At 39.0% G+C, this 72,089-nt stretch overlaps 1 protein-coding gene across 3 annotated transcripts; it reads left to right on the top strand.

Annotated features, from left to right (window-relative positions):
• Positions 1 to 20,207: 20,207 nt before the first annotated feature.
• LOC149247116 (protein SEMI-ROLLED LEAF 2-like) lies at positions 20,208 to 70,437 on the top strand. Of its 3 annotated transcripts, none has more exons than XM_089455826.1 (4): positions 20,208 to 20,580; positions 20,969 to 21,104; positions 70,044 to 70,116; positions 70,310 to 70,437. In XM_089455826.1, the coding sequence occupies exons 2-4, from the start codon at positions 20,970 to 20,972 to the stop codon at positions 70,429 to 70,431; spliced, it is 330 nt and encodes a 109-aa protein (XP_089311952.1). In that variant the 5' UTR covers positions 20,208 to 20,580; position 20,969; the 3' UTR covers positions 70,432 to 70,437. The 3 variants fall into 3 exon arrangements, with proteins under 3 accessions (XP_089311952.1, XP_089311953.1, XP_089311954.1); XM_089455827.1 differs by lacking the exon at positions 20,208 to 20,580 and adding an exon at positions 20,607 to 20,765; XM_089455828.1 differs by lacking the exon at positions 20,208 to 20,580 and adding an exon at positions 20,616 to 20,864.
• Positions 70,438 to 72,089: the final 1,652 nt, after the last annotated feature.

The following is a 72,089-nucleotide window of genomic DNA, read 5'->3' as shown; positions in this document are numbered from 1 at the left end:
AAGGTGGGAAAGCTAATGAGAAGAGAATTCCATTAGTAAGCTGGGACACAATCTCCTTGCCCAGAATGGAAGGGGGACTGCAATTCAAGAATATCAACAAGCAAAATATTGCTTTGGGCGCAAAGCTGTTATGGAGGATAATTGCTCCAAATCCGGGTTGGGCTCAGCTTGTGTTATGGAAAAAGTACTTCCGTGGGCAGAGAGCCCGCTGCCTTGACAATCCTATCACCACCCCTGGAACTATGATTCATAAGCTGTGTGACAGAGCCTCTGCCTTAATCAAACAGCACATGCACTGGATCCCTGGAAATGGGAAGCGTATTAACATCTGGGAGGACCGCATTATGGGCAGCGACCCCATCGTTGATGATCGTTCTCTGATCCTGTTAAAAGATTGGATGGATAGAGCTGGCGTCAAAACGTTGTGGGACTTATCTCAATGGGAAAACAACAACTGGCAGAGCTGGGGAAATCTTGAGGTGCCATCGCATCTGTCCAAAGAATACTCCAACCTCCTCACCCACTTAAAAGGAAAAGCTCCATTAAACATCAGCAAAGCAGATGCACGGGGATGGGGATCGATCCCGGGTAAGTACACAGTCTCGCAGGGCTACAAACAGCTCACTCAACATCCGAACGTGCCGCCTGATCCGAGGCCTTGGCAGGGGATCTGGTCCCATTCAACGATCCCCAAGATAGATATCTTTTGCTGGCTTCTTTGCCATCACAGGATATTGACTGAAGACAGACTTCGCAAAAGAGGCGTTAACGGTCCCTCACGCTGCTCGCTGTGCGAAGACCATGAAGAAACAACCGCTCATTTGATGCTCTCCTGCAAATTCGCAGCTGCTCTTTGGAAGGAGGCGTTAAGTCCCCTGAACTCTGACTTCACTACTCCTAATCATTGCTCAGACCTGTTTGCAAATTGGATGCGCATGTATCCTGGTGGCACTCAGAACCTTCATATCAAAACCGCCTGGCTCGCCCTTCCTAAAATTACCTGCTGGCACATTTGGTTGGAACGAAACCAAAGGATTTTTAATGATAAAAAGAGCGATCCTAAAATAATCTGGATTAAAATCAAAAGTCACCTGAAGGACTGTGTGGGAGATCAGTTAGACAGGGAAGATCTTAGCGATCAAGACGCAGCTTGGGGAGATTCTCTGGGCCTCCAGTTCGTTGACAAAGTCAGGCTTCCTCCTCCCCTAAAGCATTGGCAAATCCGTCTCAAGACTGAAGAACTCGTTGAGCTATGCAAAAAGAAGGCAAGAAAAACTCTCTTCTTTGACGGTGCCGCAAAGGGCAATCCCGGCAGTTCTGGAGCAGGTGGTGTCATTAAAAATGCAGATGGCAGAATCGAATCTAGATATGCTTGGGGAGTGGGCTTCAACTCCAGCATTCAAGCTGAAGCCTTGGCTCTCCTCCAGGGACTCAAGATGCTCATCTCTCTGGGCATCAAAGATGCAATTATTTTTGGGGACTCCCAATCCATAATTAAGGCCATGGCGGATAAATCCTCTCCCTCAGATTTAAGATTATCAAGACTCCTGAGCAGAATTAGAGTCCTGACAAACACTTTCCAGAATCTGGAGTTCCTTCATGTTAAGAGAGAAAACAATAAAGAAGCCGATGCTGAAGCCAACAAAGCGGTGCTTCTCCCCCGTGGAGCGCTCCTAAGAGATGGAGACGAAGGTTGGGACCCCATCCCTTAAATAGCCTGTTTAAAATGTTTTACTGCCTTTTAATGAAGCAGTTTGTTTGTACCAGCAATTTAGGAAAGATAAATAAAGTTACAAGAACTACAACTAGTAAAATCACAGGCTCAACGGAGGGGAAGTCAATTGGATCCTGATAGAAGAGAAATTTGATCTCTGTGCACCTCTTTGTAATCTGAATTATGGCTTTCCAACCAAGAATTAATACATCAACCTACTTGTTTCTGTCAAAAAAAAGAAGATAAACATGACTATAGTCCTAAGGGCCAACTAGAGAAGCAATAACTTAGTTGAAATTGCAAGGAACTAGGGCATCAGAATGGAAAGGAAGTTTCTAGTTTGATAAATTGTTCGTCAACCTTACATGATGGAGCAATTGGAGAGATAGGTGGAGAACCCATCTCCAACCTGGCTACATGGCCTTCCACGCTAAGCATGAGGTCTCTAAGATCATCTAACATGTGTAAAAAATTGACCTGGGACTTTCTCCTATCCACCGAAATTTTTAGAAGCAACAACTTTACATACTAATATAAATCAACAATATGTAGATAATGATTTTCACGACCTCCTCAATTACCTATACTAGGAACCTAAGGTGTAATAGTAGCCATGACATCTAAATCAAGAGTGAATAGTCATTCATGACAGATTTCTTCCTCCAGTAGACGAATTTCCTCTTGTATATCTAGGGGCATGCTGGCATGGAAGCTATGAGCTAAAGATTCTACTTGAAGGCACGCCTTGGAACCCCCTAGAGTACCACAACTGTGATAGACACGCTAACAACGAGCACTTTGTCGCGTCATGGATGCAAGAGGCAACAAGATGTCGCATGGACCAGGAATGAGATGAGAGGGGAGTTGCATGAGGCGATCATGAAAGAGAAATGCCATAAGAAATTGTTAATAGGGATGCACCAACATTGAACTAAGGACCATACCCTCTCCCTATGAAAAATCCCATAGAGTAGGGGGAAACTCAATGATAAGGATGAAAGACAACCCACCCAAGAAACTAGTGGAGAGTCTAAGCACATGGTGGGTGAAGACAAGAGCAAAAGGAAGTGACAAATGAGAATACAAAGGTCAACCCACCATCCAGTGACAAAGAACATGTTGGAGAGTTGACAGATGTTGCAGACGAATATACCATAAGTTTGCCAAGGGGTGTTCACCTCCTTCCTTAGGCGGTAAGGCCATTTAAATGTGTATTGAGTGAATGAAATTCGTAGGGAATGGCGTCGGGAGGGCACATTAAGCCCCATCCCCATTTAAGTCACCACACGACACCCCAACCAACTAATAATTATTCTTAATATTAGTTGACAATTAAATTATTATAAATTTTACCACTTTCGTCTCATTATGGGATGACCAAGTGGCTAGCACCATGGGATGTTATCCCCTCCACCTGGTTTCAATCCCCATTGGAGGACATCTTTGGCCCATTATGATAAGGCTCAAGGAGTAGGCTCCCCCACCTTTGTGGAGTCTTAGCTCTTACTAAGTCATAAATTCTTGGTAAATCTGGCTTACGAGTTGTTGGACATATTGTTGGTGTTATAGTGGCAGTTGCTAGGTTTGATTTTGGGTCTCGCCCAAATTATTCCATCAAGTTACCGATTCGCCATGGTTATAAAATAATAATAATAAATTTTACCACTTCAAAAAAATCTAAATTTAATAATTTTAATTTTTTTAAATCAATTAAAATTTATAATTAAAAAATAAATAAAACATATAAAAATTTAGTTATAATATTACATCAAATTCATATATATATTTATATATATATATATATAGAGAGAGAGAGAGAGAGAGAGAGAGATTTCGTGGTTTATGGACACTAGTTGGTCGTTACATCCACGAGAAAATCTAGGTAGATCAACCCGAAGGGATATACCCGTCGGTCAAACAAGCAATGCCTAACCCCAGGGGCGTCAAGGAGACTTGACCCCGTGACCTCCCTATTGGCGAGGTACTTAACAACAAGAACTCAACCAACTAATCTAACCCTTGGAGCTTAAACGTTGCTTATAAAAGTAATAATTAATAATAATAATAAAAATTATTATAAAATATCAAAAAAAATTCTAAAATTTTTCGTGAGATATAAAGGATACATGTGGTTCAAGAGAAAAAAATGTGAAGAATTTAGCATTTATTATATATGTATAAGAGAGATAAGTATTCTTCTTAACATTGGGAAAACCTATAATAACTCAGTTGTTAAACCAACAATGAGGACAACCATTTATGACTGCTATTCACGGATGTAGGTTGACTCATCACCATTATTCAAGGAAAACCACACCACTTGGAATAATCCATTGGTGTTCTGTAAGGGGACAGACTTTCACTCCTATCATATGCCTCTAGGTCTTTGGCCATTAACTTATTTCCTTACATCCAAAGAAAGTCTAGGGCCATTAACTTGTTTTCTTACATCCAAAAAAAACAACCCTTTAACGAAACAAAAACAAAATAAGTATAAGAAAAATTAATATTATGCTAGATAAAAATAAAATAAAATAATAATAAATAGTATAAAAAAATTAATATTTTTATATAAATAAGAGTAATGAGTTTAAATGTATTAGCGTGTACAATGTACAATATTTTTAAAATATTGTAATATTGAGAAAAAGGATGATGACCTAGAATTCACCATTTACAATAGTATTAAATTTAAAGATTTTATATTCAAATAAGTATTCTAGATGTGCAAGGTTCAAATAGACTTCAATGCCATGATCGTTGTTTTGTAATAGGACCTTCTCATATTTTTTCCATTCGCTGCAACATAATATGAAACATACTTTCTCCCTATATTGTAATTAATTTTTTAACTCTAAAGAGTTATCGGTGGCGATTGAAAGGTTTTAGTTATTTAATTCTACCGAAGTCTTGCATTTGGTATTTAATGCTCCACTATCCTCTATTTAATCCTCAAGCGAACTTCGTTGTCTATCTTGCATTAAGACCTTAATTTTTTTAACCAATTAACATAAATGAAAACTATATTATTTAGTATTATTTACTCCACTATCGATCTTGCAATAAGAAGTTAGATTTTTTTACCAATTTATATAAAATAAAAAATATATATTATTTATTATTATTTAATTAAAAAAATATAAAGTATTGAATAAGATTTTAGATAATATATAATTTTTTGAAAATTACAAAAAAAAATTAATATATGGTTAACGACAAACTTGTTATTGTAATTGAGGTTTTTTGACAAGGAATAATCTTCCTAGCTTGTGAGACAAAGGACTTTTCCATACATTTGATTTCTTATTTTATGAAGGTGTACATACTCTACTTCATGAATTATGGATAAGACAATCATTTCTTGTCATGTACTAGGTTATGGTTAAAAACGACTTAGTCAACTTGAATGTAAGTTCAATAACTTCTGGGGGAATACATCTTATTTATGTAATCCCATAACCCCTCATGGGAGGATACCCTACTTGACTCAAACCCCATTTGGCAATCCTCTTTTTCTCATTCAACTCCACCTCTCTATATAAGTGTTTGAAGCCTTATGGTATAATTTCTCTTGTCGTTAGCATATTTATTCTATCATGTGCATTTGTGTATCTCATGTGTAGCACACTCATGCTTGGTCATCTTGATTTAGCGCACTTCTAAAGCCCAATTGCACTTCTTTAGTGTGGTTTTTTTCTCTTTTTATTGATGGGGCCTTTTAGTTCTATTCAATCTTGTCTTTCTAATTGTGATATCAATCCCATTTAGTTTAGAAACTAAAGTTCTATAGATTTCAATATTGTAATAATCCTATTAACACTCAAAACCATCTAATTCCAAGATAAACTAGAGAAAGTACATTGTAACCTCATACAGGCTCTACACTTTGTGCTAGTGGATGCTAACCACATGTAGGAATCATTCGTATGTGATGAGACAATCCAACTTTGCCTGCACCACTGGTAAACCAAGCTACAAATGAAATCTCGGACTTGAAATATGCTTGAATTTAAGTCTAAAAAAGTAAGCAATATGCATATTTTCATTTCCATATATAAAAGCACCTATATTCTGTGCAAATATGTTCTTAAAATCCCATATGTACAAAAAAACCCAACCCAATATGTTATGTGATGAAATCCAATAACAAATCTTTTTCAATATGTTTATGACCTTAGTGCCTTCTGTGGGTTATTAAGTTGAATATAGAAAAAATAGGACTTAGTGGGATGATTCTTTAGATCACTCAATCATAAAATGAAAGTAAAAGCAATAAAACATGGCTATGAAATGAGATTAAGCGGCCCAAACAAACCTTTATTCCAAAGCCGAAAGTACAAAGTTTGGAAATATTGAAACTGAAAAGCATTCAAAGTGATGACAAATTGCTTGCACCTTCTCTCACCAAGTCCAAGGATGGAATCAAATGAACATGGACTAATAAGTATTGCACAAGAAGAGAATTCTGAATAATTTGACATTTACTTATTTGTAAACTAAAGTTTGATATTATGTTTAGTAATACTTCATCTTTTGTAATATTTTAGTTGAGATTATGTTTATAATTATAAATTTGAATAATCCAAAATCAATTGTTGATTTAACTACTTGTAAAAAATTTAAACACATAACTTGTGTTTTGGGGTTTTTTTTTTATTATTATTGTAGATTTGAAAAGAAGATAAACTTTACTCTTTGCTTTTGAATTATTGTTGATTTCTATCCATTTAGTGAAAGGGTTTGGAAATAATGGAAGTAATGATGTATTGAAAAGGTTTTATGATTGCTGGAGGTAATGTTGGACATCTTTCATCTGCATATTAGATGGATAGCCTAATCCCTTTTTTGTAAAACATCTTCATCTCACTCAAATGGTTTTAAACTCAACTATTTTCAAAGAAAGAGGAACCACTAAGTCCATATCCACATCGTAATTTTCAAAGTGAGGAATAGGCACCTTAGTTAGTGTTGTAGGTGTTAATTGCTTAATATGGTCAATTGATGCTAAGGCTTTGAAGGTTCTTTTTTCTTTTGTCATCATTTGGATTCATTATTTTTAACTATTTATCCCAAAGGAATCAAGTGATTAAACAAAAGTCCTTTAGATGGTATGTTTCTTTGCAAATCCTACATCAAAATATTGTGTTCTCGTAATCAAAGCCTTGGGACCATTGATAGTCTCCAAATTTTATCATAATGTGATTAGGCATGTTTTTGTTTATGTCAACCTTTATAGGATACTCTAGTAAATGTGATGATTCCTTTGTCAACATGGCTAGAGTCTATTTTGAAAAGTGCGTTAAGAGTACTTTTTATTTATGCTTTAATTTCAATTTTCCATAAGCAGATGAGGAGGTTGGGCAATTTCACCCATGTTTTTGTTGTGAGAGACAATTTAAACTCCAAAAGTCATGGTATGAGGAAAACCCCAATGTTCCCTAGAGTCATGGTCTTATTTCTTGGATTAGTGCATTTGGTTGAACTATTACAAATGACAACAGAGAAAAAGTTTATTGTTAATGATTCATACAATTAAATAGTAAGTTATTTGAAAAGATATACAATAGTTGTCGATAGTCTATTAAATTTGCAAATTACAACATGGTCTAAATAGCTCTTAAACATGTCATTATTCACCAATGACTTCAACTTAAAGTCTTAAAGAACTTCTATAAGAACCTTTATGCTCTCCACAACAAAAGCTCTTGATTAAGGAGTACAAGGATATGAAAGGGGCGATGACTAATTTGTGTTGTTTCTTTGAATGAAAAAGGGACCAAGGAAGAGGTTGTACATCACATGAAACTAATTCATAAATACATAACAATGGGAACATGGTGGGGTCCTTTTGAATAAGTAGTTAATTAATGTGCACCTATCTTTTAGTAGATAATAAAAGAGGGTTAACCTTTGTTTAATGACTAAAGCCCCCAACTTATCTTGTATTTTAAATGTAACAATATTGACGAAAATTGAGCTCTTTACCTCAATAACGATGGTGATATTATAGATGATTTTTACAAAGCTTTGTACACCTTTTCTTTGATTGAAATAAAGTTATTTGTTCACATGTCATTAAGTATCATCGATCTAGTGCTTGAAAGCATTTTGTTAAATAATTGGCTAACATCCTCCACTCTTTCTTATTCTGTTAGAATTTGTTGTTGCATTGGTTTCTTCATTGCAATTTGCAATTATGGTCAAAATATAATAGTTTATGAGATCCAAGAGCCTTGCTTGAGCCTCATAACATATGTCAATGACTAATCTAAGATGAATGTTCAAGCAATATGCAATATCAACTAGGAGACGTCATTGGTACTAATGAACTTATGTATCATTGCAAAATTGGTGGCTCCTTAGCTAGAATTTGAAAAAAGGCACAAATGTATAGCAACTAATACACTTTTTCTTTAATAAGTTATAGGCATCATAATGTCCTTTGGCCTCAACCTTGCATGTCAATGTTTAACACGACCATTCCCTCCTCCATTGATTCCTGTTGTAAATAATAAACTCTTTCATCCCTTATAACTACCATTTTGAGCAACCCTTTTGTTTTGTGTTTCCCTTTCCTTGTGGTTTCCCTCTCCTTGACTATAATTCACCTATTTAAACCTTTGCAAACATGTTCATCATGTTGTTCAATATAATAAAGGGAAATTATTTAAAAAAAATCATAATTGAAAATACTATATTAAGAAGTTAGCACCTTAAAACATAACATTGCATCAAAGGTACAAAGAGTCTAGTATGTAGGCTATCAACTTCTAGTTGTTCAAAAAGCCTAATGTCATAACATTTTCTTAACAACAAAATTACTATACTATACGTCTTAGTAGTATAGACTTGCCAATAAAGTTCTAATGTCAAGCAAAATTTGACTTACATGCATATCTGATTTTGTCTACTATGGTGTTCTTCCTCCTAGAAGCCCACAGGCTCCATAACTGGAGCAATTACATTCAAATCAAGAACATAAAAACATAGGTAATAACCAAATTAACTATAAGGAGAGAGGGATGGTTACCCTAAGGAGAATCTTGTTACAATTCTTCAATTTATCTTCTGAGGCCACCTATCTCATCTTCAACCTATTGGGTCTATATTTGTTGTTCAATGAGGATATCCACAGTAGAAGTCATTCTAGACATTGATTGATTGAATTGTAGCTACAATATTAACATGGTCTCGTGAAGGTGTTTAGTCTCTTATTCTAAAAGATAAAAGATTGCTATTTCTGTTCATTCTTTCTCTAATAGCCTGCCACCTTGACCTCCAAACATGTATACTCCCTTGAAGTTCCTTCACAGTCCAAGTAAGCTTAGCCCAAAATCCACGTCAAGAGGATTTGAAATTCACCAAATGTGTGTAACAACCCCGGGTTAAGTTTCCATGTAAATAAAAAAAGGCCAAGGTCATGGGACATGTATTCCAAGATGAATGGTGGGGAAAACATCACATTGGGGGTCACTTTCGATCTGTTTATGGCTAAGGAAATTGGCAAAGGTATTGGAGAAGGAAAAGAGGCAATAATTGGAATTTAATTATGAAAAGAAGAGAAAAGAAAGTTGAAGAGACATAGATTTGCATGCTAAGGAAATTAGAGGGAAAATGAAGGAAAATGAAGAAAAAGGAGACATCAATGATAAAAAGGCACCTAAGAATCAATTGACAACTTTTTCCAATCTTTGGAGCAGGTGTAGCAAAGGAAAGAGAACAAGCACTTGGAAAAACAAGAAAAGGAAAGTAAAGGAAGGAAAAGGAAAAGCAAAGGAAAACCAAGGAGAAGGTTGAATCAACAACTTCAACAGGAAGATTGTGTAGGTAACAGGTTGCATATGTGATTTCCTTGTTGAGGTGTGAATGCAGAGTACATGAATGTGTTTATTTGGTTCATTCGTTGTCATCGGCATGGGTTTTGTTGGGTTTGACAGGGGTTTCAACCTTGCCTTGCCATTTCCTGGATAGCCATGGTGTGATGGGGTTTATTCTTGGTTGAGCTTTAGATTGCCGAAAGGTTTTGGAACCGGGTGAGGTGGTCTCAGGAAAATTCCCAAGGGTTGGGGGTGGAAATGGTTTTCTCCAGGAACCCCTCGATAGGTGGGTGGAGATGGTTTTCTCCAGGAAGCCCTCGATACGTGGGTGGAAATAGGAAAATTCCTCAAGGTATGGTGAAGAAATTATGAGGCATCCAAGCTTGTTTTGGTTTTGTGATCTCTTGATCAGTTTTGGCGAGATCACTGTAGTTTGAGGGTAGAGGTGGTTTGACCTCTGGATTCCCTTGGTTGATTATGTTTTGGTTTATCCCATGAGATCCCACATTCATTCTTGGAATATGGCATGGGGGTGATTGGTTGAAAGAAAGATTTGGCTTAGCTCAATCTATGGTAGAGTGGTATGTGGAAGTCATTGACTTGGTTGCCTTTTGCATATGTTAATGAGAGTTATTTTCCTATTGTGATTCATGAGCACTTGTACTTTTATTATGATGATTTGATGGTTGTTCTGTCATGGTTAATATTATTGTTATATGTTGGTTATAAGTATGGCTTATGATGTGCTCTGGCTATGGCTCTTGTTATGCTTTGATAAGTTAATGAATGGTTGATGAATGTGTTATCTCAATTTTGCTTCATAGTTTTAAGTTCAACATTGTAATTTTTTACTATTCGAAATTTTTTGGGGTGCTGACACTTCGATTGTCAACGCCAATTTGGAAATGTTGAATAAAAGTGCCGACAGATGGACTATTAGTGCCAATTTTTAATTTGTTGAATAAAAGCGTTGACAACTGGATTATCAATGCCAACTGTAAAATTCATTTTTTATGTCAAAATTAGAGCGTTGACAGATCACACACCAGTAGAGGACAAAGTATCAAGATAAGTGAGCATTGACAATTAATTTTTCAGTGTAGGATCAAAAAATTTGAAACGGTGGCACTGACAAATCAAATGTCGGCAAAAAACTTTTTTTACTATCTTTTTTTCGGTAAAAGGTAGTAACTTTGGGCATGGTTTCCAATCAAATGGAAACGAATTTTGAAAACCAAGTGATGTTTTTGTTGGGAACATGCCCATTAACAAAAACCTCTCTCAGTTTTTACATAGGTGTCACGGTTTGAGAGATTAAAATGGATATTTGAGGACTATTTTTTAAGAATTAGGTAAAATTATTTTTTTCTATTTTTAGAAAAACAACTAATCAACTTTTAGTTGGAGAGCCACCTCATCAAATTCGACTTGTGGATCCTCAACTTCAGCCGTGTATCCAACAACAACATGAGCTTCAAATACAAAATATTTGTATTTTGGTTTTATGATTTTTCAATGTAATATATGTAGTTTTAATTAGAGATATACTTGTCTATTTTTTAATCTTGTAATTAATTTTTTTGTTGAAAACTTGGTTATGGTTCTGTAATATTCTATAAAGCCGATAATGACAAGTGACCAAGGGTTGGAATATTTTGAAAGAAAACCTTCTTGTGTACTATGCATGTGTGTGATAAACTATTATACAATAGTTTATGTGAGCAGTTTGCAGAAATTCATGTGTTTACGACTCCCTGTCTGTTTTCTAAGTTTTATATGTTCTTCAATATTTGAATACTAGGTTGTTGAGTTGGAATTCATACCTGTGTGCTCCAAATTCATTTATTCAAGTATTTATTACTTGTTTTTCACCTAAAGATTACACTAGTTACTTTTTGCTATTCTCTAATTTCCAAACTTGTCAAAGGAGTTGTTACTATCTTGCTTTTGCTGATATTTTCTCATTGAACCTGTGGTTTATATAAAACTGATTGGGTTAGACTCCATGCCCAATGGTGAAATTTCCTACAGTCCAACCAACCTTAGTTTTTCTCAATTAATCTGGCCATAAAGCATATTACAGACCTTCTACCACTGTGACCTTGGGTAGTTGAGTTTAAGGAGAGATCCCTCTCCAGATTGAAGTGCCATCTTTTATTCAAAAGTGGTTATAGGTTACCTTAGATTTTTCCCTCTACATTCGAGACTTTTTCTAAGTGATAACAAAATGCATGGGCTAGCAATTATTATTGCAGCTACTTGAGAGGGCATTAGACCTTCTCGGTGGTTTCCATATGAAGTTCAAAGATTTAAGATCAGATATGCATTCCTGACAAGTAGCTTCTATGTTTGTTATATGTTTGACATAATTTCCGTCATGACTGGGCATGGTTAGCCCAAGTTCTTGTTCAAGTTTTGAATGATTAGCATTATTAACATCTTATTTATGACTCTAAAAAGTTATAGGCAGTCATAGGTAGTGGTCTGAAGATCAACTTAAAAAGTGGCTCAAATTTTGGAACCGCAAGCAGAAAATTGGAGCTGTTGGGCCATAACCACATGGAGGCAAGCCTGTGAGTGCAGTTATAGCTTCATAACCACATGGAAGCATTGTCAAGGGTACAATTATATGTCTAGGTCACTGAAACAAGGCTCTAGCTCAGGGATTGACCACCTAGGGTGTTTTTTCAGCTCCTGGGTGATCTGTAGTCACTATAGGATGTCAGTTGTGGTAAGTTTGTAGGACCCACTTCCTTAACTGGAACTGGGAGGTCGAGTCATGTCGTAATGGCACTTCGTTTCACATTTACCTAGAGGGGTTGTAAAAACAGGCAAATGTGGGTTGGTGTTGTTACAAATTGGTATCAGAGCTTCCAGGTTCAAACACTTGGACTGGATGGGCTAAATGTATATGGTTATGCATGCATAGTAGGTTAGACATGCATCATGGTGGTCATTCTGTAGTTTGTGTCATCATGATGTTGTTAGTATGTTATGATACTAATATGTTGGCTAAGATGGAACAAGAGATGCATATTATCAAATTGAGGTTGCAGCACTGGACCTCGAGGTAAAAAAGACAAATTATCATATACGTTTGTATGTTTGGCATGCAGGTATATTGGTTAATGGTTTTTATATGCCTTATGGTAATATGCATGTTTGTCATTCAATTGTTGTTGTGAATACATGCATGATAGATGTTAGTGAATCAATGCGGCCATATGCACGTGCATCGATTAGTCATGCATGGTAGTTAACTTGTTTTTATATGCATTCAATCATACACATGATGATTATGGTCATTGCAATTGAGATCTTGATGTTACATATCATGCTAATCTGGATTGGGTTGTGCATATGGTTATGGTTATGCTATTCAAGTATGAGTCGATATACTTGTGATATTATGTAGTACTAATTTGACTTTACTTGTGCAGATGTGATAGCCTCCCTTGAGATACATTGAGGTATGAGTGTGATTATGTTGTCTATTTGGTTTATATAACATGGTATATTGTAGGAGATAAAAGCCCAGTGATGAAGAGTAGAGCAGTGGACTACGATTCACATGACTCCCTTTATAGGACTAATGTGAAATCTACAAAATAGAAAATTGGCACGATTATGTGATTATGGTAGGGATGTTAGTCTTGGTAGAGGTTGATTTCAAATTAATAGGCACGATGTCTTGATCTTTGGAACATGTGACCAACATGTGTGAATAATCGTAGGGCAACATGCTTGGTATTAATGTGACAAGGTAACAATTGATTTGTTTATATAACTAACAACTAGATGATGTGACAACACATAATATGACTCAATTGCAGCAAGGAAAAAGGTAAACAAAAGGAATTGGGTGAGAATTTCTTTGGATGTGTTTTAAAACCACAATTCCAAAAAAATGAGTGTCTTTCATGAATACATGAAGTCTTCTTTACCTTGATTTTCTCTGACATTATGTGGATATGTGTTATATTCATGACATACATTTGACAAGTATAACAATTGGTTTTTAGTTTTGGCTAGATTCGTCAAGGAATGCAGTCCCTTGAGAGATGATATATATATATGTGTGTGTGTGTGTGTGTGTGTTTAGTTACAATATGATGTAGGGAATTACATGGCAAAGAGACTGCCATGAAATCTTGAAGAAGGCTCGCGTTGAGCTTTCCCTTGGAAGCATTGGGAACCCATGGGTTTGAGTCATGGTTTCTGTTGCTAGTTTTGTGCTTTCAGTCTTTTATGATTTGTTTGCACTTGATTTGCAGTTTTGATTGCATCTGCTGGATGGCCATGCCACTTTTTTTGGGGTGTCGTATTGTTATTGGTTTTTCATGGTTTTCTTATTGTTTGTTTCTTGTTCTTTCCTTTTATGGTTTGAGGGTCTTGGGAATTGGTTGTGAAAAGAAGAAAGTTAATGGAGCTCAAGGGTAGCTGAATGAAACCTAACACGTAATGTAAGACCCAGAGGTAGCCTAGTGCATGAATAAGGGAAATTGAAGGCAAGAATATGAAAACTAGTTGGATTGGTTGGGCCCATTGGGGTAAATGGATGGTGGTAGGACAATCATGAGAAATGTAACAAGAAAGGTAAAGTGAATGGGCTTGAGGTAACAAATGCCTTAGTTAATTTGGGAATTGTTGTTCTCGATGTTGTGAATGTGATGCACAGATAAAGGGAGTTCTCTTAACCTTGATCTTATGAATGCTGGTAATTGTGTTGTGATTATGAATATGCTAATGATTATATATGTATATGTGAGTGTGCCATTGTCTGACAGGGCTGTCAGGGGTCATGATTGTTTTATGATAATTTTTATATGTATATATGTATGCTTGAATTCCATTGTCTTATAGGGTCGTTAGGTATCATTCTTGTGGAGGAATGATTGCTTATGTAGGTGAATGCCATGAAGAGGTTCTTGGTATCAAGTGGGCAAAGTAGCCCTTAAAGGTTTATAAGGTTAGTATCATGTTGATATGATTTTGATATTATGTCTATGTTTATGCTATGGTAGGTAATGCTAAAGGATACATCAAAGGAGGGAAAGTAGTGTGATTTGCGACATGATGGGACAAGCATGGATAAGACACTAGCGACAAGAATGCCTTGTAGAGACAGTGCAGTCTCTGGATGTGCAGTACTATTATTGTGTTATGTACATGTGGTAATGTGTCATGTATATTGTCCAACTGTTGTATTGTGACTTGTGTATTTGTTGTGTTGTACACTAGATGTAGGTGTATGTGTGGTGTTGTACATTGGGTGTAGGTGTATGTGCTGTGTTGTACACTGCGTGTAGGTGTGTGTGTTGTGTTGTACATCAGGTGTAGTTGTATGTGTTATGTTATACATTGGGTGTAGGTGTATGTGTTGTGTTGTACATTGTGTATGTGTATATGTTGTACAATGTAATGGGATAGGCAAGTATGAGACTGTCTGGGCCCTTGTTGTTGATATTGAGGGTTGAGGTGGTTTAGTCTCTGGATGCCCTTGTTGTTGATATTGAGGGTTTACGTGATTTAGTCTCTTTATGCCCTTGTTGCTAATATTGAGGGTTAAGGCAGTTTAGTCTCTAGATGCCCATGTTGTTGATATTGAGGGTTGAGGCGGTTTAGTTTATGGATTCCCTTGTTGCTGATATTGAGGGTAGAGGAAGTTTAGTCTCTAGATCCCCTTGTTGTTGATATTGATGGAGGAGGCATATTAGTCTCTAGATTCCCTTGTTGCTTTGAAGAGAAGGCACTGGGTTCTTGCCGGGTTTGGAAACCGATCGAGTGTGTGTACGAGATTGAAGAGAAGAGAAGGCACTGGGTGCTTGTCGGGTTTGGAAACCGATTTAGTGTGTGTACGAGATTAAAGAGAAGAGAAGGCACTAGGTGCTTTCTAGGTTTGGTAACCAATTCAGTGTGTGTATGGAAAGGACAAAGAACAAAGGCAAAAGTAATGAATTATTCAAAAGATAAGTATCAATATTTTATTTCAACTTTTAATTATGCATGTGATCTATGATTTTGATTTATGTTGGTCGCATGTGATTTGTGATTATGATTTGTGATGGTTGCATTTTGAGCTAACCGGATGTGATATGCTTATACATGATGATTTGTTCAAAGAGCTAGTTTAGCTTGTTGTGAGAGGAAGTAAACATAATTGCAAGTATACCTTGTTGACGGGCCACCAATGAGGTATGATTCAAATTAATTTCAATTCCATTTTAGTCTAATGGAAATTATGTGTTTGGTATAGGAAAGTAGGGACATGCCTGGTTTGGGTGGTTGAAACTAACTGTAAGAATTAGCAGCAACAACAAAAGGAATTAGAACAAGCAATAGTATGTTGGTAAAGCACTTCAGGAGAAAGGCCATTGTGGGACACTGGTACCCAATAGTGTCCATTGATTTCCATGAGCATGCTATGACCAGTATGATGGTTTTGAGGTAGGGATATGCCTTAGTTTTTGCACCCTTCGATGTGAGGAAATCTTGTCAAGGGATGGATCGCCCGAGGGACTGTGTAGCAGAGAAGGGGATGCCGAGGAACTTGGAAGGTGAGTGACTGCATGGAAGGGGGTGACCAGATTGCATGAGGGCTTGTGTAACATAGAAGGGAAGGTCGGGGAATGAATTTGTTTTGGTCATTAGCATTGTCAGATGGAATCAAAAGCACATTGGGAGTGTGCCCCGGAACAATGGGCTGGTAACTGTTCATTGAGGGAACATGTAGCACAAGGATCGTAGTGCTGGACATTGAATGCAGGTTTGACTTTGATAGTGGATTATGGACTTCCTGGGAAGGAGGTGAATCTTGGTAGTACTTTGAGGCTGGAGGTGTGAGCCTCTGGATTCCCTTGTTGCTGGTGCAGGCATCGTACCCTTTTATTTACTTGTTAAAGCAAATGTGCATATGTATATATGTGTATTTTATTGTGAATATTGTATCGAGTTGGATTTATAAAGCTCCATAGGCAATATGGTTATTTGTTGGTTGAAGCAAATGTTCATAAGTATATGTAATTGTTATTATAAATAGCATAATGAGTTGTGTTATAAAGCTCTAGTAAACGATATGTTTTTAATGTTTTCAGTAGTGGTCATTGTAAATACTGCAACGAGCTATGTTATAAAGCTCCATGGGAAGTATGTTTTGTTCTCAACAAGTTGTTGGTCATAGGTGTCATAAAACACCGAGGATGGTGTTCCCCCAAGGGGAAGGGGTTTGTAACCGCCCCGAGTTAAGTTTCCATGTCAATAAAAATAAGACCAAGGTCATGGGACATTTATGGCGAACAAAATTGGCAAAGGCAAAGAGGCAATAATTGACATTTAATTATGAAAATAAGGAAATTAGGAGAAAATGAAGGTGAAGAGACACATATTTGCATGCTAAGGAAATTAAAGGAAAAATGAAGGAAAATGAAGAAAACAGAGACATTGATGATAAAAAGGAACCCAAGAATCAGTTGACAAAATTTGCCCATATTTGGAGTAGGTGTAATAAAGGAAAGAGAACAAGCACTTGGACACGCAAACAAAGTAAAGGAAGTAAATTGACAAGCAAAGGAAAGCAAACAAAAACCAAGGAGAAGGTTGGATCAACAACTTCAGAAGGAAGATTTTACAGGTAACAGGTTGCGTTTGATTTCCTCGTTGAGGTGTGAATGCATGGTACGTTCATTTGTTTATTTGATTCATTTCTTGTCATTAGCATAGGTTTTGTTGGGTTTGATAATGGTTTCAGTCTTGCCTTGCAATTTCCTGGATAACCATGGTGTGATGGGGTTCATTCTTGGTTGAGCTTTGTGTTGTTGGAAGGTTTTGAAACCAGGTGAGGTGGTCTTAGGAGAATTCCCAAGGGTTGGGGGTGGAGATGGTTTTCTTTGGGAAGCCGTTGATAAGTGGGTGGAGATAGACAAATTTTTCAAGGTATGGTGAAGAAATTCCAAGGCATCTAAGCTTGTTTTGGTTTTGTGATCCCTTGACTGGTTTTGGTGAGATCACGGTATTTTGAGGGTGGGGGTGGTTTAACCTCTCTATTCCCTTGGTTGATTATGTCTTGGTTTATCCTATGAGATCCCACATTCATGCATGGCATATGGCACAAGGGTGATTGACTGAAAGGAATATTTGGTTCAGCTTAATCTATGGTCGGGTGGTACGTGGAAGTCCATGACTTGGTTGGCTTTTGCATATGTTAATGAGAGCTATTTTTCTATTGTGATTCATGAGCACTTGTACTTGTTATTATGATGATTTGATGGTTGTTTCGTAATGGTTAATATTCTGGTTATATGTTTGTTATAAGCATAGTTTATGATGTGCTCCAGCTATGACTCTTGTTATGCTTTGATAAGTTAATGAATGGCTGACGAATGATTGGGCTAACAAGTGTTATTGCAACTACTTGAGAGGGAATTAGACCTTTTTAGTGATTTCCAGATGAAGTTTAAATATTTAAGTTAAAATATGCTTTCATGACCTGTAACTTCTATGTTTGTCATATGTTTAATGGAATGTCTGTCATGGCTAGGCATGGTTAGGTCAAGTTATTGTTCAAGCCTTGAATGATTAGCATTGCTAACATCTTATTTTTTCTTATGGAAAGTTATAGGCAGTTCTAGGGAATGGTCTGGAGACTAGCTTAAAAAGATCTCGGAACCGCAGACACAAAACTAGAGTTGTTGGGCCATCATCGCATGGAGGCAAGCCTATGGGTGCGGTTATAGCTTCATAACCACATGGAAGCAGTGTCAAGGGTGTGATTATAGGTCTAGGTCACTGAAATAAGATTCCAACTTAGGGATTGACCACCTAGGGTGTTTCTTCAACTCTTGGGTGATTTGTAGCCCCTGTAGGATGTCAGTTGTGGTTAGTTTGTAGGCCCCACTTCCTTAACTAGAACTAGGAGGTCGGTCATGTCATAGTGACACTCTGCTTCACATTTACCCAGAGAGCTTGTAAAAGTAGGTAAATGTGGGGTGGCATTGTTACAATGTGCACAATAACTATGTTTGTAGATTAAGAACTTTGAAAGAGCACCAACAAGCCACCACTACATAAGAAATTCATATGGGACTATAGAAGGTGATTCACAAGGAAGCAATGCACCACAACAATCCTAGGATTTATCCACATTACGACACCCTAATGCAATCTTGTCCCATAGATCAAAACTCTTAAATAAGAATGAAAATTTGCATTCCTTTCCCATCTCTCAAGACAATTATGGGTTTTTCATCCTTGTTCCAACCTTTAATGCATAATCCCATGGGGGCCAAACTCATTCTGATTAGTGGGGCACTGCTCCACTATGTTGTTTCCATCTTATCCCTCCATAATGACCTTCACATAGGAGCGCATTGAATCGGAGTTGCCATGGTGGAGTGACAAACATCCCTTGCAAGTTCCATAATTAGACTTGCATGGACAATTGACATAATAAATACTTTAACAAAAATCATGATTTGTATTTAGTCAAGGATCCCTATATGTGTTAGAGGTGATTAATATGTAATGATATTTTTTTTCTTTTAAAAGAAACATGTTAGAAGAAAATAATCATCAATACAAAATCTCAAAGTAGTAATATGTTATTATAATAAAATACTTTGAAACATCATATAGATAACAATCACAACATAAAGACTACTCACTAGGCATAACATCAAAATTGTCAATATTTTGAATATAAAAGTGAAAAAATATACTCTCATATCAATATAGAAACTTTTACCTTAATACAAAAATCCATATTAATAAAGTTTTTGTGCAAACTATTTGAAAATATGTAATTAATCTCACTTTTCAACATGAAGTAAGAAAACACTCTTTATGGTAACAAATTTAACTTGAATCCAACATAAATTTCACACATAATTAAATTTTCACCCTAATTTAAAATTTATTTGAATCCAACATAAATTTCAATTTTAAACCTAATTAAATTTTCACCGTAATCTAAATTTTTTATGGTGGTAGAATGATACTCTTAGAAATTTTGCTCTATTTTAAATTAATATAAACCATAAACCATTAAAAATAGGTCAAAATTTTCAGCTAAATAAACTTTAACATTTTATATTATTAATTACTAAATTTTGTGAAGATACAAATTATTTTTAATTTAATTGAAAAGCTACCCTTATGATCGCTTAAATTATAAATTTTCGTATCAGGATTGATCTACAATTCTTTCTTTATTTGAAAAAGACATATTCTTTCTTGAGTTTTTTTTATTAGGTATAACTATCTTTTTTTGCAAATCAATGTGTCATGATCTCATAGTTCCAAAAAAAGATAAAAGGAAGATAATTTATAAACTATTCCTTTAAATTAATATGATTAGGTGAAAATGTGTTAAGTCTTGGAATTTATTCATTTAAATTTAATGATTAGTTGGAAATGAACTTAAAATGTTTACCAATAGCCCTGCTCACCTGACTCACGATGATTAGGTTGAAAAAATGATCGAAGATTTCACTGACACCTGACTCATGATGCTTAGGTTGAAAAAATGATCGAAGATTTCACTAACTGTCATGTCTATCGGAGGATTATAGTTTTGTCCGTATTTATACATTTGAACAGTTTTCAAAATTAAACCTTGTTGCAGATTAGCTTGCGGTAGACAAGAGACCCATTTGATCAATTAGAAAAAACGAGAATCACCCAAATGTGCTTTAAAAAATTAAAGCGAAGTTGTGGTGTACCCCCAGAGTGCCACCTGACTACCGCTGGTTCAGCGCAAACACCAGAGGGTTATTTGATTATAATAAATCATGAAACCCAAAACTAGGATCAAGTTTAACATAACTCCACCACGTGCCCGTCACCATCACACTGCAACACTGCTCAGTTTTGCCTGCCAGATTGGCAAATCTGCTATCATTCATTCCACACATGAGCAATATGGTCTGTTTTCAACCAAGGCCGTATATACAAGAGTATTTCCCATTGTTGTCTTCATTTTATTACCCGTGTCTCATCTGAAGACAGACCCACACAAGGGGCCATTCTCTTCTGACATTCCGCTGGACAATACAGGTAAAACGAATGCTTATTCCTGCTTTTCACTTGTTTCAAATCTAGTTGAAGACCTTCACAATGGGATCTCACACACAATGTTAATTTTCTTCATTTGGGGTAGCACAATAGGAAGGCATGGCTGTTTGCTACTGATAAACTCTCGCACAGAGTGAAAACAGTGAACAGTTTGTGTCTGGAGGAAGGTCTGAGCTTTGCCTCTTTTCATGTTGGGGGTATTTGCACACAGTGATAACAGTGTGAAACTTTAGTCCAGAGGAAGGCCTGAGCTTTTTCTTTTTCAAGTTGGTTATTTGCAGTTTTGAGTAGGCATTACAATTAGGTTGTATTAAGCTAAAATGGGTTTTGAGCATACACATGATTTCTCTCTCTTTCTATCTTTTCTCAGGATGGGTTTTATGTCAAGGAAAGTTCTGCCCGCATGTGGGAGCATGTGTGTATGCTGCCCGGGGCTGAGATCACGGTCTCGCCAGCCTGTGAAGCGGTATAAGAAGCTGTTAGCTGACATTTTCCCCAAGAACCAGGTCAGCATTTAATCCTTTCTTCGTAATAGTATTGCTATCTTTATTTTGGATCCCGTGCTGCTGATAATCACATGCAAACGGCAATTGTCCAGTGAGATATTGCAATGAGTAAAAGTTTCACCCTTCGGCTAAGCTGCTCTCAGTGGGTTACCTGTTTTGCTGAAGTTGTATAGGACTTGGACATGGACCCAACCGCAATCACAATTACTGGCACAAAACACCAGCATGAACGCAGGTGGTAGACATCTCAATGGAGAGACTTGAACCCCGGTGGGGCAATAACATCACCCCGCTTTCTATGGAGAGAGTAGCTATTGATATAAGCTGCATATAGTTTTGGGATGTGTGGTTAGAACTTTTCCTGTCTGCTATATCATTTTACTCACATCAAAGGAGATGACCATGCCTCTAAGACTTCAAAACTTTTCATTGTCTGATTTATCAATTTACTCAACTCCATGTAGATTCTTATGCCTCTTAAGGATTATTTGCTAACTGGAGTCGATATGGAGCTGTCTAAGTTCAGGGCTCTCACAAAATTCCGTGCTTATTGGGCATTTGCATTCTTACCATGTCTGGGGGCATCGTTACCCTGAAACCTTTCTAACTGGCGTCCAGACCGAACATCTGAACCTTTCCTAATGTGCAAGGAAAAAACTTAAATAAACTACGAAGAATTAAAACTTAAAAGTCCTGTTGCCTTTTTGTTACATTCCGTCGCCTTTCTGTAATGTTATATGTTTCATATTTCCCAAACTTTTTGAATTGTTTTTAAATTCCCAGAATTTTCTGGACCTGTATCATCTCGAACCTACTGCACATTTCAAAGGTGGTAACTATCTTGGAACTTGAAAGGTTGGTTGCACACCCATTACAGAGATGGTCATTTTGGAAACATTTAGTCAGGATTAAGTTCAAAATAGCCCGATGTTGAAAGCCATTTTTAGAAGACTTTCTTCTTTCGTCGGTCCCTTCTAGGCGCTATACTTTTTGCTTATCTTGTGAATGCATTGGGAATGAGACTCACAGTATTAAACATGATTGTGATAATAGTAAACTTTGGACTGGAAGAAAGATTTTGGATAAGCACAGTCCAGTTTATCATCCCTGAAGAGAGCTTTGAACAACAAAGGGAGTCGTGAGTCTATAGATACATTTTCAGATTGTTCCCATATCAGTCCTATTGCAAAGGAAATCCGTGCATGTGGATTCCAAATTTACAAGATTTCGGCAGGCCATTCTCTATAGATGTTACTCACGTTGACGATAACGTTGACACCAACTGTTGGCATGATATCCACTGCGCAGTAGAGAAACACGAGTTTTCTTCATAAGAGGCGTAAGCAGAAGATGTTTTAGGGATATTCTCATTTGAGTGAGATTTCCTATTAGATAAGAGGTAGAATAGTGCACTATATATCTTTTCATTTGGGACTTCTTTATGCAAATTAAGGAATGAATATCTGTTTATTGCATTGAGAAGTTATTTTAAAAAAAAAAGATTTTGAGTGCATTACTGCAATTTAAGTTAGTGGCAATCGATTTTCCTAGTACACTAACACGAATCACTGATTTATCAATCATTTTAAAATGCTTTTTTTATCACAAAACATGGAAAAGGAATGTACAATTGCCTAGCCAACATGCGAGGATGCTTTACGTCGTTGTTGTTTGAGGTACAAGCTATTGGGTGGGGACAACCATGAACCCTTGAAGAGCTTCACGTGACCCTTGATGAAATGGCCAATGATAAATGCCAAGAGTTTGATGATTTCCTTGTTATTGTCACATGGGGTTTTGTGGGGCCTAGACTAGATCATTGGGGAGCCTTACCAATCAAAGAAATATAAAATTTATTAGCAAGGTTGATGATATTGATCTTAATGTCAAACACCACTTCTTGAAGAAGTTTATTCAACCAAACCAAAATGATTTTATATAAGGCCGAAATATTTTGGGTTACATTGTGGTTATTTTGGAAGACATGGAGTAAGATCAATTGATTGATCAACTGCAATATTTTATTTATGAAAATTGACTTTGAGATGTCTTATAATAGGGTGGAATGGTCTTTGATCTTGGCCATGCTTAAAGCTTTGAGATTTTGCCCCTTCCTACAAGCGGTTGAAGCTCATTTTGCCAATGACTTGGTGTGCCTTGCAATTAATAGAGCTATATTTTAGGATATTGGTTTTCATATAGTGGTTTGCCAAGGTTTCCCTTTGGAATTTATGCTACATGTGATTGCAACTTAAGTATTAGGCTATTTATTGCAACAAAATGCAAGCTATGGCAAAATTGGAGGTATCTCTTTGCTCAGGAATTACTGATTTGCAATTTATAAATGTCCGCTTTGCCATTGATTCCTTTCTTATTGTTTGAGAAAACAAAGCCTCTTATGAAGCCATGGTTGAGTGCCTTGACACCTTTTATTTGGTATTTGACTCCATTATTTGATAAAAGAATGATTTGTGTTATTTCCAAAGCATGGAGCCCCTTTTTGATTGACTTGCTAGCACTAGGTGGGCTTAGAATCAATTGGGGTAGATTTTAAAATTCATTTGGCTCTTCAAAGGATTCTTAGCAATTGAGGGTTGACATGATTGAAAAGAAGGTAGTGAAAGTGGCTTACCAAGTGCAAGGAATAGACTTGAGGTGCTATTAGCAATGGTGTGATGTACGACGTGCTGGGCAAACATGACTAAGGGTTCAGGACGAGTCCATACAATTTGGTAACCTTGGTGATTGTTTCATGGTGATTTGTGAGACGATTAGGACGTTGTACTAGTGTGTAGGCTAGGAGGAGCAAAGGTGTCTTTGCCAAGAAGGGGTGGAAAATTAACAATGTGTTGCATAGCAGGCTTCCATGGAGGACAACATGTCTTCGTAATGTGGTAGATTGTGTGTATTATTCGTGGCAAGGCAACAATGTTGATAATTGCATTGAAGATATGTCACTTCTTAATGAAGGAGGGATACAATCTTCATGGACTCTCATGTGTTCGCCTAGATGGATGAAAACATGGTCTCACATTGGGCAATTGCTAACTTGAGTATGCTTGGCTTAGGGGATACAATAGTAGGTTGCCTATGGTTGGGTGGTGATGATCCATCATTGTCGACAATGAAACGAGTACTCTAACATTCCACACGGTTGAAGGTACCTAACTTTGTTTTGGTTAGGATATGTCATTTAGGCATCTTTTGGGTGATACAAGTCGTTGATGGTCATGCCCAACTAGCAAGGTCACATTGGTGCCACACAATGACTAGGTTTCTTGAGTGGTATGGGATGATCAAATGGAATGAAAATTCTATCCTTGTGACACTAGGTCTCTTCCTTTTGCTGCATGTTAAGAAATCTTTGCTAAGGTCTTTGTAGTCATGCATGTTCATTACTAATGGTGTTGGGCCCTTTTAGCAATAACGTATGTGAGGATTGAAAAGCTTCTCTAGGTATTTCTCTCGGCCAATTGAGAAGGGAAATGAGGCTTTTATAAAAATGGCTTTACCAAGGGGTTTAGGTGCTATTATCTCTTGTAACTATTTCGGGAACACCTATGAAATTAGCCCAAGGTCACTGCTAATTACTCCTTCATTGAATTAGCGTTCTTTTAGTCACAAGAGGGTGTCCCTAACAATCATGCATTGTGAACACTTAATGAAAATAAATTTGAGTGATCAACACACGAAGTAATGGTCCTTGATATGTGTGCAAGCCACTGAGGACACAAGAAGTTTGAATTAAATAATATGAGATAGATTCCACTTCACAAAACAACTAGAATATGAAAGATGAAAGAAGAGATGGACATGCACCTTAAGTGAATGATATCAAAATAAAGACACTTTAGGCCACCCACATCATTGTATTTAAAGCAAAATTGTTCAACTAATAGATATAAAGGGCTGTAACCTTGGCATAACCAGACCCTATTTTGTATTGACAAAAAGATGTTTGCATGATGATGGAAAGTGCAAAATTAGCTATATAACAAGCATCACACAGAGGAAATCGTTGTGATAAATTTCCTTCAACAATCTTGTCTCCAAACACTGCTGATCTCGATCTATTGATGCCCTTGCACTGCCTCTGTGCCCTTGCTATCATTGCAAATCTGTGTCTCGATGTGTTCTCCAAATGCTCATCGGTTTCCTCTTATAATTTCTTGTTAACGAATCCATGATGTAATCTCAATCGATGGCTAAGATCATCTTGACCCCTTCTCATGACTTTTCTAGAAATCAGTAGAGGAAAATCGATTTACCTCAATTACTTCTAATTAATTAATCCATTTCCCTAAGATAGACTTAGGAAAATTAATAAACTGGCTAATTAATTCTAATCATGTCATTTTCCTTAGAAACTTTTTTTGGTATTGGAGAAAATGTGTTCCTTAGCCTCATAGACATAATTTGAGACTAGAACACCTGTCCGAGCTACATAAGCTGACAATAGAGTGGTTAATTGCACAAGCACTCTTTAATTTCTTGGCAAGATAAGCATGAACAACATGAGAAAATTCAAGTTTATATGAGAAACAATAATCTGTGCTGAAGTTGCCCATTAGGGTTAGCTCGGGTGGTTGGAACTAATTGAGTTAATGTTGCCCACCTTGGTTTGAATCCTGGCAAAACCGCCCAATATGGTTTGCAAGCTATTATATCGGGCCAAGGGGTTATAGTGGCAACAATGCAATGTGTTATTTGGTGGCACAGATGATAGCGTGTTCTAGTTACCAATTCCCCACTATACAAAAAAAAGGAAAAAAATGTAGAATCTTCCCTTCAATGTGGGATTTAATAGTGTATTCATAATGAAACACATTGCAATATCATCTTCTCAAGGGGCTTGAAAGTGTGCATAAAAGGTTTAACTTAACCTTTCTCTAAAATACTTTTCATGCAAATTCCAAATGTGCTACACGATAGTCTTGATATTTATTCTTACACTTGAAAAAACATGCTACCAACTTGTTTCATCTTAGGCCAAGAACTAATATATTCTAGTACAACACTTCTTTCAATGCTTTGGATGCTAAGCATGCTAATACAAACCTCCTCAAGGCCAAATCAAAGTGTTTCCAAAAAAAATTATATAGTTGGCCACCAATTCAGATCCCTCAAACAATAGGTTCATGCTTCAAATTAAATGTCCTGTTGTTGTAATTTTTGGGTGCCATTTCTCTCGTCCTATGAGAAACTCACCGAGCATCAATCTCTCCCACATATGCTAATATTTGACGAGAATAACCTCAAATATGGCTCTACACAAATTGATTTGGGGGCTAACACATAAGATAAGCATGTTACCCACTGTTGGTTGTTATACAAATTGACAAGTACGACTCCCTCCAGATTAATATGCTATGTTCCACCAAGTTTTTGGGACAGGTGAGCATGGTAGTAGGGAGACGCACAAAGGTGATGTGCGGGAGCACTCTTAAATTTTAGGAAAATTGAAGGGGGATAGGGGGACGTTGGGATCCCTTGTAAATAATAATGATAAAATCCCAACAATAACAATCTATCCCATGCAAATTCATCATTGTGCAGTTCAATGGCAATGCTATAATCCTACCAATCCCAGAATCTTGAAAACTATTAAGTTTATTGAATTCTAAATGGGATATGAAATTCTACTTACTTCACATGAAGTTTGATGAGGTTTGAACCATTCTCAAACATCCTGAAATAATTAATGGTAATGTTAAAAATTTATCTTACCTTTTCTATCCTTTTACTTTAAGAATATAATATTACCATTAATTACCAAGGTTATAGACTCCTCAAAGCTCTATCCCCTATTTTTATTCTATCTTCATTGTTCGTTGGACCAAAAATATTGGAGGGAGCACCTAGGAGGCCCCCCCCCTTATGGGGGAGGGGGTGCCCAAACGTTCCTATTTTTGGGAAATGCACCCCCATCCATTTCCTTGAGCTTCCCCCAAAGGGGGATGCAGGAAATTTTTTCCCTACGTGTTGCCTGTCCTTGGAGGGTGGGAAACGTGGGGGGCACACCCCCCACCCCGAGGGAGCATCCCCATGGAACATTGTTAATATGCTGCCTTCATGAGTTTACTACTTGAACAAAGTAAGAGTGATAACTCAAAGATTCTACATAGGTCACATACCTACTCAATTGGAAAAGGGATCAAAACCTTCAAAAAATATGATCAAAGATTACTTATAGGGCTAGGTTTCTTGAACAATAAGGCAAACTAGGGCTTAGCACAAATCGCAATGCAAGTATAGGTTTGGAGTTTGATAAATCTAGCATCATCACACATGCCACCCAAGAATAATACATCATATTAGGATTTTAAAGCAAACTCACATAAAAATTGGATGACGAGGTCAACTTGGTTGAAAATACCAAGGTTTTAGTTGACCAAAGATAGTAAGTCGAACTCATATTTTTAGCTAGCCAAGTTTAGCAAGGTGACTTAGGTTCTTGTTACCTATCACCAGTGGGTGACCCCATAGGAGAATTTTTCTCCTAGATTTGTCTTCAGCTGACAGCCAACAACCCCTTGACAACCACTTGATAGCTTTGATGTGCTACTTTTCTCTGCCACTTGAGCCAACCGTTGTGTATCCTCGCTCATTTGTCATGATCGTATGTTTGAAGGTGGGCCATCCAATCCCAAAGGTATGATTTTTCATTATGTAATTGGGTGTTTATGCTTGTTTTTCTTGGGCACACTTGGGCATGGATTATTGGGTGACTTGGAAGAAGGAAGGGCTTTGACTGTACTCTTGTTCCCTTGCCTCAACTAGGGGGTTAATCCTAAATCCTAGTCCCATGGGATCTCCTTTATTGGCTATTAGCTTTAGGAGTGGCACTACATGGGGAACCCTGATTTTGGTGTGTGGTCCCACTTCCCGATACCATATATCTCACTTCCCTCTGCTCATTACAAGATCTTTTCACATTTTCCCTATCTGGGTCCACAGTTGTCCATTTGGGTCCACAAGGTGTTAGCCTCCCCTTTCCCTTGTCCACACATTGGGCTGGGCTTGGAATGTTTCCCAGAGGTTGATGCAACTAAAAAAAAGAAGATAAAAGCATAATATGGCCACATACAACAAGATATGTACCACAAAATGCAAAGATGGCCGGGGTAACTCATGTACCACGATTGCTCCCTCCTACATTCTTATAGCCAAGGTATGGCCTCTCTTCATCATAGATACCCTTGTCCCATAGCATGTGGCTTGGAGCCTTCCCATTTGTCCCCACTCCATTCCATCATTACTTCACATGATACCTACCATGTGAAGGATGTACCTTGGACATGTCCTTCCCTTTAGGGGCTGGGAACACCTAATAGGGTGGTTTATTAACCTCCCCTACCCAGGAAGGTAACAATAGTACATGTTCAAAGCTCCAGATTTGGAAGGGAAACCCATTATGAAGTTCTCACTTATGCCCTTGATTAACAAGCTTATTTACTTAGTTGCACTAATGAATCATTGTATTGGAAGGTGAGGAGACGCATTGGATTACAGGATTGCAGGTGGGTTTTCATCTTGGACTTGGCCTCCCTATACAGGATCCAAGCCCTCTTGAGGATCACAATGGCATTTGTAGGTTGGGCTTTGAGAGCCATGGGCCTCCATTCATGCAAAGCATTGATTTCCACACGATTGGCTTATGGGTTTTTTCAACACCACCATTTTCTTGCTCATGGCCCAGTTATTCAGAGAATGATGATGCACTTGGATGACGTTGCCCCAGCCGGCTACACATTACATCCGACACTGGCAGCTGTTCCAAGCCCCATAAGAGGTTATGTCTTTCCTAGGGAGTCATGAGAGGGCATGTGTCATCTTCTAGCCCTCATTGATGGAGCATCGACTTGATCTTGAGCCACTTTGAGGCTCATGAGACCCATGTGGAGCCCACAAAGCCCAAATAGGGGTTTGGAGATGTTTTGCAGCATAAGGAGGGTACCACCCTCTTCATCGTGATTTTTGAGGCCCTCTCTCGCATTTTTAGCACATGTTGCCTCAACGTTGCCCCTCTAGGCCTCCACACATGCATGACATTAGCCTTGCGTGGGCTTAGGAGGGAAATTCTATTTTATTTTGAAGCTATCATGGTTGGCTTGTAACCATGGGTGGGTTACTTAGCACATTAGGCACAAAAACGAGCTTTGCCTTTCATAATTTGAACTCATAATTCTTGTATAAATAGGAGTGACCTAGTCTCATCCTAGCGTCACACATGGGATTTTCGATACCTCATTAGAGATTTTCGGACCTGCAATTTGTGGATGGTTTTTGGATATTTTGGATGAATTTTGATGTTTGGATAATTTCACTATCTTTCTTGGAGCTTCTAATTGGCATTGTTATGGATGGATATGTTCTTCACTATCTTGTAAGTGCTCTTTATTGATGAATTTTTGATTTTGTTAATGTCTAATGCATGGAATATTGTCTTATGGTTATTAATGTGCCCTAATTGATGAAATATTGTTCTAAAATTGTAACTATTGGGAAATTTTGCATGTATTACTCATAGATAGTGAATGAATGAATGTTCCTAGGGGATTTATTGCATTTGCATCCTTGAAACTCCATTAACAAGTGTCATTGAAGTATAAATATCTAAAGGTGTAGTGAAGTTGCTTTCATTACGAGTAGCAAAGCTGTTTCCTTTAGGTCTCCTTAAAATAGCGAGTTGCCAATATTGAGATTATCCTTGACTCCATAACCTTCCAATGGTTAGGCACTGATCTTAAATCCTTGGTGATCACTCAAAACTCAAGAATTATCTCTCTTTTCACCTTTGTTTTTGTCCCCTTAAGGATAAGGAGGCTCCCCTAGGGCTTGGTGCGAAATATTTTGGAGGAGGATGTTTTGAATTTCGTTTGGATAGTATTCTTCCTTAGTGTCTCCTCTAGGGATCCTCAAGTTTTGGAGGAATTCCCACAATGGAATCTCCATAAATTTGGTGCCCTGACTGTCACATCAAGAGGGAACCCTAGAAGCTAATCCTTCAACTTGGGGATTCTTTGAAGGCATTTGCTTTGGTACTTGTTGAAGTAAATCATTCCTTGCCTTTTCTCTCTTCTTACCTTGACCTTGGATGTGCATGTATATCGTTTCAAATTTCAACCTTAGGTCTCGTGCAGGATCTTTTCCAAGGGTTTTTTCGTGGAAAGTCTTGATATCTTCTCCCAAAGCTTGCTCTTTCATAGAACCTTTCCATTGAATGAGCTACCTTGCCTCACTCCAAACCTATCATAGATACACATCTATCACAAGTGAGTATCACTGGACTCCTCCTGTTGGTGAAAATCCGAGAAGAGTAGGGAACTTAGCCTGCGGTGATAGTGGGCCTATTTCCTATGTCCCAAGTGTTGTTGTGCCCTATAGCTCTTGCCTATTCACAAGCCCTGCTAGTTTGTGCAACAACAGTTCCAAAAATTGTAAAGGGTCATCCACTGGCAAATTTAGAACTAAAGTTGGCAATTTTAGAGCTAAAGTCAAAGGATAGGATATAGCTTGGGCTAGACAAATTCAACAAATGGTAAAATACCAAAGGGGTTTGAACTAGGGTTTGGGAGATGAATAAACTTTATATCAATAAAGACCTAGGGTTTGCCTCATGAGACAACCCTCCTAATGATTATCGCGTGTCGCTCCAAAACATTTTCACTTGCTCAATTCAAACCCATTCATGATTGCTTTTTGAAATAAGGAGTTTAGAATCCCACACTTGACAAAAATAGTAATGTCAATATAGGCATACAAAAAATATTTGTACAAATCCTAAAAATTAGGAAAGATGAAAAATCAAGGGAACCACTATGGGATTGTTACTAACTATAACATGCCTAAAAATAGGCATAGCTAAAAAGAAAAATCTGTTGCACGTCAATGAAATTAGTCTCATTAGAAACATTTTTTTGTGAGGAATCCAAATATGTTGGGATCCTCCATAGGGGTTTAATGGGTGGTCAAAGGGCCCATGCTAGAGTAAGAATAATGGAAGTCATTCAATGTAAGGTGGACTAGGTCCAATATGCTTGTTAATTAAGGCCCATTATGGTAGTTAGTATTGAATAAATGTAAGGGGGCCTCATTAAAGGTATACTAGGTAGATAGGAGGTTTTTATGGTTAAGGCACTCTTGTTAGCCATAAATAAGAATGGAGTTCTATTAGTTTTTCTCATACCAAATCTGATTTATTTTACTCCAACAATTTATTAAAACCCCATAAAATATTTATCTCAAATATTTTTGAATTTGCCAAAAAATAAATACAATGGTATATTAACTTAAAATGCAGTGGAAATAAAATGAAGAGATCAATCACACCACAATAACAAATTTACACCCAACACAATCTTCCTTCATTAAATTTCTTGGGAAAATTCTGGGTTCGATCCACAGAGAATACGTAGAAACATCCAGTTGTTGGGCACCTGGAAACTCGGTCCCATTTGGAAAATCAACTTCAAAGAATTCGGCCTCTGGAAATCGAACCGCTTGAAGCAAATCGGTCCTGGAGAATTAACTTGTCCCACCAACAAATCAACATCCCTTTCTCCCTGTCTCGTACAACCCATGCACACTAGAGAAATTGGCCTCCTTGGATAATTTAGCCTCCTCCACAATTCGACCCTCTTCTTTAGCAACTCAGGCTCCCTCTTTCCTGAACTCAACCTCCTTTATTTTGAAATTCCCTGTTGCACTTCTCCTCACTTCTATTCAGTCTAGCCAAGCTTATCACTCTAGTGAAAATTTGAAGCGACAAAACTTAAGAGTTATTGTGCTTTAAAATGTAAATACACAAATGTATTGTAAATAATATTTTATTAATAATATAAAAATGTACAGGGATGATTGAATGTTACAATGAGGGCCCGCATATATACCTAGGTAGGTGCCCCTTGATGACTGGGCATGTCGTTTTAGACATGCCTTTTCATTAAACTAATGACTATTAAAATAATCACTACTTTGATTATTTATCATTTACATTTATTTTTATTTATTTTATTTTATATGAATTATATTCATAACATTGCCCCTTTCTTCAAAAGCTTTGTCCTCAAAGCTTAATCGCTGACAAGTTCCTTCACCTTGCCCACTTATTTCGACATGTGTAAGTGGTACTGTTGAGCTTAATCCATTTTCCTCTTGATTTTTTATTTTTTATTTTTATTTTTAAATTTTATTATATAAATATTAATTATTATTATTATTATTTTTTAAGTAACTTTATAAAAATTTATCATAATATAGCTTTATAATTAATAAAAGTTAAATTATAATCATTTTATAAAGTACTTTATAGTTTGTTAGCTTCTTGTATTTGTTAATATACCGTCGTGTCTTCTATCTTGACCAATGTCCTATTGTCTACGAAAGCGTACAACTAATCCATTTCGAAGTGTTTTTATGTGATAAGCCCAACTTTTTCTCGACTTCATGGATCTCGCTTTCTTGCCATGCAAATCTTGTTCTCCTGCTTTCTATCACAACCTCGAAAAAATTTGGGCCATGACAATTTCAGCGCAAGGTGCACTGGAGCAAAGGGGGCAAATCCTTGAAACACACTATCTCCCCACAACGCACACGAGCTCCTGGCTCGTCTTGCCCTTGCATATTACAGTAAACTTTTAACAAAACCTTCTCAATTTGTCCAGAAGAATCATCTGGCCTTGGTTAACCGCTCTTCCATGCCCACATTTATGACGTCAAATGCATAACTGTCATTTTCAATTGCCTCTATAGTCATGTCGGGGCTATACACCAACCATTCCATAGGAACGAGCAGACTTGACAACAATGGAGTTGAGAAAACGTTGTTGATAGATGCACATATTTTCAAGAGGCGCCCAACTATGTCAAACGTAATAAAAAGCGCATATTTATGCAATAACAGGTAATGGAATCGAAACCATGGGAATATACAATGTTGGTGGAACATGTGGCTGCATGGGAGTTGAAGTGCCTCTTCAGCTACTTCAAAATCATTTAGGCAAATTAGACAGATTAAACTGCTATTGTTGTTATTATTAATATTTATATGGTCCTTTGAAATTGTTATCCGATGCAACGTTTCAACGACCGCTCTGTCTGCGGGGCCATCCACCATTGCCGAGAGATCACCATCTTCATTGAAAATTATTGTGAACAAACCTTCTTCATCTTCAGATTCATCTTTGAAGTCAGAGTTGTCTGTCACACACATCCAAAAAGGAGGAATGTGCCTGTAATTTGCATCTCGTTTGTTATGAACTTCATTCCAATCTGTAATATCTGAAAAGTTGTTTCTATTATTAGAGTCATCGTCAGGATTTGGCTGTCTTCCAGCATTGGGAATTCGACTTCCTCTTCCTTCCATTCGTTTGTGTGAAAAAAGGCGGCTGCTTCTGTTGTTTAACGAAGACGCAGTCATTGTTTTCTCACAATTCTGGATAACGAAAATGGAAATACTTTTATTTCTATCCGTTTCTCAATCAAATATTAACACAAATTTCTGGATAATCTTTCCACTGAACCATCACCAACGCTTGAATTGGTTTTTGAATATTTTATGCACAATGAATTATCTTGGACAAACCTGAAAATTTGAGCCTCCTTAATCAAATTGGTGATAACCTCTTCCATTCCACTAATTTGTGGCTTGTATGAATCAAGTTCAGTGAATTTCAGATCTTCACTGATACTATAATGTTGTAGTTCTTTTCCACGTAAAATGATTTTAAAATCATCGGGCATTCTTCAATACAGAATAGATGAATATGCACGTAAGGAGTAGTGAAGGCGCGTTGATATGTGATTTTCAATTAATTGTTTTGGATCTTTCGATTTAATTTTGGATATACCTCTCAATACAATATCCTCTTTATCTGACTCGAAATCAAGCTTTGTTTGTCCATCTTCATGACACCACAAGTTGTAAATAATGATCCTTGTTCCATGGGGTTTCACATCATCAAATTGTTTTAGTAATTCTTCTTCTGTTGAGTAAGGAGACCACTCCATAAGAGCTAACATTTTATATCCCCAATCCTCATTTTCACGAAACAACTTTTTTTAGTTGGCCTTCTAAAATTTCGTAATCCACCATAGGGAAGATATACTGGTTAGAACCCATCTCTCTCATGAATGCAGTTGAAACAAGACCAATACTTTGAGTTGCAACACCATTTTGGTTGGTAGCAGTGAAAACGATAACCTCGGCTCCTAATCACATTGTACTTGTCTTGAAACCATTTCCATATTTTCCATAGGGCTTTGTCAAGCTATTTCGAATATCATTGTTCTCTTGATATTTGTCAAATCCCCTTACAAAAGCAGTGCAAGCAGATTTCTGTCCCTGTTGGTCACTGTCATTACTCCAATTCCGCTTTGATGCAGGCGTTGCATAGTCTGCAACATGATCAAGTCTGACAGGACGCCTTAATAAATCCTGCCCATTTTTATCCATTGCCTGCCTAGCTACTTCTTCAGTTGCAAATTTCACATTTGCAAAACCTCTAAGGGAGCCATCATCCTTTACATTAGAGTACGACATGTTGGAATTTCTAATTCTAACCTGTTAGAAATTCTTACTGTACTATTCGGTTTATTTCACCTACTTGTTTAATTACTTAACAAGTTATTTAACCATATAAATACTGAAAATAAACACAAGTACAGTCTCAACATCTATAGATCATCAACTGAAAGAAAACAAGCACACAAGTGACACTGTTATTTTTGGACAAATGTCCTCGGAAAAACACAATGCGGGAAAACCAATGCAGCTATTCTGAGGGTTATATTATTATGCAGTCTTTCTGAGTACAACTGGGTGCCTAATCGGCTCACTCGACAGAGAAAAATACACGGCAACAATACCTCTTTATTCGGAAACAGGTATTCAGAAAACCTGTCCCACGAAACCCTCTCCGGCTTAACTGAAGCTTTGCGCTGGCCCTTCTGGCCTCTACATCAGCCTCCTGCTGACCTGTGTCAGCCCCAAGACACTCTGCGTCAGCCCTCTAAGGCATTGCGTAGCCTCTAGGGCCCTCTACATCACTCCAGTAACCTCTGCATGGATGACGTAGTCCCTCTGGCCTCTGTGCTGTCTCTGTTGGGCTCTGCGTAGCCTGGATTGGCTGCTGCTCTCACTCTCTCTGCTTCTGCGCTGGTCTCTCAATATTGTCTCTGTCTCTCTGCCTCGTACTCACTGCCCCTCGCTGTTGATCACTGATTCAACTTTGCTTAGCAACCCCGCTCTAGCAAACTAAATGACTGATCACTCTGGTGTGTTCTCCACAGTGTTGCGGGGGAGCGTCCCCCCCTCGATCCCGCTCCCAATCCCCGCTTCGGGTGGGAGCGACTCGGGAGCGCGCTCCGGAAAAAAAACTCTGCTCCCTGCCTATTGCTGGAGCGAAGTAGGGATCGACGGAGCGATCGCTCCGGAAGCGTTTTTTATATCTCGGGAGCGGTCGGGGAGTGATCGCTCCCAACTGCTCTCAGGCTATAAAAAATGCTCCCGGTCGGCGAGAGAAAAAAAACACGCGGGCGGAAAAAGAAAAAGAAAAAGGCAAGCGGCAGAAAAAAAGGCGTCGCTAGTTTTGGGGGAAAGAAGGGAGGGAAGGGAATATAAATAAACCCTCCCTCCAATCACTTTCATTATTTTAGAAAATTAGAAGAGAGTGAGAGTGAGAGCAAGAGGAGAGTAAGAGAGGGTGAGGAGCAAGAGAGAGTGAGGGGCAAGGGAGAGCAAGTGAGAGTGAGAGCAAGGAGCAAGGTGCAAGGAGAGAGCAAGTGCCAAGGAGCAAGGAGCAAGAGAAAGCAAGGAGGGGAGATTGGAGGCCAAAGAGGTAGGTTCTATCAATTTTTTTTTAATGTTCATGAATCATTACTAAATAAATAAAATTTAAATAATTTTTTTTCTTCCATTCCCATTCCCATTCCATTTTTTTGCATATTCAAACATCATGGTTATATTTCTTGGCATTTTCTTCTTCTTGGTTCCTTTTTTGGTTATTATGGTAGAGTAGAAAAAGGAGGGTTGAAAATGAAGAAGGGGGTCATAGTGGATTTGATGAAAACCCCGGTGAGGAGGAGTTGGAGGAGAGTGAATATGAGTCAACTAAAAAAACTAAACAAGACCGAACTCCATTGTGGAAATATGTTAATAGGCCTGAAGCAGGGAAAGGGGGTGGAACCACTAAATTTCATTGCCCCCAACACAACAATAATTACACAGGTTCATACACCCGTGCCAGAAAGCACCTTTGCGGGAAAAGGCCATGGGTTGGAAATGAACAAATAGGAATCAAAACTTGTTGAGGCGTGTCAGCAGTAGATAGAGCCAAATACATAAGGGAAGAGGAGGAAGCCCAATACAAATCTAAAAAATCGAAGGGTTTCTTTGAACCAAGCTCACAATCACATGCACAAAGAACTCCTTCAGCATCCTCCCAAGGCAGTGGATATGGAGGCACAGGGTCACCAAGTTTAAGGCGTAGAAGCATATCAAATTTCCTTGATGAAGGGTGTAGGAATGATGTGGATTCAAAAGTTTACAGGTTTCTCTATGCATGTGGGATACCATTCAATGTTCTTCGCTCACCTTATTGGCACGAAATGGTTTATGCCATAAATGATGCCCCTAAAGGATACAAGAGCCCTGGGTATGACAAGGCAAGAACCGTTGGACTTGATCATGAAAAAGCAAAAATATCACATTCTTTGAATAGAATGACAAGTTCTTGGACTGAACATGGGGTGTCCATTGTATCTGATAGATGGACAAATGTAAAAGGTAAGCCATTGATAAATGTTCTTGCTGTGTCTGTTAGTGGTGCCATCTTTCTTTCAGCATATGATTACTAAGAGAAGTTCAAGATCGGCATCAACATTGCATAAGCATTACTTGAAACAATTGACTGTATTGGGCCATACAATGTCATCCAAGTCATCACTGATAATGCTCTTAATTGTAAGGCAACGAGAGCAATTATTGAGGATAAATACCCCAACATATTTTGGTCTGGGTGTTTGGTTCACACAATGAACCTTTTGATGCATGATTTTGTTAAGAACAAAAACGAACAATACAAATGGATTGGTGATTTGTACAAGAGAGGCAAACAAACGATAAAATTTATTACAAATCATAGCAATACCCATGGCCTTTTCCGCAGTCACTCAAGATTGGAGTTGTTGAAGATTGCGAGGACTAGATTTGTTAGCTATTACCTCACCTTCAGGCACCTTTTGAAGGTAAGAGAGTCATTGGCTAGCATGGTATCAAGTCCACACTGGCAGGTATTAAAGGAAAGGGCTACAAATGCAACTGACAGGCAAGGTTTTGAACAGGTGGAGGAGGCCGTTCTTGATGGTATGTTTTGGGCACATGTGAGGCAAGTATTGGATTTCACCAAGCCCATTTATCACATGATTCGGTTTGCAGATACAGATAAACCAATGATTGGCAAGGTGTATGAGCAGATGGATACCATGTTGGGGCAAATAAAAGATATTGTTCATAACAATGATCCCAACTTGTATAAACTGATTCACGATTGTGTGTGTATTACGGTGGGATAAACTTAATGTTCCACTACATTGCTTGGCGTATATCCTTATGCCAAAATACTACTCTACATCTTTTTTGGGCCAACCTGCACCAGGGGGTGGGGTTAGGGTCAAACCCCATATAGATGAAGAGATATCTACAGGATATTTGCAAGCATTATAAAAGTTGATACCTGACAGGGAGGAATGTGCTAGTGTGCACCTTGAATTAGGCAGATACTTCAGTGGCACTAGTTTGTTTGGTACCTTTCATGCAATGGAAGATAGAGACAGATTTGATGCTCTCACATGGTGGGAATCATATGGCTGCCATGGACTTTTGCCAAAATTGGCAAAAAAAGTTCTCTCACAGGTTGTAAATACTTCTTTTGCAGAGAGGTGTTGGAGCACCTACAGTTTCATACATAATGTGAAAAGAAATAGACTCAATGAAAACGGGCAGAAAGCTTGGTTTATGTGCACTACAACTTGAGGTTGTTGATTCATTACTGTGATCAGGTTTATGAGGATCCAACATATAAAATTTGGGACAACTACCCAGAGGATGATAATTTGGAGGATGGCACTATACATCTTGAAGAACTGGAAGCGGAACTTATGAGAGAGGAAGATGAAGAAACAACCATGCCACCTCCACCATACAGTAGCAGTGCTCGAGTTTCGAGTCTTGTTCCTTTGCTGTCGCCGCCTCCATCTACACCCTCATATGGAGGGCATGTGCCTTTTGGTTCTGGTTGTCGGTCTGTGCGGGAGGAGACTCCTAGAAGACCACCACAACCTGCTCATACATCAAACACTTCTTTTGGCAAGGGCCACATGAAGTAGTAGATAATAGATTTATAGTTTACTTGTCTTTTCTTGTTTCTATAAGTTTTCATAACTGTTGAGTCTTGACTCTTTCATATCATAATGATATTTTTTGTAAACAATATATGACTGTGACAATTTAAGCTTGAACTTTGAAGTTGGAAATTATAACTCATTGGTAATGATTCTGAATTATGAATATGATGCTTTGTGAAAGTTGTTTCATTTCATTTCATAATTCATTTTATAACATTTCATTTCATGTTAGATATTATTTCTTGTAATGGTTAAAGTTTAAACTTAGCTTACAAGTACAACTTTGGTGATCAATGATGATAAATGTTATATATTGAATTTTCAATTTTGAAAGCTTGAAGTTGAAACTTTAAGATTGATGAATCATGATTCACGAGACTCAATAAGTTGTATGTTACTAACTTGTGGACGTGGTTGATGAAGATTTTAACTTCTAGATGATTGATGTTATATGGTTCAATGATCAATCTATGTTTTTTTGTTTGTTTGTTTATATGTTTTTTATATCTAATTCATCATTCTACATGTTTGTTGGCATATATGTATCAAAATATAAAAAATATTATATAAAAATCGCTACGAGATTCGCTCCCAAACAGGGAGCTTTTGAAAATGTCGCTCTTGCACTCGTTTTCGCTCCCGCTCCCAAGTAACACTGGTTCTCCAAGTGACCCTCGAGCCTCCTCTTATACTTTTCTTGTTGACAATTCAACGGTCGAGATTAAGTCCGTAATCAACGGCTAAGATTAACTCTGGCTTGATCCATGACTTTTGGACCCTTCTAACACAGTTTTATGTTAATTCACATTAATATTTTATTTTCCTTAAGTTTAGACTTAGGGACTCCATTAAAAATATTAAAATTTTAAATATCTCCCAAACTGTTTAGAATCTGCGCAAACCATTTTTGGGTATTGGAGATCTCATGTGCTTTAGCCTCTCCACCAATTTTCGTGGCTAGAGCACATCTGATGCTACCCCAAATCAACACGACAAATTTCCTACAAAAAGTGTCCTTGTTCCAGGAGTTACAGGAGTCTTTGACATGTTTGGCAGAAAAGCTTGATCCTTCTGATATTTTGGAGTTGCCAAAGTTTTCTTTGCAGCTGGAGTTTGGCCATCCATATCCTCCATTGCCTCATCACTGTCTTCCTCTCGTTTAGAACCCTTAGTGACTCTATGTTTATCTTTAGGTTCATCATCACTCTCATTTGAACTATCCTCACTGTTGCTCTCTTTCTTTGTAATTTTTGTTGGTTGCTGGATCTTGGTTATCATTTTTGGTTTCATTTCTTCATCATTTTCAGAGGTTTCTTCCTCACTGCTGCTTGTACCCTTCTTATATGGCTTGGCCAGAACAACCTTTACTGGTTGTTGGGCCTTGGTTGCCATTTTGGGTTTTTGGTTCCTCATCACTTTCAGAAGATTCTCCCTCACTAATTTCATCGTCAACTATCATATACCCACTTTGATTATCATTCTCGAATCTCATTCATGTCACTACGAGGAGATCCTAGTTCAACATTTTCAACACCATTTTCTTGGTTAGAGCATTCTTTATCATTAGTCTCTTTCATGTCAATGTTTTCTTCCTTTAGACATGTTGCATATTCTGAAAATGATCTTTTTATTTGCTGTAACGATTCTCGAATTTCACTTAACAACTTAATTGGAGGTTTATGATATTCACTTAATTCCATGATTTCAGGACCTAAACTTAATGGTAGATTGTGCGGCGGATAACGTCCAAAGGCTCGCATGGCTATGATACCACTGAAGCGACAAAACTTATGAGCTATTGTGCTTTAAAATGTAAATACACAAATGTATTGTAAATAATATTTTATTAATAATATGAAAATGTACAGGGATGATTGAATGTTACAATGAGGGCCTGCATATATACCTAGGCAGGTGCCCCTTGATGACTGGGCATGTCTTTTTAGACATGCCTTTTCATTAAACTAATGACTATTAAAATAATCACTACTTTGATTATTTATTATTTACATTTATTTTTATTTATTTTATTTTATATGAATTATATTTGTAACAAAATTGCTTCCTCTCCCTTAGGTTTATTTTATAATTTCATTCAGCCAAAAATCCCTAACCCTAATCTCCTAAGTGATCAATAGCTAAGCTTAAATCCTAAGCCTCACTTGAGATCAATGGTTGAGATTATATTTAAGTCACTTAAATACTTTTATTATTTATCCTTAGAACTTTGGCTTAATAATCCACAATAATTATTTAGATCAATTATTGTACTTTTTCAAAGCTAGCCTTAGGAAAGAAATCATAATATCACTTGCTCCACCAAGCAAGCACCTAAGGAGGCAATCAAATATCTTCCATATGCTAAGACACCAAGCCAATGTACAAGACCTTCCGAGGCTACAAAATTAACAGGTTCTCCTTATGATAGGTGTGGAAGTGTATTGTATTTGGAATTAACTGATTGGGAGGTTCCCCTCTTGAAGAGGCAAGTGAACAAGAGTGGATTTCTTCCATAAAAGGATCAATTGTAAGGTGTTGCCCTTCCTTAAGGATTCTTCTGTGAATAAAGTCAAGGAGATTCTCCATCTTATTCTTGGATGTCATTTATGTAATAACACTTTCAGATCTAAGGTACATAAGAAGTGGTATTAGAATTCTTTAAGGGCCAAAAGGAAAATTTTCCCCTATTTTGCATGTTTTTAAAGAAAAAAAAGAGGGTCATGACATTGAATCTATTCTTGACACTTGTAGATTTGTATACAAAATTTGACAAAAGCAGAGATAGCTTTGAGTTCCTCTCAGAAAAACAATCGATTTCAAAATAAATAAATAAATAAATCGTCTAAATTGAAGTTTGGGAAGAGAAGATATTGCTGATTTAAAATCACCTATTTTAGGGTTTTCTTTGACAACCATGTGGACTGTAGAGTAAATATTTTTTGATAGGGTGCTCAATTTGTTGGTAGACCGCCACCATTGGACAAAGGATTTTTGGGGCTTTGATTTGATAATTATATGTTGTGTTTTTGATCAATATCAAGTGCGTTAAAACTGTTGCAAATTTTCACTCTCAAACCCTAATAGATGTGAAGAATTATAATTTGGTCGACCATGCCATGGGAGGAATGACTATTGTTGGAAAAAGTTCTCTAGGATTTGTGTATGATATCTATGGTATGCTAAGATATGAAATAGTAACAACAAAATATAAGGATATCCCTATTATCGATTCTACAAACTCTTTCATCAAGGAAGAGTATAACCAAGCAAGATGTGCATGGTATCATTTAGAAGATCTTTGTGATAAGTGGTACATGGATAATTGTTACTTTTGGGATGACAACTACTTTCATCTTTTATTTAATGACTCTACTCTATCTTTTGTGGAGAACATCATGGAAAGAATTTAGGAGCTTGTTATGACTAATAGTTTTAAGGTTGCCTATTCACTAGTAGTAGTGTGTTTTGTGGGTGAATTTTGGATATTGATAGATCTATATATTTAGGACCAAGGTAGGCATTTGAAGCACCATTTGCAACTGAATAATGAGTTTAGGTACCCTAAAAGGGGAGTGTTTCCCAACATATTATGTGAGAGTTAACCGCGTGATTCTCATCACATGCTAGAAATTTTAGCATGAGCACCACTTCCCTAGTGGCATGATGTTCTAGTTCACACTTGTTCATTAGCATTTCAAATTGGTCTTCCAGATCTTATATATTAGATATTTATTGCATGGTGATTTTCTTCACATAGTGTGTAAATTTCTTAAAACCACCACTCGACTCTTTATTAACCTAGTAGATTGAAAATCTTATGAATAAATGCACAACTAGGTTCTTAACATAATTATTCAACAGAAGCAAAAATTACAACAACCAATTTCAATCACAAGTGACACATGCAAATTCTGCAGAATCAAATCAATTTTTTATTAGATCAGAACCTACTTGGGTTCCCATCCTGGGATAATAGCTAAGGGCTAATGAGGGGGGTAGAGATCAGGCTAGGCCTTTGTCCACATGTTGTCAATTGTCCCAACCATCTATTGCATTTTACATCTTCTTTCTTTTGTGGCTATTTGCTTTTAACATTCTTTTAGTTGTGTCAACCTCTTAAGGGCAAAGTTTCCAGGCCCTTACTCAAAGATGAGGATAAATGGTGTCAGTACTGGTGACAAATGATTATCATCCCGAATAATGGAGGTGGATGAAGGGACAATGAAAGGTGATTAGCATGGATTACCGTGGGCACACTACATTAGTTAGTACTTCCTATTTGTGCCCCTCCTGGATAGTGGAAAGAAAGCCTCAAGGAAGGTCACATTGGACGAGAGGCAAGGGATAACCACGACGGTGAAGTCTGGGAACAAGGATACAATCAAGAGCGGCAAACTATCCAATTCAACTTGTGATTCATACTAGAATGCCCTTAACATTAAATGAAAGCACATGATTATAGAAAGTGTACCTTATAATAGATGACCCACCTTCCTTCAAGAAGTAAGCTAGATGAGAAAGCACTGATTGAGGTGTATCTGGAGAGCTCTGAGGCATAGCTATCCATGCTAAACAAATAGGAGGAAAAATATCTCCTAGGGATTACCCATTTCGGTGGGTAACAATCTCTAACCATCTTGCGCTCCTTGCCATGTTCCCCATCACTTCCATGCACATATTTTGTATTCTCGGTCATGGTTGAATTATCATATGTTGTAGCAAGGTTCATACTTAATATTCCCCTTTTCATCTAAAGGGCTCTAAGCTTGAGGTTGATGTAGTCAAAGTAAAAGGCCAAATAAAAAGCTTGAGCCATGCCACCTTGCAAAGGGCCCAATGCCCCAAGTCCCATGCTTAACAATGCATATCTAAAGGAAGGGACCAATAAAATGAAGAAAAGGCTAGAAAAGTGGTAGAAAGAAAAGGGGCTAGGACCAATTAGGTAAATCAAAAGGTAAGAAAACGGGCTAAGGAATGGTAACTCGATGTTAATGCCCATCTTCTCTTTAAAGGCATTCATGTGGATGAACATATTGAACTAACCTTATGTGGCGATGAGAATCAAATCATGGAGTTACTTGCCTTAACATCACATCCATCACATCACATACTTCTTACCTAGTGTCCTAGGAACTACTTGTTATAGGAGATATCACATTTAATAATGGTTGATGTTGTTTCCACCATGGTTAAACTTGGAGAGTGGTATAAATTCATTTAGTTATTGTGAATTTAAAGGATGATACTTGATTTTTCTCCACCTAATGACACATATATCGAGGCATGACTCATGCTCATGTTGCATTGGGATCAATGTACTTGCCTTAAAATTTGCATACCTACATTGGGACTTGTGTACTTGCATTGAGATCCATGACTACCTAGAGCATTATGTACACTACCTAGAGCATTGTGATCTGCCTTGGGCATTGTAAGACTTGCATGTAGTGTTGTGATAGGTCATGTACACTCATGGGATCCCACATGTGCCACATCATCACTCATTTGAGGGGTTGACTTTGACCGTTTGATTGAGGGTGTTGCACGTGAGGACCACACATGCCTATTTTCCACTCAATTGGCATTATTTATGAGGGATGTTTGAGGATTTTGAGGAGCGACTCACCTTTTGGCCCTTTGTCCCTTTGTCTCACACTTGCAAGGAATTTGAGTTAAATTGGCAACTAGGGCCAAACTCCATGTGGGTCATCTTATTTATTGGATCCCTCTCATAGAGAGGTGTAGGATTGATCTAAAGATCATCCAATTCCGATAAGTATTTATGAAGTTATGAATTTGTTTATGTTATAAAATAAATTGTCAAGTCGGCCAGCAACTTGAGTAGGCTCAGAAGCCCAATAGACATGTCTATTCATCATCTACGTTTTTAGTATAAATTGATGAGGACTTGAAGTCATTTTAGACATGTATTCTTGAGGTGATCTCCTCTCCACGTCTTGGGTTTTTGGAGAAGGAGAGAACTAAAGAATACGCTGGCCTAGAAGGAGCCCTAGCTGCAAGATGATGCCCTAATCTATACATAAAAGACCTTATACACAAGTAGTGGATATAGATATAGATATAGATATATATATATATATATATATATATATATATATATGCTGGTAATGAAGATATATATATATATATGCTAGTAATGAAGATATGTATATATATATATATACGCTGAAATGCCCAACAATATATGCACAGGAGGGAGACCTTACGCAGTTAATAAATGAAGACATCCACGCAGTGTATACGCTGTCATGAAGACAATATACGCACAGTTATGGAAACCCTATACGCTGAGTAGGCAATGAAGACATCCACACAGTTTATATTGCTATCCATGAAGCCTTATACGTTAACTAAAGAAGCTCGTATACACAAGCCCTAACTACGCAGGTCATAAAGGGTAGCTGCAATAGAGAGAGCAAGTATGAGATAGAGCCGCAGGCATACATGATAGCCACAGTGGTAAAGTAGTGAGTCAAGAAAGAAACACAAGCTTAGAATCGCAGTTCTGTTCATGTGATACCTAGATACGTTGTTCACACAGTCATAACCGCAGTCATGAAATGAAGCCGAAGCACAGTGGGCCGCAGTCACGAAGAAGAGGAACGCAGTCCTGTTATGGAGTCACCTAGCCACAGTAAGGGAAGAACCTTTCTGCACATATAGACATTGATACACAGTCAAAGGAACTCCACACGCAGTCATGGAAACTCATGCATAGTCATGAGAACAACGTTGTCATGATGGAGAACACCATATACGCTGTCAAGATATATGCAGCTAGAACGCATCTTACGTTCTGGGCCAAAGCATTGAAATGAAATTGTCATTATACTAATTGAAGCCTGTTGACAACGTGAGATGGACAACATGTAAACCTTTGAGTATTGTAGGTGACAACGTGGCATATAAGGCAGCCTTAAGGCTTGAAGGGTTGTTAGCAAGGCTGGAAGTTACAGTCATAAAGGGCAGCATCATGATGAATGGGATCATGAGCATGAGCAGCATAATGATGTATGATGATATGAGCATGGGCAGCATGATGATGAATGAGATCATGGACATGGGCAACATGATGATGAATGAGATCATGGACATGGGCAGCATCATGATGAATGAGATCATGAGCATGGGCAGCTTGATGATGAATAAGACCATGGAAGATGCAGCATGATGAGCAGCATGAAGATGAGAGCAGCTCAGTCATCAAGGTTCAACACATGTGACAGTACAGCAAGGTGTCACACGGTAATGTGCAGCAAATGAACGAGAGGCAACACTATGATAGGTGAAGGAGTCACCTTAGAGAATCAGTTGAAGCAATATGTCTTCAACTGATCTCTGTAGATATCAAAAGTCAAAGTGTTGACTTCTATTGTAAATGTACTATCTCTCTCACTTTCTCTGCTGAACTTTGAAGAACATAAAAGAAGAATTGATCAAGGGTTTCCCCACATTGTGGGGTTTGTCCCTGGCTGGCGCCACATCTTGTGTCCTCTTGTCTTGGCTTGTCTTCTGCGATTTATATTTATGTTCTATCTGCAGTTTACTTTAATGCTGATGTGATTGCTAATTGTGAAAATTTAAATAAATTGCTCTAGCATAGAACATACCTAAAATTAACAGTTGACGTTGACCATTTGATTGAGAGTGTTGCACTTGAGGACCACACATGCCTATTTTCCACTCAATTGGCATTATTTATGAGGGATGTTTGAGGATTTTGAGGAGCGACTCACCTTTTGGCCCTTTGTCCCTTTTTCTCACACGTGCAGGGCATTTGAGTGTGCGATGGAGCATTTTGAGGGGATGACCCTCCTATTTTCTTTGATTTGCATGTGTGGAAGTCTTGTTTAGCATTTTGAGGAGATTGTTGCACATATTTGAGGGTGGCCTAGCTTCAGGAACTATTATCTTTTGACAATGGCTAAAATTATGCCAAATTAGTGCCATTAGATGTAGAATGGCCACGTTATTTCCAAAATGTGGTCATAATAGAAATTTGGGAAAAAATTGACACAGTTGTGGTGCTTTTAAACTTTGTTGTGGGAAGATTTTCATCACATTTTGACCACTCGCTTGAAGACATCTGACTTTTTGAGACTTGGATTCACACGTGGGACACATTTCTAGGAGGGTGTCCACTCCGTTGAGGCTTCTATTCTCTTGTATTATACATGTGGCAGTAGTCCACCATATTATATTTGTTGTTGACTAGATCCTTTCTAGTTTGTTAAGGATATTAGTTTGTGGAGCATAGATCTAGGGTTGGTAGAGGCGTGATGCTATTTTATTGTAAAGGTTGTTGAGCTCTTCATCTATAAATAAGATCCTCCTCCTTATTGTAAAGTTGTTGGGAGTTATTGGAATAAAGACTTTTTTTATTGTCTCTTGTTTAAGGTTTTGTGGTGATGGATGATCATCTTTCTTCTTCTTGAAATGTGGCAAATATTCCCGAAGCATACTAGTGAGTTTTTATTTCAGGTTTGGACTTGTCAAAGATAATTAGGGTCTCATAAAGGAGTGGTATTGCTATTTTGGAGAAGGAAGTTCCTTAGCTTTTGTTTCTTTGCATGAAGTGTGTGAATCTTCGCCTTATTATTCCTTGTGAACAAAAGCAATATTCATTCACTTTCAGGTAAGGCACTTCAGTTGTCTTGGAGGTGGTATGATTAGGGAATGCCTCTCCCTTGCAATTTTTGTAGTAATTTGCTTGCTAGATCTAGGACTTGTGAAATCCATTGTTGACAGCCTTACTTGCCCTTTGGATCATCATGGTTTTGTTGTGAAATCTAAAGGGCTGCAATTAAGATGATATCTCTTCAACTTGATAACTACTTGTGATGTATTTTTAATTTTCTTGATTATTAGCTTCTTCTCTTATTATTATGTTGTTCTTATCATCAAACAACTACCAAAACAAGAAGATCAACAATACACAAGAACACAGGATGTAGGCTGCAAGCTAGGGCCAGACCCTCTCCACTTGAGAGGAAAACCCGCAAATCTCTTCTCTTCTTATAGATTCTTCAAATGATGAATTCCAAGACCTCTAGACCAAGACAAATACCCTTCCAAGACCAAGTCAGACCTTCTTGATGATGTGATTCCTTTGTCCAAGTCAAACCTAATCAAATCTCTTCCAACAACACAACTTCGATCCCCAGCTACAAAATTTCGGCCTCTACTGCAGGTTTGAAATTTTTGGCCCTTGCAACAGTGATTGCTTCCACACGTGTGAGCAATTTTTGGGTTTCCAAGGCTTCCTTTGACCTTCACTTGGGTTTCTCCTTCTTCTAGGGCTTGTATATGACCTAATAGACCTTCCTTTGACCTTTCTGCAATTTCCTCAACTTCGACCTTGCAACATCAAAACCCTAGCCTTTCCTCCTTCGCACGTGAGAGAGAGAGAGAGAGAGACAAATAACCCAAACCTTCATCCTTCGTCCTTCATCCTTCCTCGTTAGCCTTCTACTGCTTCTCCTTCGCTTAGATGATGAAAAGATGATTGAGTGTCCATAGGAGGTCGAGTTCCCTCCTATATATAGGCTTCCAAGGAGGACGACATGCCCTAATGAGGCCGACTTCTTAGCTGCCAAGCCAACTTGGTCTTGGAGGGTATTTTGACACTTTTAAATACAAAAATAATTCTTTTTTACAAGTTACAATGTGCCCGATGGGGTCTTCTTCATATGACAATGACTTTTGACTTCTTGATCCTAGGACAAACCCTAGAAGCACTCAATGGGTGCTTGACCTCTAAATAAAAGACCTTGAGCATGAAACCCATGCTACAAAAATAACAATAATACATTCTCTTTCTTTTTACAATGTTAGCACTTGAAATTTCACCTCAGGCTGAGAAAGGCAAATCTCAAAGCTACATCAAACCATTCAGCCTCGTAGCTAGCCCTACGGGGCAGGAGAAGGCTCTCTCCGGTCAATCTCGGTAAATTTTCAATAGGAAGAGATGACCAATCAAGTTAACACTGATATTAGGCTAGTAAACTGATTCGAAGGTTGATTTGGGAGTTTTTTGGGGTTTTTGGTGGCAAATGGAGGAACTGCAATTTAGGGTGCGGGGATTGGACACAGTTTCTGCAGGGGGGTCTTTGGGCAAGGTAGGAAGCTGTATTGATGTCTTTAGCTGAAAGGGATGATTAGGAAGAAAGAAAAGAAGGCTAAAGAGAGCAAACAATGGATTTGAATTCTCTTTAGACAACAGAAAACATAGAAATTAAACAAATTTAAAAGTAGAGCATGGCAAGCATGAATTCTGACTTTATCACTTCATTTGTTTAATATGCAGCAGTATAGAAAGGAAATGAATCACATAACAAAGCTTACAATAACATGAAGGAACACACCATCAACACCTGAGTCCACATGAATCCCAAAGATGACTGCAAAACCCTGGTCCTCCTTAGCCAAAAATTGCAGAGATACAAGCAAAATATACAATGATAGCTCCTCCCTCAAGAGTCCAACCATGAAAATGAGCATGAAAGTACATAATATAGATGATCTAACCTCTTTCCCTTCCTCCATGGGTCGAGCTCACTATCCTAGGAGCTGTTTGAACAACTTCTAAACTAAGCACTACAAAATAGGCAGTCAAAACAACTTGCCTCTAAAAACTTGGAAACCAGTTCATACAGTCAATTTTACCCCTTTACATGAGAGAAACTTCTAGAAGAGTAAAACAAGAGTAAAAGCATCCAAAAAGTGCCACAAGTACAGTCAAAAGGACCACCATCGACCTCAGCAAGTCAAACTGGAGCTAAACTGCAAATTCTGGGCTGAACTGGTCAAATTTGGCACAAATTCCTCAACGGGTCGCACACATCATCCTCAACGGGTTGTGCACTTTGGAGCCCTGTTTGGAGGCCTTCCCGGTGTCAGAATCAGGTGCAGGATAGCTCGTTGGAAAGGTCTCTGAGTCTACTTTCCAACCCAACCGGAATTTTTGGATTTGGAGGTCATTTGCCCAGTCAAAAGTCAATTCTCCCAAGACTACTTCTGCAGCTCAAAAAAGGGGCAGAAAGTCAAAATTTGGCTGTATTTTGACCTTTTGGAGGCCCAGAACTCCATGAAAACTCAAGGTAATGCATGGGCATATGTAACTCTGCATAACAAATCCAAAAATGCTGAGTTTTTGCAAAATGGAGCTACGATGACAAAGGGTCTCACCGGGGTGAGACCCGTTGAGAAGCCAAAACCTGTAAATTGCCCAAAAATGCCAAAAATGAGCCAAAACTCCCAAAATTTTTTGTGCTTGGTGCTGTGAAGAGGCTAGTGAGTGTCATGATCCTTGAGGGATGCCTCGGCCAAGATGCGGAGGGGATTGGTCTTCTTCTTCCTCTTGAGAGCCTCGGTCAACCTTCTTTGGAACATTTTCATTTTTGCTTTACAAACGTGCATCCTAGCCCAATAGTGGTTTTTCATGTTCCTTAGCAGCCTTTTGTCTTGGTTGGCCTTTGCCAACAGCCTCTCCAAGTGGGCATTCTCCTGAATAAGCAATGATTCCCGGTCAACAGGCAATGGGTCACCGGGCCTCCTACGGTTTAGGACTCGGTCACTACGAATCCTCCAAATCTCATCAAGTGCCTTCTCCTCCTCCAGCTGTGTGTTCCGCTGCTCTAGATATGTGATGGTCCATTGGGCACCCTCAAGTCTCCGCTGCAAAACATCATTCTCGGCCCTGAGCTGCTGAATGATCTCCTTTGCCTCTTGGCTCGGAGAACTAACCTCAAGATCAATCACCGGATCCTCATGAACCATGGGCTCTTTGCCCCTCTGCAATACCTGTGCTGGCGAAGAAAGCGAGGCCCCTTCCACCTGCTGTGGAGATAACACTCGCTGCTCTGAAGATGAAGGCGAGACCCCTTCCACCTGCTGTGGAGATAGTACTCGCCTAGCTGCTGCAAATAAGGCCCTTGGGCCTTTCTGATAGGTGACCAAAGGAGTGGAGCTGACATGTCGGGTGACGGGAGCATCAGGCTGCTGAGATGGTCCACCCTCTTCATGAATGGTCTCCTGATGTGGCTGAGGTGGCACTGTGAAAAACTCACGGGAGATGAACTCCTCCCATGAGATGCCCTGCTGTGTCAACTGATGCAATACTACTAGCTGAATCAAACCATAATGGCAAAGGCTCCTGTACTGCTGGGCCGGGGTCTTCCTTTGCAACATGGGCACCATCCTCTGAATGTTATGGGAAAGGGGTAGGGTTTACATTTTTAGTCATTAGGGATGGGAAAGATTTGCATTTCATTTATAAAATAATATGGGAAGAGAGATGAACATATGAGTGTAAGTGATAGGGAAAGGAAGGGAAGCCAACCAAAGGGAAAAGTAACTTGAAACAACACAAACCCTAGCACAGTTTGGTCATGAACATAGCAGCCATATAAAGAGTTCCACTTGCAAAATTTTGATCATAAACGCATGCCCATGACATCCACCATTCATAACAGCAATGAATCCATGTTTAGAGCACCTACCTCGAGCAAATTTGGTGATTTGGAAGAAGATTAGGGAAATTTTTTGAAGTTTGCAGCAGACTGGCTCAACGGGTCGCGCACCTCCCAACAGGTCGCGCACGTTGAAAAAATACACTGCAGGCAGCCTCTTGACGGGTCGCGCCCCTCTCAACGGGTCGCGCTTTTGCAGGAGGCTTTTGGAGGCCTTCCCGGCATCGGAATCAGGCGCAGGATGGCTCGTTGGAAAGGTCTTTGAGTCTACTTTCCAACCCAAGTGGAATTTTTCAATTTGGAGTTGATTTGACCTGTCAAAAATCAAATCTCCCAAGACTGGTCAAAAAGTGCCAAATGAGGCTGCCTGAAAGAAGAGTGCTGTTGCAGTCAACTTTTGAATGCCTTCCTCAACCCCAAATTGAGCTCATTGGAAAGCTCTTTGTGTCTAGTTATCATTTTACCCATCAAGCAAATCATTTGGCCAACCAAGCTAGGAGAAAACTTGATTTTCCCAAGGTCACTTTCAGAGGTGTCTTTGATTCTCCTGAGGCAACGGTATTCTTGACATTTTTCTCAAATCATGACACCTGTGCAAAAAGTGAATGAGGTTTTTCTTCCTTGGCATGTTGTGGACAAAAACCTCTCTCAGTTTCCCAAAATTCATCTTTGATTGCTCTGAAACATCATTTGAGTGCGACTTGTCCCGATGTGTGAAACAAGGAATTCTGTCGAAATGAAGCGAAATGAAGGGGATAGGGGGCTTCTAAATTCTTGAGGAAATTTTTGGGAGTGGGGAGGGATGTTAGGAAGCAGGGGAAAGTGGAATCTCAGAGATTGAGCAAGGGGAAGGGGTCCAAAAGGGCAAAACACAGGCCAAACCTAGAAAATTGCCAAGTTGTAGCTAGAAACTAGGGTTTGTGCAAAAATGAGGAATTTGGCGGATCTAAGGGATGGGAAGTGTTTGATAAGGTACTTTAAGGATAGGGGAAGGTGTATGAACATCAGGAAACAAGTTTTTTCGGTGATTTAACCATCCAAGAGAAATTGCCTTCAAAACCCTAGGAGAGGGAAATGAGCTTGCCTAGGCACAACTGAAGCATGAATAAGGTGTAAAATGACTCATTCGACACTGACATGATAATGAAAACCCTCTGAATGATGATAGGCTCAGCTGAATGATGACATGGACTGACATTTGGGCAAACCCTAGGCTTAATGCCTAGTGACCAAATTTTGCTTGAAGACTCACTGAAATGACAAAATTTGACCTTGACACTCTGAGACCACTGTGTAAGAGCATATTTGATCACTGTAGCAAGGCTGGAAAGACTGACACTAACATACAATATACAAGAATCAAAAGTACATTTCATATTTTTTGAAGACCGAAGTTAGTTACACATTTCAACAGGTTTGGAAGCCTTACTTTCCCTTTAGATCATTTGATGAATAGCCCAACGAAAGCAAGGCACTAGTTTTTCTTCCCTTTTCATCCTGACCAGAAACCCCAAATAATCTTAATTTTACCTTTTTATGTTTTGTTTTGCAATCTGGTATTTACAGAAGAAAATTATCCTAAATAAGACTGCTTTTAAAGCCATTTATACCCCCAAAATACGATACCTTAAGTTTGACTCTCCTCTCCCAAGCAAAATCACTGAATTTCCCTTCAAACCTTAGGGAGTTTCGGTTGATTTGGCCCTTGTTTGTGCGATCTTAATAGGGAATTTAATTATGGTTTATATTTGAATATTTCATTGGTCAAAAAGTTAAAATCATAAAATCAGATTGAGAGTCATTTTAGTTGAACTAGAGGCAAATCATCCACCTTTCTAGCATTAAAAAACCAAGAAATTTTGCATGGTTTGTGTCTTTTCCTCATACTAGTTATATATCTTTTAAATGAGACTTTTCATTCATGTTCTAGATCTGGAATTTACACCTAGAAATATCATTAACACCGATTTGGATTTAAATTTGTAAACTCTGTGCATTAAAACCTTAATGCACAACCATTTCAAGGAGGCCTAGAGTTGCCATTCAATGTAAGGTGGACAAAGCAAACTCCTCAAAGGGGTGAACAAAAGAACCCTAATCATAACAACCTCCTAACTATGTAGTGGACCTTCTTTCATGAGGCCACATTACATTTATTTGGTACTAACTACCATAGTAGGCCATTCAAGGTAAGGTGGACAAAGCAAACTCCTCAAAGGGGCGAACAAAAGAACCCTAATCATAACAACCTCCTAACTATGTAGTGGACCTTCTTTCATGAGGCCACATTACATTTATTTGGTACTAACTACCATAGTAGGCCATTCAAGGTAAGGTGGACCATGCAAGGATTTTTTTTTGTTTGCTCCCTTCTTCGAGTAGTTATAGTGATTGGTTTTATTCTGCCTTTACTTTTATTAGATCAAATCATCCTATGCTCTTTTTAAATATTTCATAAACTTGAATTAAATTTATTAACTTTGGACTAAATAAAAAAAATGTCTATTATTTACCACCTTTCTCTCTCTAGCATGATCTGTGATCTTTGTGTTCAGACAGGGTATAGGTGCCCTTCTTGCTCTGATACCACCATTGGGAAAAGACGCGTAGGAAATATTATGAAAATAGATTTATTATGATTGGAATAATTTCATACAGTATGAGTGTCTTCCTCTTAGTCATAAATTTTGGTAGTTGATCTGCTGAATTTTCATAACCATGCAAGCCTAATAATAAATCTCAGTTATATTGCCCTTTATCACATCATAACATAATATGCTAACAATAGCACTAAGTGGAGTTCCCTAGTGACTCTTATTACATTGTCATAATATTATTTTCATGCAGTTATTCTTACATCTTCACTGCACCATATTCATCATTTCTTGTATCTTTCACATCTATTAATTATTAATTTTGTCCTTCTAGACTACACAGGCTTGTCACTTTGCTTATGAATGCTTATGGCATCTTGTGACCACTGTTACCTCCTTGACCTGCACCCAAAGATATTCAAGTCCTTGAATGAAGTGCAGCCCCAGAGGCACTTAGGAAAGTTGCCCACTGTCACCAGATCAACTCTCTCTCACTTCAGTTCAGTTCTTTCCAGCTCAAGGGGGAAACCCTAGAAAAGATCATTTATGCTGCTCTTTAGAAATAAAGGGACGGTGGATTACCAAGACCAGTGTCTATCCAACTGGGTAATGGAGACAGGTTCAACAATCAGGGTTGTTTGAACAGTACGAAAGGAGGCATAGTTAGGTTGTTATAAACACGCTTTACCCAATCACATGGATTTACTGCAATATACAGAAAACTAGGAGGGCCCTTTCAAAGATGCTTTTACAACAAGCACAAAATCAGCCAAGTAAAAGCATGCAACCATGAACAATTAAAGGACAGCCACATATAAAACCATAAATGAAATAGACAAATTGGGGCAGCTTTATTATTGAATGAAGAACCGACAATACATGAAGTATTCAAATCTGATTTTACCACAAGATCAAGAGGACTTAAACGTGTCACACTTGACCTTCACTCCTAACTAGAGCAGCTCTCAAAAATAGAGTGAACATGCATAACCGACAAGTTACAATAGCAAATATCCTAAAATAAGTACAATGATTACAGCAAGACAAGGAAGGGGTTTCACCTTGTTAGTTTTTGATGGATATGGTAGCATTAGACAAGTGTTCTAGTCTTAGATGATGCTAAGAGGCTAAGGAACACTAGATCTCCAAAACCCAGAAAAGGTTTTGCGAGATAAGCTTGGGAAACACCTTAATTAAATTAATTTTCCATAATTAAAATATTTCTAAGTCTAACTTAAGAAAAGTGGTAAATTAAAGTTAATTAATTAAGGATGTTTGAGATTGCTCTAGAGACTTCTATTGATGAAGTCTAATTGATCTTAGCCATTGATGGAGATTTAATCTTGGCCGTTGAAGTCTCAACGAGAGATTATAAGAGCAGCTTGAAGGGATGGAGAGAGATACAGTTGTGAGAGCATCAGTCATCTTGGCAGATCGAGCTACCCAGTTCGCAGATTCAGTGAGGGCGCAATTCGAGCCAGAGGGAGAGCAACAGAGAGCGAGCAACAGATAATTTGGGAGCAGGATTCTGGAGAATTTACCAGTGGTTTTCCAGTGCTAGAGAGGCATGAAAAGGGAGGTCAAACAATTCTGTAGAAAGGGCTATATAGGTAGTGCGAGTTAGACAATCCAACAGTGCAAGTTGCCGGAGGCCAGATCAAATTCCAGAAGGTAGAGTGAATATTTACCTTAATTAAATTAATTTGCCATAATTAAAATATTTCTAAGTCTAACTTAGGAAAAGTGGTAAATTAAAGTTAATTAATTAAGGATGTTTGAGATTGCTCTAGAGACTTCTATTGATGAAGTCTAATTGATCTTAGCCATTGATGGAAATTTAATCTTGGCCGTTGATGGAGATTTAATCTTGGCCGTTGAAGTCTCAACGAGAGATTATAAGAGCAGCGTGAAGGGATGGAGAGAGATACAGTTGCGAGAGCATCAGTCATCTTGGCAGATTGAGCTACCCAGTTCGCAGATTTAGTGAGGGCGCAATTCCAGCCAGAGGGAGAGCAACATAGAGGGAGCAACAGAGAGGGAGCAACAAATAATTTGGGAGTAGGATTCTGGAGAATTTACCAGTGGTTTCCAGTGCCAGAGAGGCATGAAAAGGGAGGTCAAACAATTCTGTAGAAAGGGCTGTATAGGTAGTGCGAGTTAGACAATCCAGGAGTGCGAGTTGCCAGAGGCCAGATCAAATTCCAGAAAGTAGAGTGAATATTTTCCAGAGGCAGTGGGAGGCTAGACGACCCAGTTGGAGGCAAATCTGGGGATGTGTGAATCTAGCAATGCGAATTCCAGGTAGAGTGTGAATTTGCCAGTGTGGGGTTCGAGCATGCTAGAGGAGGCCGAGATTGATTGCAGAGGGAGAAAATCTTATCCAGTTTATTTTGCCAGTATAGTTGCCGGAGGATTGTCAGTTAGGCATCCAGATTATAGTACTCCCAAATTTGATGTATAATAATAAAATAAGCCCTCATCTGCTGCATCGGTTTTCCCTTCATGCTTTTTACGGGGACTTTTCAGTCCAACATAATTGTGTTGATTTTTATGTGTGTGCATCTATTTCTTAGTTCTTGATTTACTTCCGCAACATATTTTTATTGTGAAGAATTGCAATGTGATTTATTTGTTATTTGCTGTAAAACAAATAAACTGCTAATCGGTTAGAAGAATAAATTCCAGTTGCTGCAATTTAAGGAAATTTTACACACCTCGACCCTAATGTCTATTTTTGGAAGCAAACTTGCCCTTCTTCAAGGATTCCACTTGCAGATTTGTACAAGTAATTTTGAACCATCAAAGCAACCCAAGAAAAATGAAATAAAGATGAAGAACCTTACGATGAAATGCATATTAATTTTTTCCTCTTAAAGATCTTCAATTAAGCTTAGAGGGAAACTCCCAAACTTTCAAATATGCCTCTAGCAAATGAATCTCTAAAATAATAATAAATGAGAGCTAAGACACTAGAAGTAGGGTTCTTCTCTTTTGAGTGCTTTTTAGGGTTTGGTTTAATCATAAGATAACATGTGTGCACTTCTTGAAGTAACTCCTCCAAATATGTGAATCATTTCTTCATCCATGTGAATTGTACCATAATGACCCTTTAGCATGGGTTTAATGCCATTTGAGTGAGATTCGCCTTGCCCCATAATGCCTTCATTAATGGGGTAGATCCATGATTTAAGCCATAAATGTCATTCTTTTTCATCCTAGGAATAGAGCGCTTCTTCATCAAGTGGATTCTTTTGATCATACAGGTGTACATACCAGCGGATGGCATCATCCAAACAAGGGCATTTCTTCTAGCCTTCTTCCTTGTCACATGTCATGCTCTCTAGTTCCTCCATGTGGGGCATTTTGCTCCTTTTTTCTTTGAATGCATAAAATTGGTTCATAGTGCCATTTGTCATCTTCATAAGCAAGTGCTTTTTCGTTAGGGGCGTGGGGGATGTTGTTTGATCATGTCACGTGGTACCTCTTCATGCAAAGAGTTTGCCTCCAAATATATATAAAAGGCTTGACAATGTATCCTTGCTCCCATATACCTCAAAAGGTGAAATATGCCTCCAAATGTGTGAAAGCTTGTCCATGCAGGTGTTTTATTGACTTCAACATAGCCAAACTATCTTCTTGAAAAGGGAATTTCTCCTATATTCTATGTTTTGTTGAAGAAAGTGTAACTAGGTTTGATCTTTATAAATGTAATTTTGATCTTTGTACTTGTAAAAGAAAAAGAAACATTATTTTTGTAAATTGTAAAAATGAGTTTCTTGCTCATTTGGTAGGTCAAGCACATATTTGAGTGCTTCTAGGGAAGTCAAAGAGTCAATGTAATTGTTGAAGACCCATGTGGGCATGTTACACTATGTAACCTATCTAATTATTCAAAGATATATGTCAAAAGTAATCCCCCAAAGCAGAAGGACAAGTCTCCTCTTCAAGTCGGCCTAAAAGGAGGGACATACTCCTATATATAGGGTAGTTCAACCTCACAAAAGGATCACTACTCATCTTTGAAATCAACGAAGAAGAGAGTATGAGAAAGAGGTGCAAAAAAGGGGGATAAAGATGATCCTAGGGCAACGAAGAAGCAAGAGAAACCGAGTTTGGGAGGGCTGTTTTAGGGCTCTTTTCTGTCACACATACGAAGGTAAGAGAGGAAATTTGCTATTGCAACAAGTCAGGAATTGCAACTCTACAAGAAGTTTCGATTGGGTGGAAAAGAGGCTCCAAATAGGCCTCCATCTCAAGTGAAGGAGGTCCCACACCTAGCGAAGGAAAGGAGCAAGTGAAAGGGTTTATTTCAGGCCCTAGATTAGCCACACGTGCGAAGAAATTAGAGCAATAGTAAGGGTTAAGAGGATCAACCTATAACCTCAAGGACATACCTCAAGAAAGGCCTCATTCTCTAGCCTAAGTATCAAGGAGAAGGAAAATTGCCAAGCGAGGTAGAGAAGGAAAGAAGGACACCAAAGAAGAGGTCTCTAAGGAGACCTAGGGTTTCTGCAGTTGCGGAAGAAGTGTGAAGGAAGAGATCAAGGTGCAACCCAGAAGAAGGCATCAATTGAAGGACAAAGAAAGAGAGATTGTGTCTTGTGCTTGGAGGATCTATTGGTCAAGGGTCTAGGGTTTGGAATTTGTCAATTGAAGCTTCAATAAGAGAAATTTGCAGAAGGGTTTTCCTCTCTAGGAGAGAGGTTTTTCCCTGGCTGAAAGCCAACATCTTTTGTTCTTGTCTCTTGTGTTTTGGTAATTATTTGATGAAGTAAGAAGAACACACACTAATAATAATAAGAGAAGATTGTGCCAATAAGAAAAATAAAAATTACTTCACAAATTGTTATTATTGTCAGAAGAATCTCATCCTAAGCTAGATGCCCTAGATTCTTCAACTTGTTTGACCCCATAGCTTGGCATATATCCTTTCTTGGGCTAAGGTGCTCATCTTCAATGGCTTTGTTTAACCACTACCTCACAAAATGATGTTTGAAAGCTCCCTTACCACTCACATCCTCCATCATAGGTCTTGGCTTGACTTGGGAATAAGGCTTTCCATCAATGATGCAACATGTGTAATCTTGCCACAACTATGGCAAGTGTGACTAAATGGTATCCCTTGGTGTAATGCACCTCTAGACATCTTCCAACAAGCCAACCATATTCCTTGGCACACTAGATGATGAATGATTCTTGGAAAGATAGAGCAAGGGGCATACGTCTTTCTTGCAACCTATAACTGCCATTGAACTACAAGGATCCCTTGCTTTGTTGGTGAGAGAGGGAAGTCCATGAAGAAACGAAATGACCTTGCATTTTTAGAGGGTAATTGTTGCCACAAAATCTAGCAGGCCTAGAGAGTGATACCCTACAAGGCTATTACTAGACCAAGTGACAACAATGGGGTAATGGCCCACTGTCACCACAGCCAAAACACCCTACTCTTTATGGACTTTCACCAATGGGAGGAGTCCCAGTATGAGGTCACCTATAAGAGATATCGAGGTATGAAAGTATAGGATGACCAATAGGCTTTCAATGGGAAAGGCTCAACTTAAGTACAGGGTTCCTAACACCAAACGAAGGCAATTCACTTTCCCTAGAGATGCCAAATTTGTGAGTCACAAGACTTAGGGCTTGATTTGTAGGTTGAGGGTTGGGATGGCCAGCTACCAAAGGTGAAGGTAAGGAGAAAGGGTTTCCTACAATGTGTTTCAACAAGGACAAGGCACATGAAAACCCTCAAAAGCCCCTAAGTTGAAGCTAAAACCAAACTAGGTTTTACCCTAGGGCAAAGGAAATTGTGGATGAGATTGAAGTGAATGCTTACCAAAAGGAAGGATTTTGTGGCAACCACTATCCTCTTGATGTTTAGACTCTCCAACATCGAAAATCCCTCTTCCCTAGGAATTTTCACCAAGCCCTGGCTTGGCTGCTTGGCCTTGAAGGGGCCAGATTAGGTTGAGAGAGAAAGAGAAAGTTAATGGATAAAAAGTTGAGTTGATTACAAGGAAGGCCATGCCTAGTCCTAGGGTCAATGGAGTCTGTCTCCTTAAAATTGATTTGATCTTGCAAGGGAGTAAGGATATTTTGATGCCCTAGCATTAAAACCCTAACTATCACCTTTATGGGGGATCAAAGATCACTTGGGAGAGCTAACATGAGATCACCAAAGGGATTGCCATTCACATATCATACTATGAGTAATGCATGCAATAATATGACCTAGTTTCCATTCAATTGATATTCAACAAAATTAGGGCACAAATTTAACCTAGATCATTAATTCATTACATGCATTAGACCTGAAATCAATCAAAAATGCAATAAACATGGAACTTACAAGACCATATGCATGAGACAATCCAATTATCGATCCAAAGTGACTTCTCCAAAGACAAGAACAAATGCTCAAGACAAATTTTGCTCCATAGATCACATCTTTCCCATTAGAACAAGAGGTCGAATTCAGAAGTCCAAGTGATGATGATTTACAAAATGATCCCTCCTATTTATATGAGGAGGCATAATATCTAATTACCCCAAAAGCCCCTAAATATCAAGTAAAATCACAATAGAACCTTGGGTTACAAGCTAACCCCAACTAGCCAAGTCAAAAAAGCAAGTGATTAGCCAACATGTGTGAGCCATAGGGCTAAAAATGTTGATGTCATCCATGTGTTGAGCTGTATGTGGCATGTGTTGAGGTGTAGAAGCCTCTAAAAATCATCCCATAAGGGTTGGCCCCCAAGTCTCTATCAATACTCCTTTGTGGACCCCAAAATCCAACTTGGGGCACCAAAGGTGGTCTCATGGGTCTCCAAATGGTCATAGTGTCAGTCTTTGCTCCAACGTTGAGGGCTTCCAAGGTGGTGCTAACCCTCCCATGTCTTCAAGGGGTGAAACCATCCTCATTTGGGCCTTGGATTAGCTGCCATCCCTCACAAAGTGCTAAGGCCGGTTAGGGGCATGCTGGGTCCAGGGGCGTCATCCCAAAAGGCCATCAAATGTAAGGCAAAGTGTGTTAGTTTTTGGTAGCATCGGAAGTGCTCTAGCCTTGAAAATTGGTGGAGAGGCTAAGGCACATGAGTTTAAAGAACCAGAAACCGTTTGGTGAAATTCCACCCGGATTGTATTTTATTAAAATAATTAATATTTTTAATGGGGTTCCTAAGTCTAAACTTAGGGAAATTAAAATATTAATGGGTATTAATCAAAATATGGGTGAGAATGATCTAGAAGGCGGATCAAGTCATGTTTTAATCTTAGTCGTTGATTAGAGACTTAATCTCGACTGTTGAAGACTCAACAGGAAAGTATAAAATGGAGGCTTGGGGTTCATTTGGAAACACACACAGAGAGTTTGAGGAAATCAATTTTCTGAAGTGAGAAGTTCTCAGGAGGAAAATCGTTTAAGGAGATCTTGTAGCTGAGGGGTAGTGAGAATCTGGAAGGACTTTCCAGAGAATACAGACAGAGAGGTGGAGAGAGCTTGCAGAGAGGCAGCGCAGTAGCCGGGAGAGCTGACGCTGGGCCAGTCTGGGCCCCCACGCAGTCTTGACGTAGAGCCAGAAGGGCCTGCGCAGAGCAGAAAAGTTGCTTGTCACGCAGAATCCAGAATTGCTGGAACAACGGGAACTGCCGGGAATTGCCAGAACTACCGAGAGCGCTGACACAAAGGGCAGAGAAGGTGAAGCAAAGGTTGACGCAGAGCCAATGCAAAAATAGCCGGGTTAGCCAGTCTTGTGCCAGATCAGCTGGAATTCTGCCGGGTGAAGTGAGGTAAAACTCACTCAGATTTTCTGCTAGTATTTTCTTTGTAAATGATTGCTAGATGAGCATCCTAGATTTGTATTCAGATATTTCTCCTGCATAATAATAAACCCTCAGAGCTGTTGCACTGATTTTCCCGCATTGGGTTTTTCCGGGGACTATTGTGTCCAAAAAACAAGTGTCCTATGCATCTTGTTCTTTGCTCTGTTTTCTGTTTCATGAGATCAAATATTTAATTAGTGTAGGTTGCAGAAGTAATTTTATTTAGTATTCAAAAGAATAACTTGATGAATGTAATTTAAAAATCAAGTAGGTGAAGTAGATTCAGATTTGTTGCAGTAGGGGTTCCTTCGAGTCTAGGAATTTTCACAAAGTGCTAGAATGCTTTGGGTGCTGGAGGTGCCCAAGGGTGTGTGCGATGCTTCGTTGTTGCTTGGAGTCCCATGGCTCTCAACACTTCACCTGTGGGTGTCAATATGCTCCTCTAGAGGCCTCGGTACCTGTGGATGAGGTGCTTAGGTCATGGCTGTGGAACCACCTGACAATCACAACATAAAGTCTAGTGCAAGCAACTAGTCATCAGGCTCTGAATGGTCATAGTGTCAGTCTCTGCTCCAATGTTGAGGGCTTCCAAGTGTGAAAATTCGGCTAACCCCGAATCCTATTGCAACAACTGATGTTATTTCTTCTATTTGTTAATTTAATTCAACAAATTATTTGCTGTGTGCTACTGCAAATGTCGAAACAAATACACTGCAACCTTCACAAAACAAATACTGCAGAAGAAATAAAAACGCTGGAAGAAAATTGAAATAGATGCACACATACAATATGACACCGTCATTTTTGGACTAAGTCCCCGGAAAAGCCCAACTCGGGAAAACTGATGCAACAATAAAGGGTTTTGATATTATGCAATAGTGAAAATATGAATACAATCTATGGATGCTTAAACTAGCAATTCAAACAGAGAAATAACTGTCAATAATAACTAGTGGGAAAAATTTCTCACTCCACAGGTGATCCAACATTGACCTTAGCTCGAATTGCGCTGCTCCTTGCGCCCTCTACGCAGTCACTGCGTCAGCCTATGTAGTTACTGCGTCGCACAAGTTCGGAACTGCGTCTCCTGTCACTGTCTCGTCAACTGTTGTCTGGGAAATTGATACTCTTTGCGTCTGGACACTCTGCCGAGCTTCTGGCTCATAATTTCTCCTTCTCCCCAGCAAAACGAAAATCTCCCCAAGAGGGCTCTGTGTTGCCTCTCTGTGGCAATCACTGCCTCTTTGCAATGTACTCGCCGAAATTGGAAAATCTTCCTCCGGCCTCACTATCTCTGCCCCTCTCTCACTGCTTCGATCTCACTAAATCACCTCTGGGCAAGTGAATGCTGCTACTCTGGAGATCAATTCCTAGCAAAATCGAATGCTCAACTGATTTGGTGTATCTTCTCCAAGCCCCATCGACTTCGTCTTATAATCCTTCGTTGAGACTTCAACGACCACGATTAAATCTTAATCGATGGCTAGGATTAACTAGAAATTGATCCATGCACTTTTCTAGAACATTCTCACCATGACTTAATTAATTCTGATTAATTAATCATATTTCCTAAGTTTATACTTAGGAAATATTAAAAATTGACTAATAAATGTAATTAAGTAGTGTCTAGGTGGAATTTATAAGAAACGATTTCTGGGTATTGGAGAATACATGTATTCTAGCCTCCACCAAATCTCGTGGCTAGAACACATCTGATGCTACAAAAACTAAACCCTCTCTCTTAGCGAGGAACGTGTTCTAGTGTTGTTGCCCCCTGTAGCAACATCTGTCTCTGCATCATCTCTTGTCACGCTGTTGATGTCTGGCTACTGCTGCCCACCAACTACTGCGCAACTCGATATGTGTTGCATCTGTGCTGCTGCTAACATTGCAAAACTGCTGCCAACACTGCATCTGCATTGCCACTCCCTCTCCATTTGCTGCTGCTGCAACTGCAACATTTGCAACTGAAAAGCATCCTAAATACTGAATCAACTGTGATTAATATGATGCATCTATCTTTCGAGTCTCTGACTGCTGCTAGTATCTGCGCTGTCACTGAGGCATCTGCGCTGCTACTGACTCTGCACTGTGCCAATTGCATTGTTGTCAACTCTGCACTGCGCTCCCCAACATCTGACATGCAACTAGACTCTGCATCTGTCACTTTGGCATCTAATTGCATCTACTGCCACTGATCCATCCTGCTACTGAATATTGTGGGCTCTCGTAGCAAGGTACTGATTCAAGAGGTGGACCTCCTCAAGAATCCTGCCCATTTGTATCCACTCTGAGGCTACAATACCAAGTCACCCCACTTTACTCATGAGGGTATGTCAGCAAACATGGCGAAGTCTTCCTCCAGCCTGGAGGACAACCTATGGATCTCCGTTGATGCTGCCCGCTGGTCCTGCTTCTCCTCCTTTTCCTTCTTTCTGAGAGGACACTGGGTGTCGTAGTGGCCAAGCTCACCACATCTAAAACACTTGACCTTTGACAGGTTCTTCTTCTTCTTTTGCTGCTCCCCTTGTCCTTGACTGGGACCCTTCGATGCGAGAGCCACATTCTCCTCCTCCTTCACTTGCTTCGACTTGCTGGTGCTGCCACTGATGGAGCTCTTCACTAAGTCTCGCCTCAACTCCTCCTGCTGCAAATCGGCCCACATCTTGTCCCACTTTGGCAAGGTTTCTCTGCCCAAAATGCTTTGGACAAATACCTACCACTCCTCGGAGACACTGTTGAGTGCCAATCGTACTAGCTTTGTGGCTTGAGGTGCTGCTCCAACAACTGACAGCTGATCCCATATCTCCTGAATCCTGGTGAGGTAGGGGTCTATGCGTTCCCCCTTTTGCATCCTGGTGCAGCTCAAATTTTCCTCCAAGTACATCTTCTGCTGCTTGGAAGTGCCTTAGTATAGCGTGGAACATGTATCCAACATCTCCTTGGTCGTTCTGTGGCTTGCTATGTGTGATACAATGTGATCTCGAACACCATCAAGAATCAACCTCTTTGCCCTCGCCATCTCCTTTCAGTATTCCTTCAGTTGATCTGCATCCGTGGGGATAGCTACCACTGCATCTATGAATGGCTTTAGGCCATATTCATCTAGAAGGAAGGACATCCTTGCCTTCTAGATGACATAGTTGGAAGCACTGTCCAACCTGTCTTGATCTCGTAGTCCGGCAGTGGCCATCTCAGCAAAATAAGTCGAAATCCTCCTCTTCTCTTCTGCTCAGCTACTGCTAGGCTCTATGCACTCCCTGCTGGAGTGAGTAAATCTGCTCACAACGACTGCTGATCTGCAAGAGAAATTGAACTTCTGAAGCTAGATTCCCATGAGGAAAATTCCCTCAATGTGTGCTCTTTCTTCCTCCTGACGCTATTTTTGCACTAGCAACTGCTGCAAAACACTGTGTCCAACGAGAGATTTGCTCTGTAAGGAAAATATTGGTTGCTCCTCTGCCTCTGGTAATCCTCGAACTGGAGAAATCCGATTTCTCTATCGCTCTCTCAGAGAAATCGATTTTTCCTCAAGAAATTGACCCTCCTGGCCAAGAAACTGCGCTGCCTCTGAGGGTTTCAAACTGCTGCTTACATAGAGCTACGAAATTCCTCTTCCCTTCTGCTACTGAGCTCTCTGGCTTACAATCTGCGCTCTGATACCATGTGAAAATTCGGCTAACCCCGAATCCTATTGCAACAACTGATGTTATTTCTTCTATTTGTTAATTTAATTAAACAAATTATTTGCTGTGTGCTACGGAAAATATCGAAACAAATACATTGCAACCTTCACAAAACAAATACTGCAGAAGAAATAAAAACGCTGGAAGAAATAGATGCACACACACAATATGACACCGTTATTTTTGGACTAAGTCCCTGGAAAAACCCAACTCGGGAAAACCGGTGCAGCAACCGAGGGTTTTTTTTTTTTTTTTTTTGTATCTATTAGACTAACCTAAGTACCCACGGGGGATTTGAACCGATGACCTATCGCAAGGAGTGCCTTAACAACGCACCCATTCACCGTCAATCCAAAGCCCGTGGGGCAGCAACCGAGGGTTTTGATATTATGCAGTAGTGAAAATATGAGTACAATCTATGGATGCTTAAACTAGCAATCCAAACAGAGAAATAACTGGCAATAATAACTAGTGAGAAAAATTTCTCACTCCACAGGCGATCCAACATTGACCTTAGCTCGAATTGAGCTGCTCCTTGCTCCCTCTGCGTAGTCACTACATCAGCCTATGCAGTTACTGCGTCCCACAAGCTCAGAACTGCGTCTCCTCTCACTGTCTCGTCAACTGTTGTCTGGGAAACTGATACTCTTTGCCTCTGGACCCTCTGCCCAGCTTCTGGCTCAGAATTTCTCCTTCTCCCCAGCAAAATGAAAATCTCCCCAAGAGGGCTTTGTGCTGCCTCTCTTGTGGCAATCACTGCCTCTCTGCAATGTACTCGCCAAAACTGGAAAAGCTTCCTCTGGCCTCACTATCTCTGCCCCTCTCTCATTGCTTCGATCTCATTGAATCACCTCTGGCAACTGAATGCTACTACTCTGGAGATCGATTTCCTAGCAAAATCGAATGCTCAACTGATTTGGTGTATCTTCTCCAAGCCCATCGACTTCTTCTTATAATCCTCTGTTGAGACTTCAACGACCACGATTAAATCTTAATCAATGGCTAGGATTAACTAGAAATCGATCCATGTACTTTTCTAGAACATTCTCACCATGACTTAATTAATTCTGATTAATTAATCATATTTCTTAAGTTTAGACTTAGGAAATATTAAAAACTGACTAATAAATCTAATTAAGTAGTCTCTAGTGGAATTTCCAGAAACGATTTCTGGGTTTTGGAGAATACATGTATTCTAACCTCTCCACTAGCTAGAAGACATCTGATGCTATAAAAACTAACCCTTCCTCTTAGTGAGGAACACGTTCTAGTGTTGTTGCCCCCTGTAGCAAACACCTGTCTCTGCATCATCTCTTGTCATGTTGCTGATGTCTGGCTGCTGCTGCCCACCAACTATTGCACAACTCTGATATGTGTTGCATCTGTGCTGCTGCTGACCCTGCAAAACTGCTGCCAACACTGCATCTACATTGTAACTCCCTCTCCATTTGCTGCTGCTGCAACTGCAACATCTGCAACTGAAAAGCATCCTAAATACTGAATCAACTGTGATCAGTATGATACATCTGTCACCTGAGTCTCTGACTGCTGCTAGTATCTGCACTGTCACTGAGGCATCTGCGCTGCTATTGACTCTACACTGTGCCAATTGCATTGCTGCCAACTCTGCACTGCGCTCCCCAACATCTGACATGCAACTAGACTCTGCATCTGTCACTTTGGCATCTGACTGCATCTACTGCCACTGATCCATCCTGCTACTGAATACTGTGGGCTCCCGTAGCAAGGTACTGATTCAAGAGGTGGACCTCCTCAAGAATCCTGCCCATCTGTAGCACTTTGAGGCTACAATACGAAGTCACCCCACTTTACTCTTGGGGTTATGTCAACAAACACGGCGAAGGCTTCCTCCAGCCTGGAGGACAGCCTATTAATCTCTGCTGATGCTGCCTGCTGGTCTTGCTTCTCCTCCTTTTCCTTCTTCTTGAGAGGACATTGGGTGTTGTAGTGGCCAAGCTCACCACATCTGAAGCACTTGACCTTTGACAGGTCCTTCTTCTTCTTTCGCTGCTCCCCCTGTCCCTAATCGGGACCCTTCGATGCGAGGGCCACACCAAGGTGGTGCTAGCCCTCCCATGTCTCAAGGGGTGAGACCATCCTCATCTGGGCCTTGGGTCAGTTGCCATCCTTACAAATTGCTAAGGTTGCCTGGGGGCATGACGGGCCAGGTGCATCATCCCAAAAAGTCATCAAATGTAGGGCAAAGTGCCAAAATGCTTTGGGTGCTGGAGGTGCCCAAGGGTGTGTGTGATGCTCTGTTGCTACTTGGAGTCCCATGGCTCTCAACGCTTCACCTGTGGGTGTCAATATGCTCCTCTAGAGGCCTGGGTACCTGTGGGTCTCAATATGCTTCTCTAGAGGCCTGGGTACCTGTGGGTGAGGTGCCTAGGTCATGGTTGTGGAACCACTTGACAATCACAACATAAAGTCTAGTGCAAGCAACTAGTCATTAGGTACAATAATCATTTTTGCATCTAAGTGAACCAAGATTGAATGTAAAGGGCTATTTAACACTTCAAATAAGGCTTCCCTTCCAAAATTGGGGCTTTGAACTTGCAATGGTGTTTCCTCCCTAGGTAGGAGTGGCTAAAGGACAACCCTATTAGGTGTTTCCAGCCCCCAAGGGGAAGTAACATTTCCTTAGTCCACCCTTCAATCAATAGGTGTTATGTGAACAATGATGGTAACAGAGGGGAGAAGACTTCATGGCCAAGTGCCATGGTCAAAGGGACCAACATGATGGGGATCCACATCCTAAGTGTATAGATGTGGGGAGGGAGCAATCATGGATGCATGAGCTACCAACCCGACCTTTGTTTTTCCACCCCTTTTGTGTGCCTTTTTACTTTTGCTTGGTTTTTCTTTGTATTGTTGCTCATAGCTCAAAGGGTTAGAGCTTGCTTTGTATGATGTATAATAGTTGTATACCCCTTAATGATGAGGCAACTCATTGCCCATTGGGATTGGACATGCAAGGTTCCTTTCATGATGTATAGGAGCAATATGGTGCTCAGGAACTGGGTGATGGCCATAATGAGTGAGGTAGAGCTCATGTTAGGCTTTTGCCCACATGCTAATGTGTATGTCCCGACCATCTTTTGCATTTTGATATTCTTTCTTTTATTTTGCTTGTGGCCATTATATGCTTTTTCTTTTTCTTTTAGCTGCATCAACCTCCCAGGGCAAAGTTTTGGGCCCTACCTAGGTATGAGGATGTATGGGTGCCAAATCCCAGAGAACCAATGGTTAGTTGAACCCGAAGAATGGAGGTGGAATAAGGGCTTGTAATGTAAGATGGAAAGTGGTAAGTATGGAATAGGGATAGATGGAACACACTATCTCAATCAAGGCTTCCCAAGTAGTGCCCCTCCTATACCCATTGGGCCATTAGGGAGGTCCCATTGGACTAGGGTCGAAGATTAACCCCCCATTTAAGGTGAGGGAACAAGATCACAGCCAAAACCATCCTTCTTCCAGGTCACCCCATTAATCCATATCAAAAGCCAAATACAAACAAGCATATAAACAACTGATTGCAAAATGAATAAAGTAACTTTTTATCGAAAGCCCACCTTCGTCCATGTGCTCTTGCCGGATGGGTGAAGAAGGCATATGACTGATGTAGGTGGCGGAGATAAAATGACATGTCATAAGCTAATGTTGGCTGTTAAGGGCTGCTGGCTGGACGGCTGGATGCAAAGTGTGGGAGAAAAAAATCTCCTATGGGGTCACCAGCTTTTGGTGGGTAATAGTAACAACTACCACAAAGTATGCCATAGATTATTGCACTTTGATGTTTGAGAGGTCTCTTATACCTGCTTTTGACTTATGGCTGTTACCTTCATTATTTATTATCACTTGCCACCCATTTTTTGTAAAATGCTGTATTTGTACGTGTTGTTTTATTTTCTTAGAATAAAACAATATGTACAAATAGAACAAGGGGCGTAACCTCCAAGTCTTTCTCACAACCTATAACTGCCACTGAACTACAAGGATCCCTTTCTCTGCTGGTGAGAGAGGGAAGCCCATGAAAAAGCGAAATGAACCTTGCATTTTTAGACGGTGACAACTACCACAAAGTATGCCTTAGATTATTGCACTTTAGATGCTTGAGAAGTCTCTTATACCTGCTTTGGACATATGGTGGTGACCTTTGTTATTTATTATCACTTGCCACCTGCTTTTTGTAAAATGCTATATTTGTACATATTGTTTATTTTTTCTTGGAATAATATAATGAACATTTAAAAAAACAGAAAACTCAAAAATACCTTCCTAAAAGGGAAAGCAATATCAACTGTTCATAACTCAATTTTCAAATAATTATCTTTTAACCTTTTATAAGTTTGTAAGTAGTCTCAACTCAAGGATAAATGTTCTTTGTGTAGAATTCAAGTTATCATGCCATGTAGTGTGTGCAATACGCATGGACTCTTCAATTTATGTGAGGGGGATGTATTGCCAGGTGCCATGCATTCTGGACACATTTCCCCTTAGGAATGAATGTTTCCCTCATAGAAATTGAAAACTACCTTGACTGCATCTGGCAGACTCTCGGGTCTGAAGATTGCATGACAGCTTTTGAGAGACTATAAGCAACTAATGCATTGATAGCATGGGAGTCTCAGAACTTCAACAACATTCTTTATTCCACATGCACTTGCATAGGTAGATCCTCAAGTTCACATTTTTTCTAGATTGAGGTGATGATAATATGCAGTTACAATTTACACTAAAGGAATTGAACAATACTCATGGAAGTGTCAATAAAGTCTGCACAAACTATATATTCTTGGAAATCAGTACAAGAATATTAAAACTTATTTTTTCCTGACTTAATTTACTGGAATTCTGATATTCATATTATGGTGTCATATGCATATTTCTGAGCTTAATTTGTTGTCATGACTCCTTATGCAGGATGAACTACCAAATGAGCGTAAGATTGTTAAGCTCTCTGAATATGCGGCAAAGAATCCATTGCGAATACCAAGGTTTTTCATGCTATCCGTTCCTAGGTCTTCATTATTTTAGTAGTTGAAGTCTCGGTTTTTTTTATAGTTGAAATCTCTAGTATCTACAGTTAGGGCTCCCCTTCTCAGGGACTGCAGACACTGTTGTATTATCTGCTAGCTAACAACACATTCTATCTGCATTTGTTACACATCCCCTGCTGTCTTAATTTCAGATTGCAAACCTTTTGGAGCAAAGGGGTTACAAGGAATTGCGCAACGAGCACTTTGGATCTGTCGGTGTTATCATGACTGCATATAGCAAGCTACTTTCATCATGCAAGGACCAAATGTAAGTATTTTGAAATCCAATTGTACTAACTATAGTTAATTATATAGTATTAGTTTGAGGTTGGCAACAAGCTTGATTGGCTCCTGAAAATTACTTTGATGTATTATCACTTGTGTGTGTGTGTGTGTGTATATATTGTTTTTTTCTATGATCATGTTTCTAATAAGTCATTATAATTATTTCTTCGAAATTTCTGTACTATCATCTAGGTTTAACTGAGCTTTACAAAGACTGCTTTGGAATCTAGCTCTAATCGAGCTTTAAAAAAAACTGCTTTGGGAGCCTGTTTACTGTGTAATCCCAAATTGGTTGGTGTGGTGGATCAAGATTGGCTGGGTGCTGTGCTTTCTAAGGAGGAACTCCTTGTAGCTCTTTCCTCTATGAAGAATGGTGTCTCTAGGTATAGATGAATTTCCTTGTGAGTTTTCATAGGCAATGTGGCTGTGTAATCCCCAAATTGGTTGGCGTTGTGTATCAAGATTGGCTGGATGCTGTGCTTTCTAAGGAGGAACTCTTTGTAGCTCTTTCCTCTATGAAGAATGGTGTCTCTAGGTATAGATGGATTTCCTTGTGAGTTTTCATAGGCAATGTGGGATACATTTGGTGCAGTCGAATGCTAGATGGTTTGTGGGGCTTTTTCCTTAGGGTAACTTGACATTCTCTCTTAACTAGCAGGGTAGAAATTTAATTTTTAAGAATGCTTTTCGTGATACTCTTGGGGGATGGAGGCATGTTACCCACCAAAAGTGGGTAACTCATAGGAGAAAATTTTTCTCCTCATTTGATCAGCCAGCCAGCCAGCAGCCCTATGATGGCCCACAGATAGCTTTACATCAGAGCTCTCCACCTATGCTCTGGTCAATTCTCTCTCCCATCTGGCATGCTTCTTGAAGGAGGTGGTTTATCTATTGGAAGGTGCACTAACCATTTTGGTGACCATGTGATTTCTTTAATGTTTTGGGGCATACTAATATGGAACACATGCCAATTTGGATGATTGATAGCTCTTGATTATACTTTTTTTCCCATGGTTCACCTGGGAGGTTATCCTTTTCCCTAGTCTAGTGTGACTTCCCTTGAGGTCTTTCCTTTAAGAGGGACACAAATAAGAGACATTGATTGAAGTAGATAGCCCAAGGTAATCCATACTTGACACATTCCTTGTTTCCCTTATTATCCACATCCATTCTTTGGGTTGATTGTCATTTGTCATTGGGATTGACACCTTATATCCTCATCTTTGAGTCAGGGCCTAAAAAATTGCCCTAAGAGGTTGATGCAGATGAAAGAATGATAAAAATCTATGGAGGCACAAGAAAAGAAAAATGGAAAAGATGGCTGGGACATAGTAAGCATGTAATGGAATGAAGGAAAGACATACACGCCATGACTTAATGACAAATCAGTTTGTCTCAACCAATGTTACTTGGGAGAGGAGCGAAAGCGGGGAGCGGGAGGGAAAACGGGAGCGAGAGCGACATTTTCAGAAGCTCCCGGTTTGGGAGCGAATCCCGGAGCGTTTTTTATATAATATATATATATTTTTTATATTTTGATACATATATGTAAAAAAAAACATGTAAAATAATGAATAGATATAAAAAACAAAAAAACATAGATTGAACCATATAACAACAATCATCGAGAAGTTATAATCTTCAT

This window comes from Pinus tabuliformis, chromosome 7 (genome assembly GCF_031772625.1).
Source record: "Pinus tabuliformis cultivar Carrire ecotype Pingquan chromosome 7, CPIR1, whole genome shotgun sequence".
Classification (NCBI taxonomy): Eukaryota; Viridiplantae; Streptophyta; class Pinopsida; order Pinales; family Pinaceae; genus Pinus; species Pinus tabuliformis.
Note: the sequence above shows the minus strand (reverse complement) of the source record. Positions and strands in the feature narration are given on the sequence as shown.

What these genes read in the sequence shown, in the direction of transcription:
- LOC149247116 (XM_089455826.1), top strand. Translation starts at nt 20,970, where the DNA reads ATGGGTTTTATGTCAAGGAAAGTTCTGCCCGCATGTGGGAGCATGTGT. An exon ending in ACATTTTCCCCAAGAACCAG is followed by an intron (nt 21,105 to 70,043) that starts GTCAGCATTTAA and finishes CTCCTTATGCAG; the next exon opens with GATGAACTACCAAATGAGCG. An exon ending in GAATCCATTGCGAATACCAA is followed by an intron (nt 70,117 to 70,309) that starts GGTTTTTCATGC and finishes TGTCTTAATTTC; the next exon opens with AGATTGCAAACCTTTTGGAG.